Raw genomic sequence first — 67,716 nt, forward strand, 5'->3', positions numbered from 1 at the left:
CTAATTCTGGTAATAAAATTCTATTGATTTTTCCGTCCTTAACATGGTTGAAATCACGCATCCTCCCAACTATTTCAAAACGGACATCTCCATACATCCTCTGAAAACGTGACTACTTTATACTATTAACACCCGTTTCAGCCACAGAATCCACGTGGTTTTCCTCTGGCCCTAAGATGCTGTGGTATAAAAACTTTGATACTCTAAAAGAGTATGATAGTTGATATGCATGCACTATTAAATGACACACTTGGGGAGCATGTAACTTAACGTCAACCATCCAAGTCATCATTCCCATTTTTTAGGCTCTTAACGTGACGATTATTATGGTATAATCTCTTCAGTAGCTGATTGGCATAAATTAATGAATCTGAAAAATCCAACAGTCCAAAATCAATAAAGAAAAATAAAATAATCTAAGGTTAGGATCGTTCAATCAGAGATTAGCAAGAATATGAATAGTTACAATGGATCCCTCATTTTGGAAGTTTCAATTTTCTTGAATACATGCCAGGTGCACAGTTTTTTAGTGTCTGCATATCAACCGTCACACTCTGCCGGAGTACCAAATAACTGCGCGTCGGATAAAGGTCCCAAAGCAGATAAGCTTAAATGACTTGCGCGCGAGCTAAGGGTATCCTCGTAATTAAAGGAAAAACCGAGGGCATTGGTGTTTCGAGCATTTCATTTCCAGCACAGCTCCGACGGGGTCACGAGAGAATCAGAGCCTGCTGTCATCAGCTGGCTTCCTTTGACGCTTTTTGGGTTTTCTTTGATTTTTTCTGCTCGTCTTCTCCCCCCCCCCCTCTCTCTCTCTCTCTTTCTCTGTTTTTAAAAACCCGATTCCCTTTCTCTTCCCCGACCCTGGAATTCTCTAACCGGAAATCGAGCCTCTGAATCAATGGAAGATCGTAACGAGGTCAAAATCTCCTCTGCTTTCTTTTTCTCTTCTTTTTCTTTCTTTTTAAAATTATATATATAAAAAAAAATCCTCCCTTTCGTGTATTTCTGTCGAGATTTGTAGGAAAAAATACTTCAAAAATCGGTTTTTCCTGTTTCTGTCGAGATTCGTTGGAAAAATACGTAAAAAAACTGTTTTTTTCATCCTTTGAATGATGCGATTTTTAGGGTTTTGGATTCCCTCTGCTTTCAGCTTTGAACTCCTCTGCTTTTTTAGTGTATCTCAGCTATACGACGGCCGAGATGTTGATTGTTGTAAGCTGTAACGGCTCTCATGCATTACGGGATGTATATATTAGGGGTGGCTATGGGCCTCGCCACCCAGCCCTGCCCGTGACTGGCCCACTAAACTTGGCACGAGAGCTGGGCTCGGGCTTGAAATCTAGGCCCTGTGTTTAGGTTGGAATGCGCAAGTGTTGGGCTTGGGCTTGAAATCTAGGCCCAATGTTTGGGATGGGCCGGGCTGCAGAGGGCCAATAATCGATAGCCGAGCCCGCCTGACCTTACCCGCATGTTGCCCTGGTGTATACTCTATAGTATATATGTATTAGTAGTGTAGATTATGGAGTACGTGTATCATTGTGTATATGGGCATGTGCACGTAATAATACGAAGAACTTTGATACTCTAGTAGAATATGGTAGATGATATAGAGGCACTTATATAATCGATGATACGCCGGCACTTAACTATCCAAAATTTTGGGCCAACTTAAATTGTTGAACTGTAGATTAATACACTTATTTAAATCAATGCATATAGAGGAGAATTAGGTAGGGCATACACTTGTCCAATAAATGATCTTATTTGATACAAGTGTGCTACAAAAAGACCTTGATATTTTAGAAGAGCATGATGATTCATGCACACACACTTATCAAATGTAAATCAAATGTGTGCATAAGATTATGTAATTTATCTTTAACTTGTAGGACCACCTTGTTATGGCCGTAGCCCAACCCTCAAAGGTGAGGACTAGGGCCATGACCTTTTTAGCCTGTTAGGGCTTAGGTTAGGCTAGGGCCAAGCTGAGCCAACCTCAACCTGGCCCTAGCTTAGCCCATTGCCACCCCTAGTATATATATAACTAGGGTGGCAACAATCCACCCGTCTTGGCTTTGGACCAGGCCTGGACCTATTAGCATGGCCACAAGCTTGCATGAGTGGCTTAATCAATTTTCAAGTTGGGCGTGGGATTAGTTCATTTTATCCAACTAGACCTAACACAAGTTCATGTGCGGTTGTGTACCTGTATTCTTTTCTAATATATGCTATTACAATCATCTGTTAGACAAACATGTGTCTTGCATGCAGACTTCAGTTTTCATTTTTCTAGATATTTATTTATTTGTGCATGAATGGTCCAAATAATCAAGGGGTGCATTAGGTTCATTCACGGGGTGAAATGGAGATTTGATCAACTTTTGGACAATCTGCCACCCCTATATACAAGGGTAGTTATTTGATACTCTGGCATAATATGATGATTGATACACAGGCACTCCAAAATTGTTTGCTGTCTATATCAACTCAAGACCAACTAAATTGTGGAACCTGCTGTGCTAATCTACAGTCCCAATTCAGATCTGTAGAGCAATCCTAGCCACTGATTCATGTACACTTGTTGGTTGGAATAGTACTATTGGATGCTCATTTTTATCTGTCCAATAAATACCCACTGATCCGATGGCCCCACAATCAAATAAGCATAAATTTTGGTTCAAGATACATTTAAATAGAGATCCATAATTTGGACAGTTTAGTTTTAATTACTTATATGCTAGACATGCAATTTCCAAGCATTCTTAGTGCATGTGGATCACCCATCAAACTACCAAAATATTGAAGTTTTTCTCTCAGTCCATATACAACTGTTTTCTCTGGGATGCAACTTGGTTTGGGTCGACCTGATCCCAATCGGCCCAACCCAAACTTCAGTTTTGATTGGGCTTGGGCTGAAAATCCTTAATCTAACTCTTAGTTGGGTTGGACTTGGATTAAGGTCTTGGGCAACCTAAATCCGACCTTGTGCATCACAAATACATGTGAGTTTTGACTAACAAACATAAGATAAACCTAAAGTCATCATGGTCTGTATTTATGAGTGGTGATAGTAAAATTACCCCAACCTGACCCAACCCGGATTGTCTGAGGGTTGAGCATTCAATACTTTGGTTTGGGCTTAGGGTGAGTAGCTTGGGTTGGGTCCACAGTTGGGTTCGGCTTGGGTTGACCCTCAGTCCAACCGCCACAGTTGCACCCTTGGTTTTCTCTATGAAGTCTCCCTTAAAATAAGGGGTGTTATAAAAGTCAAAAATGTTGCACCAGCAGTTAAAATGTTACAATGATATTTTAGGCTTTGTTCTGCTTAGGAGAAATGATCACATACAGCCCTTTTATATGAACTTCTAAAACTTCTGTTATTTCTTGGAATGTGGAAAAAGAAAAGAAAAGTATAATGATTATTCATTGATGCATTCTCATGGATTCAATGAGTACTACTGAAACATAAATTCACATGGATTCCATCTTGGAGGGCTTGTTGGATCCAACATGGAGATCTCACTTCCCCCTCAAAACTCAACCTTGTATCTTGTGTGTGAGAACTTGACTATGGAAAATGCTAATTTTTGCTATTTCCATTCTTACTATTTCCTTTGCTATCCAAACAATGTGGAAGATCCATACTGTGGAAAACTTATTTCTTTTCTTTTCTGTTCCATTCCTTTCACACAATCTAGACAGGCTTCAAGTTCCTCTTTTAATTTTTCTCTTGTTTCAGAAGAACTCATGGATGTCAGTGCCGCAATTTGGTGATTGGGATCAGAAGCATCAGATGCCAGATTATTCCATGGACTTCTCAAAGATAAGGGAGATGAGGAAGCAGAACAAGAAAGATTTCTCGAGGGCCAGCCTCGGGAATGAAGAAGAGCTCTTCCCTAATCGCCACCAGCCTGACCAGCTTCACCAGCAACACACCCACCATTCTCCAACTGTATGCAACCCCTCCCTCTCTTTCCTTACTCCTCATTTAGCTTTCTACTTAATTGCACAAATGGAGTGGGCTCCTTCATATCCCAAAAATAAGTCTTTTTGGACAACCCTAATTCCCTAACCATTCGACTGGAATGCTTAACCAAGTAAAATAAGAAATTGAAAGATTTCGTTGAAATTGTTCACTTGGAAATTTTCCGAAATGCTAATCATAGGTTCTTCTCTCCATCAGAACAATAGGGCTGTTATGCTCATTACTAAACTTGTTGAAGAGATGAAATATAGCCAAGGTATATCTTTTTTATGAGTGGTTGAATTGATTATCAGAAGAAGAATTAGGCCAAAAATTAGGATACATTCTAGGAAAATAAAACTTCCATGGAAGAGAGGCAAATGAAAGACTTTGATAAAAATTCTCGTAGAATCGATAATGAAGTTTTCATTCCGTGAATGCCAGATCGTGAATTAGTAACTGCATCCAATCTCTGAAAAAGTCTCAATTGTTTCATAACTTTTGATATTTGGAATGGGATATTTACGGAATCCCCATGAAATGGTTGATGATCCTTTTTTAATAGCTCAAATTGAGTGCTTGAACTGTCTGATCTGCCTATTTTTTGTTTTCACAGCTCACGGATCATGTGGCCTGCCTGATGAGTGATCCAGATCTTGCAATATCTGCCATGGGTTTCATGGGAACTAAACATAGTAACAAAACTAGTAGGCAGATTTTCTTAGTGCTGACTTGAGTAACATTTTTTCCCCTTTTTTCTAAATGGTGTTTTGCAGGCAAGGAAGAAGATATTGAGTTACTTCAATTGCTGCATAAGAGCATGAAATTCCAGAAGAACCGAGGAGCTCTTTCGTCTCTCTGAATTGATATTTTTTTGAGAGAGCAGCAAATTTATTAAGAGACTGCAGCAAGGCAAGATCTGAATTTGATATTTCCTGCAACCTTAATGGAAGATCTACTCATTTCTTGTTATATTTGAGGAATACTTTGATACTCTGGCAGGGCGTGATGTATGATACGTGGGCAGTTGGAAATTTATTCGAAAGTTGCTTACATAGCATACAAATAATTCAAATGTCCAAATTATGGAACCAGGTTAGATGTATCATGAATCAAAACTTTACTTTTTTTTTCATCTTTTTTTTCAAGGAAAAACTTACTCTTATTCGATCATCTAAATATTAGATTGTTAGACATTTATTGAACGGCTAAAAAAAAAAAAACCAATGGTCTTGTTTGAAAAAACAAATGTCCACAAATCAGAGTATAGGATTGCTCAAGGAACCTTATTCTTCCACAATTTAATTTAGGTTAATATATGCAACATTTATTATTTATTACTGCCTGCGTATCAAGCGTCATACACAGCAGCAATGTCAAACAAGAAACAACCCCGCTATATATTTTTACAAGTTTGAATATTTTCTTGCTTTGATTTTTCTGAACGCCTCCCTAAGTGGGGGCCGGATCCCGAGCGTCGCTAAGACTACAAGGCCCAAGCCTGGATGAGCATTAAAGCCCAAGCCCAAGGCCGTAAAGATGGTTGGGTGGTCTGGAAACTTGACCAAATCCCATTTTCGCAGAGAATGCTCCTACTCTATCGTTGATCAGGTGCGTTTCACATGCACGAAGAGATAGAGGCGTCCGGAATTGATGATTGGAACAACGTACTTGTAGGAAAAAAAAAAAAGCACGTGCAGAGGAGATCTCTGCTAAAAGCCCATGCCCTGCACTAAAATTGATCAGGCCATAGGTGCGGATAGGTCCAACCTGGCCTGTTGCCCACCCCTACTGCTAAGCAATTGAGGTGTGGTGCAGAGAGAGATCCCTACTACAGCGTCGTGTGATGGGTCATATGCATGCGCTTAGAAATTGTACCCACAGCACATGCCAATCAAAATAGACCGTCCAAATCAGGAGCCAAGATTATGTGGGAAATAAGCTAAGAGGAGGTTTGATAGAATACTGCCTGACGTATTTATAGGGACTTAAATTCAAAAAACATAATTATTAACCATAGCAAGGATTGTCCCCTAATACCATGGGATAAAATTAATGCCCTGCTTTGTTGATAATAGGTGGTATATTGAATGAATATACCCACCATCATTTAAAATTACTAAGAATAACACACATGTGTTATATTTAAACCGTTCATTTGTTTTATAACCTCATTTTATGGCATGGACCTAAAATTGAGATAGATGCCCCAAAGAAGTTTTCAACTGTAAGTATTCAATCCCTGTCGCTTTCTATGGTGGGTTCCACTTGAGCTTTAGATTTACTTGATTTTTTGGCCGATGCTTTAAAATAATCTCAATAAATGGGTGGACGATGTGGATATAGCCCACACATCATAGTGGGACCTACACAACTTGCTAAACATTGAGTGAAATTGGCACGGGACCAATGCAATTCCATTTAATGTAATTCCAAGCTTTCCCATTCTTTCCAAACATGGAGTGGAATTGGCACAGGACCAGATGAATCCCATCCCACCTAATCCCTTCTAATCCCACCGACCAAACAGACCCTAAGAGGAGGTTTGATAGAATACTGCCTGACGTATTTATAGGGACTTAAAGCCATTAAATGGGCGTGCCTTTTTAATGACCCAAACCATTTATTAAAAAATAATAAATAAATAAAAAGAACTCTTAGATTTAAATATTTAACCGTTTGTATTTTTTAATTAGGCCATCCATATTTAAGGGAAAAGAATCAATGATCGAAGGGTTGAAATGTTTTGTTTCAATGCTAGGCCCTACTTGGTAGGCAACTAAAAATGAGCTGATCTAGTTTTAGTTAACAGTAATGATGTATTAGGGATCTTGATCTCTAATACTTAATGAGCTCATGTAAGCAGTAGTTATGCATTAGAGACCAAGATCTCTAATACTTAATGAGCTCATGTTAGCAGTAGTTAGCAGTACTTAATGAGATCAACTCATTTTTAGGCGTCTACCAAAAATGCCTGAGAGTATTTATTCTTGGCCATCCCTCTGAAAAGGTGAGGACCATCATATAAGCGGTTGTGATCATTGGAGCATGACCCCAATCCAAAGGTTAAAAGTCCCCATGCATCCCGTTGCAATAGTCGGGATGTATTCTAACGAACCTCTGCAGACTAGAGGTTACTATCATTTAATTGATCTGATGATGGGGTATGCATTGTCCAGGTTGGGTTCATTTCACGAGCCCATGCGTATGAACAATCACACTCTGCAGTGTATTGAATTTCCATGTTCACGTCCGCTAACCACCATCACTAGTAATCTCTTGCATTGCCCATTGGCATTGCATAAATATCTTCACTTTTTGTCAAACACACTATAGATTGTCAAGTCCAAACAAAATAATTTGAATGATTGCTACACCAAATCGGAATGATGGCCCCCACATAGCTTAATGTTACTGTGCCCCACCTCTATCAATCTTTAGTTTGGATAGGTGGGCCTACTGCAGCTTTGGCCCAAACTCTACATCAAGCAGACAGTTGTAACCATCTTACTCCAGATTTTCACTCTTGCTGGTCTGGCCGGACTGATTTTTGAACTATCACCAACCCAAGTAACTAGTCCAAGGCCATCGTCCTCCCTCTACTGAATGTGTCATCCAATCAGGTGACTTTGGGGTCACACACAATTACACCTTGTCGACTCCCGTACAGCTTGATTACAGTTGGCTCATCTGGTCCACATATGATCTCACCGCAGTTTCAATACCCATTATCATCAACCGATAAATGCTCTCCTTGCTCCGCAGTTTCAATACCCATCATCATCAACAGATAAATGCTCTCCTTGCTCTGTAATAGTTTTAGAGATTAGTGACTTTACCAAAACAGAGATGGGAACACTCATCACCTGCTACCAGCATTTTGAAAATGGTGGTAGCTCATCTGGTGAATCTGTCCAGACCATCCAACATGGTCAAATCAGATTGTCACCATCACCTTCCCAGAATAATTCTCGGGTTATCCTCAACCTGTAGTTTTTTTAATGGATAACCTGAAATTTTTTATTAGAGAGAGAGAGAGAGAGAGAGAGAGAGAGAGAGAGAGACTAGCAACCCAACACCATACAATAGACAACAGTGGAGGGATGCAGCCAACTGGGGCAATCTGGGTGCCCTTCAACCACCATTTTCAAAATGTTGGTGAACCTTGGGAGTGTAAATGGAGGCCAACTATCATAGGAGTGTAGCCGTCCCTACACATACCTGGAATTCTGAATTCTAAAAAAACTGAAATCTTTAATATAATTTTTTAAATTTTACATGGCCGCTGACAAGCCAATTTCAGCCAGAAACGCTCATACCACACCACATGCTGGATCGTTATAAATATGAGGGTGCAACAGGCTCCATATGTTGAACAGAAAAACAATGCCTTTATATGCATGTCCGCCTAAGGAAGCCATACCAAAACTAAAGCCCGGGCTACGATGGTGCAACACCACATCTCTGTTTCACTTTCGATACTTCCTCTCAATCTAAAATTCTCTCACCATCACAACAACTTTCTCAGATTGGGATCAATCCACATGCCCTGAGTCACACCTTTTTTATTATCTGAACCACATCTTCGTCTTCAAGTTCATGCTCCTGCAGGATCAAGAAATATGTCAGATTACTTGCATGACTTTTTGCACAAGGACCGTGGGATGCTAAGCTGATTGCATGAGGAAAGGTTGAAGGGGGGATTCAGGGCTGTGTGAGAAGTGGGCCCAGCACCAACATGCCCTGGCCAAAGAAAATCAGGCCAGTAAATATATTGTATGGGTGAGTCCATCGAGAACAAGACCATTGGTCTTTTTTTTTTTTTTTATTTCATTCAACCTGTGCACTTTCTGAGTACACACTTGGCCCACTTGATGAGCCAAGGGGCCTGATTTTTGTTCCAGAGCAAGTTCACAGTGGACCTCAGCTGATGAACAGCCAGGATATCACATACGTGTGCCATGTTAGCACATTTGCAGCAAATCACCTCTTTCATCTCTCATCATGCAGATCATATGTTTAGCCATTCCTCTCAGGACCAAACCAAACTAAAAATCAGTTGTTTTAAACGGACAGATAACCTTTCCAACCCTCTGAGGCTTATGCTTCACGCTGGATCCCCAAACTAGCGCACTGAATTTCAATAGACCGGGGTTAGTTAAAAGGAGCAACCCAAAAGATCACAAAGAACACGGGAAATGCAGAAACGAAAATTTGGAGGTGTGGAATGGATGGAGGGACACTCACTATTTAAATTGTTTTAGCATATCTTTGTGGATTCTAGTGCAGAAGTCCTCGACTGTCCTCTTCTTGGAGGAAAGGATTACAGGGTCCTCATAGTCTGGATTCATTCCCTTTGGCTTTGTGTATATGCGAGTTAGATCAAGGTATTCCCATATCTTTTCCAGTAAGCCATCAAGATTCCATTCCAGGTGAGCACTGCAGCAAAAAAGGCATCACATCAAGGACCTCAGTATATGTGCTTCATGGCAAACGATGATGAAGCCAACCCTAGGATTGCTCTGCATTACAAACAAGAAGTTGAATGCTCAAAAGTAAATATGAAGCTGCAGCAAAACTTGATTACAAGATGCATGACTCAGCATCCTAATGAACTAAAATCGATTCAACCATTCATTATACAAAAATAGATGTGGCACAAATTCAATCAAGCAACCATGTTACACAGACCCTTAAGAACAGGTGCAGTAATTGTTCCAGAGCCCCAGGCACTTCGATGCTTTTCTAAGAGCCACACCTGCAATGCATGTTTACAGAGGGTACTGCTGCCAGTTCTGGAAAATCTATTTTCTGAATTGAGTAGATCAAGGGATGACATAGCTTTATCTGGTCAAGTATATTGGGCCCACTCTGATGCACAAATGTCCCTGCGGGTGCAATTAATGGCATCTTGTAGATATGAAATGGGACCCAACTCAACAAGTTGCCCCTCTGGAATCAGGATGTGTCGGGGAGTGTAAATATGATGAGTTGCTCCTGCGGAAAGTAAATGAATAGACTCATACAATCAACTTAAATTCGGTAAGTTTCCATTGGATCTCAGTTTGTGTTGAATGCTTTGAGTGTGTTTAGAGGTGCAGATTGGCAGATGATTCTTCATTATGTCAACAATGAGAACCATCATGCGTTATGCCTTCTTTTCCCATATATTCCTAAACCTTAACACAGATGTTCGAGTCCTTACTCCTGCCCTGGCAGTAGACTCACAAGAGTTTCAATGCCAGGTCGAGGGTTCGAGTACCCATAGGTGGTGAAATCCCACTACGGCGTGAGTGTGTGGGGTGTGTGTGCATGTGAAAAAAAAACAGATGTTCTCTTGGCCATGGATTGACAGCTCTTCTGATCAAACTCAATCAAATCTGATCCCGTAAGATGCCACAAGCGAGTAGTGTGAATTGGCCCAACTCAGATGAGTCACGCCCTGACTCAGGCAAATCATGAATTGACTCAGGACCGAACAAGTTGGTACAAGTCGCCGAGTCAAGAAACCACGCTCTTGGCACTTTATCACTAACTTATCCATGGAATAGATATTTAGAATTTTCTCACAAGGTCTAGGTTCGGTTTTAAAACACCAGCGCATTTTGCAAATGATGGTTGTGGTGGAAGCACAACCACCACCACTTCATGAAAATCTTAAACCTGTGTAGATAACAAAGCAAACCTAAGGATCAATATCCACCATTAAACATGTAAGAGTTATTTTTGCCACCAAGCATTCCTTCCAGCACTTAGAAAAGACGTGTGATGATGAATAAACTTCCTTCTTAACGGTCTTACAGGTAAGTGTCAAGTTCACGGCTCAAAAGCCAACAAAGGTAAGATGCATGCCACAGCTACACCATAGACTCAAGAAATTAAGCATCACTATCTTTCTGCAGTAAATTTTCATGCCATGTATAAAAGAACTATGATAGGCAAGACACGCAAGCAAGATGAATGCAAACATGATGAGGAAAGGCTCAAAAGAACATGATATGGTAGTGTTACCTATCAAAAGAAGAAAAAGAAGAAAAAAAAAACACCCAGGTATCTTTCAGGATGCCAAGTCCCAAAAGAGAAGGAAAAGCAAGGGCGGGTATGATTGAGACCATACTAAGAAAGAATTATCATGAGGTTACCTAATCGGGCAGTAGTGAGGAAGTTTGTCGAGGATCTCCAGTTCTTCAAGTGTTATCTGGTCAATCTTGTTGACAACGTAAATGCAGGGCATGTATATTCTGCTGCCCTCGATAACATCTATGAGGTCATCAGCAGTTGCATCATATCGAAGAGATATATCGGCATTATGGATCCTATATTCACCACATATTGCCTTCACAGTTTCAAGGTCCAGGAGTGTGTTCGCCACTGTGGATGTGAAATTGATCCCACCCTTATCCTTCTTTCTAAAGGTCAAATTAGGTGGTTCCTTATTTAACCTGACAGAAGAATAACAGAGTATTAAATAGAAACCGAATTGAAACAAAACACAAGTAAATCAATTTAAACAAAGTTCAAGCAGTTCAAGCAATGCTCAAAGAACAAACAGCGACTCATAGTTTAAAGATTTATCACAGAACTCCCTGGGGATGACTAACTGGCACAGTCCAAGGCAGCACTATAATACCAAAATTCCTTAGGAATGGAAGATTAACCAAGGAAATTTATAGGCATGCATACTTGCAGTAAGAACTAAGGGAGCAACTTTGGAAAATGAATGCATGAGTGCATAAGTCAGCAAATCCAACCAAAACACCAAAAATAGAAACAGGGACATGGTAATAAGTGAATCGTTGTCAACCTAAACCAGAAGACATGATACAAGAACATTTCCGAATACACAGTTTCTTGATGGATTAAGAGGCCCAGCCGATGTGTAGACTTAATGTTCGGGAAAGCAACAATTGTTGTTTTAACAATGCTCGGTACATATACACAAAACTCCCAACAAATATATCACTAAGCTACCCATCAAATAATAAACAATAATGGAAAACACAATCCAAAATATGTTCTTTAATAGAAAATCCATGCAAGGTACATCAATGCCCCAACAATGTATCTTTGTGGAGCTCTCACTGACTGAAAAAAATAACGGCCTTATCTAATGAGAAGTTGTAATTGCAGCAACACAAGTTTGGGGTCAACCACATGAATTGATTAACTTGTGTAGGATAATCGGCCATTCTTCATGGACAATATGCCACCTCACAATCCCTAACACCAGACTACCAAAAGCTTCCTGCAAGTTGCAAGCTTTCTTCTCATAGAGTAAGATGGCCAATTTTCCATCAACAGATACTCCATTGGGCAACCTTGAACTCACCAAAGGTCAAATCTTGAATTGTAAAGATTCAAAAAGCACCTCAAACTCAGGCAGGCAAGCAGCAAGAAGGTTCCAAAAATAAGTGACCCTCAAGTCACTCTAGCAAGAGAATCATATGTACATCAAACTCCTATGGAGTTGCATAATATTTTAATTCCTTGCACATTCCACATTCCCAAAACAGACTATCAAATATTCCACATTGTCAGTAATCATCTTGATAGGAAAGAATGTTGGGCAGCAAAAGAACATGTTCATAGGATGAGCATAGCAGAAATGTGGACGTCAAGATCAATGTTTTAAATATCAACGATATTGGCTGATATATCCCACGATATATCTTGTATCCCACCTGTGCGATACGAAACGCACAAGTAGTGTGCCGATATATCCCACATGTTCAATCCATTTTCTGATGCCTTTTCTTTTGTTGAAATTATGTTAAATCAGTGTCAAATGGTTACAAATCCATTGGTTCTTCATGTTTTGCATAAAAAATCATAGAATTAGAGCTTTGATTTTGATATCCAGTTAAAGAAGTGGGTTGGTTCAAATTGAAGGCTCTAAAGGGGAAAGAGGAGACTCAAAAGGACATGGGGGAGCTAGTAAGAAAAGACCCAACAAACCTATAGTTTAACTGAAGATATGGTCCTTCAAGTAGAATGGTGGAACGGGATTCACATAGACGAACCCAATTAGTTGGGACAAGGCCGATGATGATGATGGGAAGCCTCTTAAGGATGTGATCAGACCAACACTGATGCACCAGGCCATCAGAACTCTGCAGTTAAGCAAGGTTCAGAGAGTAGCACTAGGTTCCAAGTCAAGCAGTGGAATCTGCTAGCCATTTCTGTTCTCACATTCCAAGTCAAGCGGTTCTTGTGGTAGAACTTGTAAAAGGAATCAAGATTATACATTACTGCTATAGAGTTGCCAAAATGAAGTTCTATTCTCATTTCATTCTCCGCCAATACTCTTGTGCGGGAGAATGTTAAGCAGTTAAAAGGCAACATGAACAGAGGATGAATGTTGAGATTGATATGTGGGAAGACCAAAAGGAACAGAATTAAGAATGAGGTTATCCAGAGCAGACCAGTAGTGGTCCCAATAGGAGGCAAAATGTTGAGATGGCTTGTTCATGTACTCCAAGACCAGGAGACAGCTCCAATAAAGATGAGGAGCTTGATTGGGTTAAAGGGCATGAAAAGAGGATGAGAGAAATGCCCAAGGCCAAGACCTAAAAAGGAGCTGATCACATTTTAGTTAACAGTAATTTGCATTAGGGTTTTCATCTCTAATACATAATGAGTTCGTGTTACCAAAAAAAAAAAAAAATGTTACCAGTGATTATGCATTAGAGGTTAAGATCTATAATACACCATTACTATTAACTAAAATGACAAGAACTCATTTTTAGGCATCTGCCAAATGGTGCCTAAAAGGACTTGGATAAAGGTTGTGAGAAGGGTCATGAAGGCTTGCACTTTTTGAGGATGTCTTGGAAATAAATGATTGGCAATGTAAGATCTAGGTGATTTGGGCATTAGAGGAGCCATTACGGGTGACAGTGGACCGAAGCATATGGTTTTCCAAATCCCTACAAGGCATGGAGATGCCATCCAAGCTAAGTATAGAGTTTAGGTGCAGCTAAAAAAATGGCATTTTTTTGCATTTTTAGTGTCCCATGCTGATCGGAAGGGGACTCAAAGATGGCTCTCTTGGATGACCTGCAATTGTTTGGTGCCATAGAAACAAGCCTTAATTGTATTTAGAAATTATAGCCTTGCTAGCTTGAAAACAGGTGTCCTTTAAGCACGTCCATAGAAACGAACACCACAACCAACGGGTTAGGCATGTGTGTGCCTATGCATTGGAAATTATAGTCTCACTAGATCATGCCTATATATTGGCAACTCTTTTCTTTCTTTATTGATACAGAATTTTTATTGCAAAGACCCTGAAAGGGCAAAGAATGCACCTAACGAAAACACATGTTCACCCCTATATTGCATGTGGACAACATCCAACTCACTCCATTTTCTTAAGAGTACTGCAGTTTTATTGATAAGCCACTATGACAAAAGTCATAGCAGAAAAGAATACAACTCCATATTACACATGGTGTGCCGTAAAGGCCGTTACGTAAATGTAACAGTGGAAACCGTTACACATTGCGGGGTCATAAAGGCTGTTATAGAAAAAATGACTCGTAAAGGCCATTACAACCCCCATAACAGCCCGTTACATCTCCCGTAAAGGACCAATAACAGTCCATTACAGGACCAATACAGGTTTTTCAGATTATTTGTTTCAATTGAGAGAGAGAGAGAGAGAGAGAGAGAGAGAGAGAGAGACCGTAACGACCGTTATGGCCCCCGTAACGGCCATTACACCCCATATCATAAAGGTGAAGGTGGTGGCCGTTACAGCCACCTTTACCATTATGGAATACCTTGATATTACAACCTCACCAAAGGCAAAACTTTACAATCTTTGACATTCTTTACCCCGGTTACCAACTCTAGAACATCTCTTTTAGACTTCCAAAATACCAATTCTTTTTCTATTGATAAAGAATTTTTATTACGAAGACCCTAAAGGGGCAAAGAATTCACCTAACCAAAACACATGTTCACTCCCACATTACATGTGGACAACATCCAACTCACTCCATTTTTTTAACAGTACTGCAGTTTTATTGATAAGTCACTAAGACAAGTCATAGCGAAAAAAAATACAAACCCATATTACAACTTCATCAAAGACAACTTTACAATCTTTAACATTCTTTACCCAGGTTACCAACTCTAGAACATCTCTTTTAGACTTCCGAAGTACCTCCTCCCACAAACCTTTACTATGAAACACCTTTGTTCCTTCCAAATGTTCCACAAAACTGCTTGCAAGACCATGCGCCAAATGATTAATTCATCCTTTCTTAGGATCCCTTCATGCCAAGCCCAAAAACATGTGTTAACTGAAGAAAGCATTACCCAAGCAACTTCGAACAAAACCAGAAATGCAATCCAAACTTTCCTTGCAAAGGGACAATGAAGAAAGAGATGATCTATCGACTCTACAGCATTCATACACATGAGGCAAATGTTGGGAAGAGTCATAGACCGTTTCTGAAGGTTAGACCCACTCCGTACTTTTTAACAATATGGTGCCCCAATAATTTCTTAACTGAACTTGCCCAAGAGATGCATAAGGCCTTACATTCTCCACCACATTAGAAGACAAGAGCGACCCATTATAAAAAAGTTCTACCATTTCTTTCCTTCTAAAAGGACCAAAGAGTTGCTGAGAAGCAAAGATTCCACAGTTTCCTCTTTTCCATGGGCCACCGAACAGAAACAGCTGGTACAAGACCATAATGAGAACAATGGGTCACCAGTCACCACACAAGAAAATAGTTTAACCTCTTCCACATAGATGTAGGCTAATAGCACGCAACAAGGAAATACTTAATTGATTAGATTTAATTAAGTTGTAACACTGATTTTGTTTCCTATCAAACTTTGCTGGTTTAGACCTCTTCCACTTCAGATTATTAATATGACCCAGCTTAGCAACCAAGATATATGTTGCTGGTTTGGGTCATTCAAAAGAAGCTAGAAGCACATCTTTTGAAAGTACAAAATCACGCCAAGTTTACAACCACTATTTTTTTCAAGGATTTTACAGCCACTATCATCATCATCATCATCATCTAACCCTTATCCCAACTATTTGGGGCCGACTTCTACATGAATCCTATTCTGCCATTCCGCTTTATCAAGGTCATTATCCTCAGTTACGCCATAGGTCTAGTGTTTTAAATAGCGTGTAGCACATAGCATAGCGTTTGGCCCTCCATAACATGTAGCGTAAGCTACATACCGTATAGCATAAGCTACACGATACTTAATATTTTTTAATTAAAATATATTTTTAAAAAATGAGATAAATTTTACAAAATGCACGATTCGTATTAGTTTTTTATTGTGAATCTGGATCGTCAACCACATATTTCCATGCAAAATCTCTCCGTCTCTTTGCTTTCAAACATCTCTCAGTGTGACCTCTTTTTTTTTATTATTGAAACCTCACAAATTCACAATATGGACAGCAATTTGGATGGTTTGGATTGATCTAAGTGCTCTATCCATGATATGGACCAAAATTTAGATGGTCCAAATTGATCTAATGTAGTGCCACGTGTGATGGGGATGAATCATCACCATTTTAAAATAGGTGTTGAACTAGCATAAAAGAAAAACTAAAAAAAGGAGGAGAAGATTTTAGGTAGCATACGCTATGCTACATGCTCTGTAGCATACACTACGAGCGCTACCAAAAACACTGTGATAGCTCATCAAGTTTTTTCTTACTACATCCACCCACGTCCTTTTGGCCCTCCCCTTGCCCTTTTAGAGCCTTCAACAATAAGTTGCTGTTATGAGATATAATTTCATTCACATTCTAGTTACTAATACTATCAATAGCTTTTGCAGGTTTTCATGTGTTTCCAGTGAACCCAATTGATTAATTAACCAAAAAGTAAGTAGAATGTACGGCATGAAAATAGGATATGAAAAGCATGCAAGTAGAAAATGAGGAATAACCTGCCATAACTTATTTGCTCAGACATCAAGGAAAACTGCAACCATAAGAAAATTCCAAACACGTCCAAGAACAAGAGTATTCAAGAAAGTAGGGAAGATGTCACCCAAAACTACCTTATGCCAAATCCCTCAAGCTCTTTCTCGATCAGCCGCTTGTGAGTTATTGGTTTTATTGCATCAAGAACAATTAAAATACAATTGCATGTCCTGGCAGTGCTGATTACCTGGATCATAATGACGTAACATCTATAAATTAGGGTAATGTTCATCAAAAATGAAAATCTTTATATTAAATTATCTAAAATCTGTTAATATTTTCGTGATGATAAGATTATCACACAACATTAGAAGCACCCATGATTATAGATCAGACTTGTGCTCGGGCCCTATAGCAAAGCATAGATCAGAAGTTTGTGTCTAGCACTGTGTAGTATGAAACAAACAAGAAAATAAATTTTGAAGAACTAACCACAGTTCACTGTCAAATAGAAAGCAGTCAATAAAAAAGGGAATGCCTCTGAAAGCAACCAAGCAGTTGTTAACAGAAAATGTAAGCAACAACCAAGAACATATGCCTTATGCTTTAGGTTACAGGTCTCCCTTGTCAGCTCTAGAAAAGGGAATGCTTCACATATCCATGGACCGGATTTCCTTACACAAGGAAAACAACTTGGAAGATTCACAAAACCAGTTCCTCCTGTTTGGAGAGGACAGCATGCTTCCTAATGATTTTGCTTAATCACAGGTAAGATACAATTCCATAGTAAGTTTTCCAGGCAATCAAGATAAAGTTACTAAGAAAACTGACAAACCGTGCTTACTGATTATTTAGTTGGTGCAAGTAAACAGGAGTGTGGCAGTCAAATTTTTAATTATATTGTCCAATAAATCTTTATTTGCATCCATGCAATTACCAGATTACAGCACTTGCAAGCTTTTATGCATGGCAGCACAAAAAAGTTTCTATAATGCATGTTTCTGGAAACAAGAAAGACTGGATAAGGCAACTTTGGCAGGAATTACAAATAAAACCAATTACCTGCCTTCCTCTGCCTTTCCCATCTTTTGCACCCTCGATAATGCCTGGGAGATCCAACAACTGTCAGGAAAATAATATCAGTACTGCAAAGCATATCTCTAGAAGTAAACCTTGCATATTATAGATTTGGAAATGGAAAGAATACAAAATCATTTCTGAAATTTAAGTGCTTAGAAAGTGATCACATAAGAAAGTAACCAAAATAAGGCAGAAAGAAATGAGAAACAGGAAGCCTTATATATGATAAAACAAACACCAAATTATTCAGAAATTAACGTTAATTCATTGGCTACATGAAGAACGTAGAAAAAAGTTAATGCTTAAGCATCAAGCATCCATATTTATGTGACATCAGTGTTCGATATTATCGTTATCGCACCCATGCGAGATGATACACCCCCGATAACCCCCGGAAGATACCAAAAAATCCCAAATTCAGATGTCGGCTGATATATTGTCAATATCGCACAACATTTCGATGATATCACGCGATTTCCTCGAAAAAATCAAAAAAAAAAATCGAAACTATAATTATCCGAAAAAATCGGAAAAAAAAAAAAAAACAAGAAACTGGATTTCGGTACCTGTACAAGAGATCATCATCATCGAAAGCTTCCATTTGGTGGGCCATTCCAATCGAAGCTTCTTTCGTAGGTTAGTGCAAGCAAAATCTTCGATTTGGGAGAGAAATCCGTCAAAATCCGAAGAAATCCGGGTATTTGGGCGACATCGGGAGAAATCCTCGTCGAAATCTGGAGAATCTTCGCCGGAATCTGAAGATTTGGGAGATTTTGGGGCCGGAACCCTCTCCGCTTAGAAAAAAAAGGGCGTCCGGCCCTTTTTTTTGAATAGGGTGGCGTACCGCACGAAATCGGATTGCGTACTGAGTTACTCAGTACACTCTTATCGTACTGAGTAAACTTAGTTGGGCTCACCTTGAATGTATGTGGTCTATCCACGCCGTCCATACGTTTTTCCGGATCATTTTAGGGGTTGAGCCCAAAACCGAGTATATCAAAAGCTCAAGTAGAACATACCAAAGGAAACAGTGGTAGTATTGATTTCCACCGTTGAAACATTTCTAAGGCCCTCAGTGATGTTTATTTGTCATCCAAACTGTTCATAAGATCACGTAGACATGGATGAATGGAAAACACAAAAATCATCTTTGATCTAAAACTTCTGTGGGCCCCCAAGAACTTTTCAACGGTAGACTTCAATTCACACCATTTCAAGTGGTGTGGTCCACTTAAACTTTGGATATGATTAAATTTTGGTTTAAAGCCCTAAATTTATATAATAAAGCAGATGTACGGAGTTGATACAATGCATGAATGACGGTGGGCCCCACAGAATTTACTAAGTACGCAATCCGCTTCCGTACCGCACACCACCGATTGGTGTGTTGACGTCGTCACCCAGTTTTGTGGGTCCCATCATGAGGTATGCGTTATATCCAAACCGTTCGTCCATTTGGCGAGCTCGTCGTAAGACTTGAGCCAAAAATTAAGACAGATCCAAAGATCAAGTGGACCACACTGAAAAAAGCAGTGGAAGATTAAAGGTCTACCATTGAAACCCTTTTGGGGTCACAAAATTTTTGGATCGATATGATATTTGTTTTTCCTCCTCATCCAGATTTGTGTGACCTAATGAATGGATTGGATGAAAAATAAACGTTATGGTGGGTGTTATGGTGGGCCCTACAAATGTTTTAACGGTGAGAATCAGTCCCCACAACTATTTGTGGTGTGGTCCACTTAAGCTTTGGATATTACTCATTTGATCTAAAATGATCTCTCCAGATGCATGAACGGTATAGATATAATAAATACATTACTGTGGGGCCCATTTCACTTTCAACCGTTCAGACAACCTGAGCGGGAGGAGCGCCTGCGACGGACGCAGATTTCCTGCGAAAGACTTTCGCATTAAGTTCCTGCGTTGGGAACTCAGGTGGGGCCCATTGTGATGTTTGTAAGAAATCCTATCCGTTCATCCGTTTTGTAAGTTTATTTTAGGACACGATGCCAAAAATGAACCGTTTCCAAAGCTCAAGTGGGCCGAAAACATGATAATTGAATGTCCACAGTTGAAATATTCATGGGCCATGAAAGTTTTGAATCATGCTAATATTTGTGATTTCATTTCATCCCTATAGGAATGAAGTTATTAATGGTAAGGATGGCACGTAAACATCACTGTCGAACTCTGGTAGGTTTCAACGGTAGGAACTTCCCTAACCACATTTTCCTTTAGCACGGCCCACTCGAGCTTGGTTCATTTTTGGCATATTGTCCTAAAATAAACTCACAAAACTGATGGAAGGGGAGGATTTCTCACAAACATCACAGTGGGCCCGTCTGGGTTCCAGCACAGGAACTCTCTGCGAAAGGTTTTCGCAGGAAATCCGCGTGCATCTGGGGTGGGAACGATGTAGTGAGTAAACTTTGTGGGGCCACTATAACTCATGTATTTTATCCGCTCCATCCATCCATTTTACCATATAATTTTATGATTTTAGCCCAAAAAGTGAAGCATATTCAAAGTTCAAGTGGCCCACTAATGGTCAATCACCATTGTTTCCTATGATATGGTTTACCTGATTATTGGATCTGCTTAATTTTTTACATAATGTCCTCAAATGATATAGAATAACAGATAGACAGGGTGGATACTGGATATAGTTGTCTTAGTTCAATCGGACAGCGCAGAGCTTAGGACCCTCTACAAAGGAAACCTATTATGTGCCATTCTTTTTTGAGATTTTATGATTTAAAAGTGTGTATGGAGGTCTTTTTTCACAATCCCCAAAGTTTCATTAAAAAATTCAACCATTTTCCCAAATTTTCCCCCTGTTTCCCAAAAAGTGCGATAAACTATGCGATACGAACGATATATCCCGTGCGATAACCGATACGTATCTGTATCCCAAGGGTGCGATACATTGTGCGATACCGATAATTCGAACACTGTGTGACATTACTTGTAGAAAACCTAAGTTCCGATTGCATGTTTCTCATCAGTTTATTAATAATTAAAATTGTAGGATTACCACATGTCCCATAGTATGTTCTGTCCAAACTGTAAAGAGTCTTCACACATTTTCTTTTCTTTTTTTCTTTCTTTCTTTCTTTTTTTTTTGAGTACAGACCTTTAGCTTAAGCATACATAATAATCAATCTAGATTGCAAAAACAAACCATAATTGCTTGAATTAAGGTAAGTAATGAACTTACAAGCCATTACTCCAATCACAGTTCAGAAACCCAAACTCGCCTCAACTCAATGTCCAATGGGTTGGTCTACAAGACCGAGTCCTCACTTGACTCCACACAATCTTTATTTATTAATTTTTCTTTCCAAATGGTAACAATACATTGTTAAAACAGAACATACTCGGTATTTAATAATCAAACAAAAATAACTAAAATAGTTTCAAATAGTTAAATATTTAAAATACTTGTAGTAAGCAGAAAGAAGCTATCGATGGCATGGTGGATATGATGTGAGCTTTCAAAGTCGTAGGTTCATAACCCAGTACCCCACTTTTAGCCAACAAAACAGTTTACACTAGACCAAGTGACTCCGTTCGGGTTTCCACGAGTCAATTCGGGTATAGTCAGTTATGAACCAACTCATTGAGTCCCATCCAAGTCAGAGTTACAAGTAAGATCCCTAAGACTTGGCTCAAAATCTCACCAATTTAGCTCGACCAAGTTTCCAGCCAAGTCACCGACTTCTAGAACTATGATTCTAAGAGACTACTCACAAGGCCACAAGCGTAAAAACTACAACGGTTCTGCTTTTCCAAAACATGCTGCTTTCCTGGAATATGCTCCCCATGCTTCTTCCAAGTTTAAATATTCAATAATAATAATAATAATAAATACATAAAAGAAAAGGAAAGCAAAAGGAAAGGAGAAAAAAAAAAAAACTTCTTCCAAGCTTTCATATGCTTAGCAGTGGACAAGCAAATCCAAATCTGAGTGACAATCTCAAGTTATTCAGACTTGGTGGCAAAATAAGTGAGAAGATGCAAACAGAGTTTTAAATTGTTTTACAGATGCTCAAAAGAAAGGGTTCCAGCTGCTGATAATAAAATCACAAATGTCACACCTGGTGTTGAAGTTTTGCTCTCAATGTGTAATATTAAAATTAGATCTAATGTCAACTAAGACTGACGAAAGACGGTTTATATGCTTGGATCACTTCTATAACAACCTATTATCAAATTGAAGTGGAAATAGATCATATGGTAGAAAAATTCAATTTGGAAGGGCAAATGTTGTGGACAACTCAAGATTTCTCATGAACACCATAATTAAAGCTTGACAGCCTTTATAGCACTTGAGTTTCCTGTTTGATAGATTTAATAATTTCTTTCATACGTCACCAACGCCCCAAAATGATAAAAATTACTGAAATCAGAACAAATAATAAGCAGACATATTACAGTATAACACCCTTCAAGACATGTTTGGAGGTGCCAGAGTATACCTGAATTTTAGCACCTCTGTACGTGATCACACCTGGTATGCAAGTTAATGTGGTAAATTCATATGAAGCAACCTGTAAAAGAACGAGATATTAGAAGAGCTAATGGATAAAAGAGAGAAAGGGTTACTATCAAATAACCACTTGATCTAAAAGCTTTTGCCATGTTAAATCACCACTCAATCTAAAAACAAGAGGCACTAGAGGGTGGTGTATCAATGTACATCAAGGGACTTTAACACTCCCCCACACGTGAGGGGTGGAACTCCGGATGGGAACATATTAGGGAGGCATATTTGCTGCGCCCGGGATTCAAACACAAGACCCTCCGCTTTGATACCATGGCAAAGAACCACTTGATCTAAAAGCTCGAGCCATGTTAAATCACCAGTTGATCTAAAAACTCGAGCCGTTAGAGGATGGTGTATCAATGTATATCAAGGGACTTTAACAGTAACGAACAGGTTTCATATCATAGATGTTAATAATAAAGGCACATCAAAAGCATTTCAAGCTTGCAACCACCAAGCAAACAAATTTACTGAGAAAATGGCATGCATCAAATCCACAAGAGAAGAAACCAAAGACATTGTTCAACTTTTCAGTTCATGAAAAACAAGTTTTTGCAGAATAAAATTGCTTTTTTCATGGTGATCCTAAGACATACTAGTATGAGCATCACCTGTTCTTTTCACATTCATATAATTGCTTCTTTCCCTTTTGTGAAACAAATCTAGAACTTTATTAAAATGGAAAAGGAAGAAAGTGAGATTAGGCGTCCAGATTCCAGCATATAATGTCATGAACTTTGTTAAGACAACCTATACCTTAGGAACCCCTCAACCATGGCATTTCCTCCCCAGTGAAAATGTGAAATATGACAGAACTTCAGAGGTTCAAGTAATTGATCCATCTCTAGAAAATGGGGCCAGAAATACCATAGCACAAAAAATATTTCTTCAACCAACAGATGTGGATGAGAAGAAAGTACGTATTCTTGATCCAGATCCTTGAGAGGGATGAACTATAGAAGAGCATGTTCCGTTTCACAAGTACTGCTTTGATGAGCAGTCCTGCCAAGCCTGCAAAAGCTACGATGACCAATCCTTCACTATCTGGATAAAACATGTTATGATGCTTCCTTCTTACTACTTAATACCAGCTGTCTGGTCTCTGCCCACAAAATCTCATAAATCCACACGCAAATAGTAACTGGATTTCCACTGGACAGCAAGCCAAACACTACTGTATGATGTGACAGTTGTCACATGGAACTCGTTAGGTGCAATCACTATGACCTCAATAATATGTTTCAAACTAGCATGGATGCATGTGTAAAAACTGAGATTTGGAACTTTCATATGACAGTCAAGGATTGAATATTAATAATGAAAGAATTTGTTGGATGCATAAAAAAGATATAATACTGAACTATCGGCATTAAATGGAAAATAGAGATGCCTGACCTTCTTGAGAATTAAGGTTCACTGACTCAAGAAAGGAAAGAAAAAAAAAACTATCAGAAAATGCCTTTCAACGGATGCATGAAAAGGCACGTTGACATTAAGTGAAAGAAGTAGAAAGCCATATTGCAAATAAAGAGAAGTTTTCTGTACAAGAAAACTACTTTTCAAGAAACACACAAAAAATATACAATACAACCAGCCAGTAGTTTCCAAACAGCTGCAATTGCAAAGCTCATATATCATTTTTCTTATATGTATTTAGCCACTACCAATCAACAACCTGGAATTTTAGAAAGATGCTACACATGCAAACAAAAAGAATTAGTTCAATAATTGAATTGTGGGACATGCAATAATAGCGCATTTCATGAGAGCCAATATTAAATTGAATGGTAGGGCATTCAACCAATTCCTTCATATGACACAGAATTAGTTCAAAATGTCAGAAACAATAAACAAAGACATATCATTGAAATAAACTTTGTAAGAGACTCTTTCATATCCACAAGCTTGCAAGAAGACTAGCATATACCTCTGAAAAAGTTCCTGTTAATTTGTTAAGGAGTGTAGATTTCCCAACTGATGGAAAACCCACGAGCCCGACTCGTGAATCTCCACTTTTGGTAACATCGAAGCCTTCACCAGCGCCACCACCGCCTCCTTTTGTAGGGGGTGCAAGGAGATCCCTTCGTAGCTTTGCAAGCTTAGCCTTGTATGATATAAAACAAGAAAATCTAGTTATATTTTCAATCAATTTAATCAAACCTCAAAGAAAATCATTTCACAAAGATATGAACTGCCAGTGCACCTAAATTCAATAAACCCAATATTATAGACTTTGGAATTTTCAAAACAAGGGATGTCATACATGATAAAACCTTGAAAAAATTAAACAAGGGATGGCCAATGGCGCCGTACACGATTCTAGAAAGCCCGAAAAAATTAACGGGGTCTTCGTCGTTCTTTTTCTTTTCTTTTCTTTTCTTTTTTTTTTTTTTTTCTTTCTTCTTTTGATGAACCATTCCTCTCTTCTAAATATTTATTTGAAAGGTAACATAACTTTTATTAAAGGATCGCCACTAAGAAAACCTCAAATGGTAGATATGTACAACCAAAGTTGATATCAATAAAATTATTTCTACATCTCTACTACATTATTATTGTGGGTGTGCTCTTATTAAAGGACCACCCTCCTGCTCCAAGACAAAGTTGATATCAATAAAATTATTTCTACATCTCTACTACATTATTCTTGCGTGTGTGCTCTTGTCCATTTCTTGCGATTAGGGTGTCGAGATCTCATTGACTCAATAACCAGGTTGCACAATTTGGTATTAGAGTGGGTGATCGTTGGAGAAGTACCGACTCTATATCATTTCATAGTTGCTTTGAAGGGCTTACACAAAAAGAGTTTGTGCAAGTAATATAATTGATTCTCACACTCACAATGTAGGTAGATCAACACATGCATGCAGCAAGCAATCTCACTAATCAAGTAGAGGAGCTTTGGTGTGGAGGGAATCCGGAGACTGAAGTTGGAGCACATGGACATATAGGGGAAGGTCCCCACTAAGGTCCTAACCAACAATGGACAACCTCACCTTATGAAGACACCAATGATAGAATCCTTCGATTGTTGGAACGTTATAGAGAACCCAAAATTGAAGTAGAAATTCTAAAAACGACGAAGTGATCCATTAAGTTAAAGGAAAAGTTGATATCTGAAGTGACTGATGCATTAACATTGGACCTACACTTAAATCCACCAATGGTTCAATTAATGGATTCATTAATATGGTAGTCACATTGATAGACATGCAAATTGGCCTAAACACTCAAACTGAAGCACCTTTGCAAAAAAATGACAGTGGCACAAAAAACGAGGCAAATGTTTCAAGATCCCCGAAGAATTTTGAAGTTACAATAAACAAGTTGGCACCCACAAAGGTAGACATCATCTACAGTGGACTCCAACAAAGGTTGTGTCAAGCCAACACTCAGGGTTGCACCACTAGGCCCCACTAAATAAGAAAAAGATTCATCGTAAAGGTAATACAAGTCCAAAGATTTAGATTGGTTTCCAACCTGAGGATGAGTTCTTTCAAAGCCAGGAAGAATTGATGTAGGCCCAAGACCCACCGCATGGCGCAACATGTGCTGATTTTTTACCATTTATTTATATATTTGGGGCCTAAATATCAAGAGCTACAATTTACTATTTGTGGGAGATATAGGGGAATGTGATGGATGATATGAGGCTGATTTAAAGATGTAAATGAAGATGTGATGAAGATTTTGAGGATTGTTTCTTAGATCTGCTTTTACTATTTCTAGGCTTTTATCATCTTAGGTAGATCACATTGATTTAAAATCAATTATAATTGATTTGAAATCAATCTCCTAGTTGGGGGATTTCATTAAGATTCATTTATGGTCTCTATAAAGGAGGTTAGTGTAGGAGGTAGGCAATTCCAAAAAAAAATTAAGTGTGAGTTTTCTTGAGTATTGTAAGAACAAGTTTGATCTCAGTAAAATTATTTCTCCCTCTCTATTGGGAGTACCTTTGTCTGGGTGTCAAGATCTCTTTGACTCGATAACCGGGTTGTAGTAGTTCCCTTCTGAACCATAATCACATAGAACCATATCGAGATTGTGAGTGTTTGATGCAATCTTGTGTGGCCAGTGGGGCGAGAACTTCGCCTTATAAATCGGATCTATGTGGGCTTGACGATAGAGGACATGAACATTGTGAGCCACCTGAGATCCTATAGCTTGACATAGCTTTTGCCCCATATGGTGGTGGCAATGCAGGCAGGGATAAGTTAGTTCCAATCACATGAAACAATAGACTTGTCATCGGCATGTGCGTAGCTAATGGGTCCCTTATCTTTACCCCACCTTTAAAATACAAAGCCGGCCATTGTAAGATATTGTGGCGTAGTGAATATCATTGCAGGGATTCCAGGCAACGGAGTGGACAACTGCGGGATGAAGATAACATTCGAATGATGAGTCATTGATGTTCCAATAGAGTATTGCCATCCTCGGTGGCCGTATGGAATGAATCTTCATAGGAATTCCAATCTACAGAGTAGATGTTCCTATAGTGTTTAGCATAGTATCTAATAATGGCGTTGTGGAAAAGGGGCCAACCAAGGTCAATGAGGTGGATTACTCGATCTTCCCGGTTGTGATGGGGTGATTGGGCTTTCTTGCAGGCCAGGATTTGTAGATATGATTTATGTAGCCCGAGACAAAGAATGCCATGATCGGGTTTTTCTTGACCTAGAAATAATGAACATTGATCCAGCCAATGTTGTAGAGGCGATCACTTAGCAAAATTAGTCTCTACTTTTCATAACTTAACAGGAGCTTTAGTTACTTCAAATTGAATTAATAGGGTGGCCTTGAAGAGGGCCATGTCTCCCGCAAGAAGGCAGGTCTTGTCTGCCATTCGAGCGAAAACCATCTAGGGGGATAATGTTCTTGTTCTTTCGCAGTGATAGTTATTTTAGTGATAGAAAGGGGCATTGCAAAAAGCCTCTAGTCATATTAGAGATTCAAAACATGATTACAAAAAGGCAACGAGTTTGGGGCTAAGACACAGTTCCACTTTATATCAGAGGAATGGCATCAAGCACAAGTTATGAGAAGTAGCTAGAAATGTGCAGCATAGAGATTCCATGAGGAATGAGAAAAAGAAGCTTCAAGTAACGTGAAAGAGAAGCTTCAAGTAACATAAAACATCCACTGACATGAATGCCAACAAAAGAACAATAACCAGTAAGAGGATGATGCACCTTAAGCAAACCAAGGTGATGGGCGGTAGCTTTATTCTTCTGTGTTCTTGCCATCTGCAACAGGCAAGAAGACATCAATAACTTTTAATCTAGCAGCCTGTTGCTTTAGAACAGAATATAAATACATAAACAAATGCAGCCAAAAAAAAAAACACACACACTCAAAGACAAAGAAAGGATTGCAGACTTCAAAATGAGAGCTCTAGGAAACTCCAAAACATAAATCTAACACTAAAATGGTAGAAAAACAAGGAAATAAACAGCTGAATGAAACATTGGTTTTAGTTCTTCTTCCTGTGATCCAAACAGTTCATTCGGTGCCCTCACAGTGAAAGAGCCATGCCCAAAAGTGTTGGATGTGGAAAAATCTTGCCCATCATGTTCAGTATAGAATTTCCTGTTGATCTTGAGCTGTTGAATAAAGCATGTGTTTCATGGCCACTATTAGGGCAGTTAACACGATTTGGCAGAAAAGAAAAATGCGGCATGCCAATCGATGATGGTTCCCGCCAGGTCAACAGTCTGTACCATTGAAAGGTGAGCCCCACCATACAGTTGCTGGACAGATAAACAAAATACTGTTTTGTTATGTTTGGTGTACAATCTCCCTGTTGATCCTAAGCTGTCAAATAAAGCATTCATTTTGTGGCTACTACTAGGGCAGTTGCCACCATTTGGCAGAAAAGAAAAAATATGGTGTGCCAATCCATGATGGTTCCTGCCAGGTCAACAGTCTCTACTGTTGAAAGGTGGGCCCCACCATACAGTTTCTGAACAGAAAAATGAAACACTGTTCAGCTTATGTTCAGTGTACAATTTTCCTGTTGATTCTGAACTGTAGAATAAAGCATCCATTTTATGGACGCTACCAATCTAGGGCAGTCGCCACCATCTGGCAGAAAAGAAAAAAAAAATGTGGTATGCCAATCAATGAAGGTTCCCACCAAATCAACAGTTTGGATCGTTGAAAGGCAGGCCCCACCATACACTTGATAAACACTCTTCCATTTCAGCTAAGCATGATATGATACCTCAGCAGAAAGACTATTTTGAGTAATGTTACAAAGAAGTGTCCTGGAAACACTCACAACAGAAGTGTCTGCTATGGCATATGAGCAGATACTCCCTAATGCAATTGCGCCACATCGCACACGTGCAAGCTCAACACGTGTGCACAAGAAAAGGCCTAATTTCCTTTTTAGCTTGTTCATAATTTCTTTTCTTTCATATTTCTATATTAGGAAATTATTTATATGCCAGGAAATAAGTATTATTAGATTCTCATGTTTAAGGGTTTTCTTATTTTAGAGATCTCAACTAGCTCAGAATTCTATTTTTAGATTACTTAATTATGCTAACGATTTTCTCAAGGAAGAAACCTTGTAAACACTCATCATAAATAAGGCATAGGCCGTACGGAATAGGAGACAATTGAATGATACTTTCTTTGAGCAAGTACTCTTGTTTCTCTACGATATTGTGTTGAGGGGGGGAGTGGGGGTGAGGTAGAGCACTGTTGAGCTTGCTCACAATCATTGCATCTTTTCTCCTGTGTGATTCAAAATTTCAAACTTTCAATCCAATACGTTGAACTTCATTGCAACTAGTTTTTTCCTTGATCTAGTTGCATTAATTGGAATCAGAGCACGCTCTACTCTTGGGAAATTGAAATAAGAGATGTCGTGGATAAGACAATGTTCATATGCCTCATACCATTATCCCTATTCTGACTCCCATGCCCGTCTATATTCGTCGCATTATTCTTATCTGGGTTTGACGATCACGCTCGTCCTTAATATCACCCTAAGTCATGCCTATTTCATATGTGCCTTGTGACAATTCCTTTCAGCTTGATAATGCACCCAGTGCGTTCATGCGGGCAATAACACAAATTCCCCATTCATAGGCAAATCCACCATCATGTACTTCAATGACATCCTCGTCTATAAATGTTCACAAGACGATCATTTGATCCATCTTTGGCAGCTAATGAAAATATTACATCACGAGAAAACTCTACGTCGATTTGAATAAGTGTACCTTCATGAGTTCCCGCACAACCTTTCTGGGGTTCATTGTTTCAACAAAAGGCATGAGGGCTTATCCTGAAAAGATAAGGGCTATTGTCGACTGGCCTATTCTCATGAATATTCATGAGATTCGTGGCTTTCACAGACTAGCAACATTTTATTGAAGGTTTATCTAGAACTTTAGATCCATCATGGCATCCATTACTAAATGTATGAACACCATTCCATTTGAGTAGACCAAAGCAACGACAAAGAGATTTCAAGAAATCAAGCAAAAAGTGGCTGAAACTCTAGTTCTCATCCTAATTTTGAAAATGTATTCGAGGTTACCAATGATGCATCCCACATAGGCATAGGAGGGAGGCATCCTCAGACAGGAAGAATATCCGGTGGCCTTCTACAGCCAAAAAGTCACGAGGCATGAAAGAAGCATTCTATAGATGATGTGGAATTTTACGTTGTTGTACAGGCTTTAAACAATTGGCATCATTGCATCATTCATCAAGAGTTCGTATCCTATTCTGATCATGTGGTGTTGCGCTATTTGAATTCCCAAAAGAAATTAGGTGTAAGGCATGTTAAGTGAGAGTGTTTATATTTAGGAGTTCACATTCAACTTGAAGCATCAGGCAAATGTAGAAAATAAGGTAGCATATGCCCTTCAACAAAAATCACATCTATTATCTACCTTATCATTCACCATTATTGGATTTGAAGAACTTATAAGAGATTATGCAGCAGATGATGATTTTAAGAAGCTATTTTCAACATTCTGTGTCGGCTCAAGTATCAAGTACCCACGATACAGCTACACAATTGGTACTTATGTTATGATATGAGGTTGTCTTCCTAAAAGCTCCTGCGAAAGCTTGTGATATGAGAGCTTCATTTGAGTAACCTTGATAATCACTTTAACATCGACAAAATAATAGACCTATCGTAGACCAATTCTGTTAGCCAAGTTTGAGGAAAGATATCGGAATTATTATTCAACAATGCTGAGTGTGTCAACTAAACAAAGATAGCAAGAAGAGTACCGATCTTTATACTTCATTGCATGTGCCAAATGCTCCATGGGAAGACATTAGCATAGATTATCCTGGGATTACCTAAGACCTAGCGTGCCTAAAACTCTATTTATATTCTGGTCAACAAGTTTTTCCAAGATGGTCCATTTCATCCCTTATAAGAATTAAGATGACATTGAATGTCCTACACATGGCAAATGTTTTATTCAAAGAGGTTGTTCACTTATATGGTGTTCCCAATATAATTGTATCCGATCGTGATTTTAAGTTTATGAGCTACTTCTGGTGAACTTTGTGGTCTAAGATGAGAACTAAATTAAAGTTCTCAAGCACTTATCATCCATGAGCAAACAAATAGATTGAGGTCGTCAATTGCAGCCTTCAGAATCTACTTCGATATTTGGTTGGTGATCACATAGACGGGACATCATGTTATTACAAGCTAAGTTTGCTTATAACAATTCAGTAAACCACACTATATGACTCTCCGTTCAAAATTGCGACTGGTGTGCAACCTCAGCAATCTATTGATTTAGCCCCACTTCCTATTGCCACTCAATCGAGTCAGGGCGCCAAAGCTTTTGCGCTGCATATAAAGAGATATATAAAGAAGTCAAACAGAAGATCACCCTTAGTAATGAAAATTACAAGGGGCATGTACATGCTCGATAGCATCTTATACAATTTCAAGATGGGGATAGGGTTATGGTGCAGTTCAAACATGAGGTTTCTAGTAGGTTCCTATTCTAAGCTCCACTCAAAGAAGGCAGGTCCTAATCATATTTTGAAGAAGGTAGGTGATAATGCATACCTGATCGAGCTTCCACCCAAATACTTGATCGAGCTTCTATCCAAATACCCACGATACCACGTCAATTCAAAAAATCATTGAAGATGTGTTGGACAATTAGATAATTTTCACACGCCATGAAAGGTATCAGAATTTTCTTGTCAAGCAGAAAGGCCGACCGAGATCTAATAGTGCGTGGATCTCAGCAGACGATTTCAGGAGCATAAATTCAGAGCTCTATGAGTACATTGCCATTAACTCGACAAAGCCGATTTTTCCAAGCCGGGGGGAATTGATGCAATCGTGCTACATCCCACACATGCGCGCTCCACATGTGTGCACGAGAAAACACCCAATTTCCTTTTTTAGCTTGTTCATAATCTCCATTCTTTCATATTTCTATGTTAGGAAAATATCTTTGTGCTAGGAAATAAGTATTATTAGATTTTTAATGTTTCAGGGTTTTCTTATTTTAGAGATCTTGGCCAGCAAGGAATTCTATTTTTAGATTCCTTAGGTTATGATAGAGATTTTCTCAAGGAGGAAACCTTGTAAACACTCATTATAGATAAGGCATAGACCTTGTGGAATAGGAGACAGATGAATGATATTTTATTTGAGCAAGTTCTCTTGTTTGTCCATGGTGGTGTGTTGGGGAGTGGGGGCAGGGGAGAGGTGGCCTCAAGCAGTGTTCGAAATATCGGTATCGCACAATGTATCGCACCCTTGGGATACAGATACGTATCGGTTATCGCATGGGATATATCGTTTGTATCACATAATTTATCGCACTTTTGGGAAACATAGGGAAACATTAAGATAATTGTTGATTTTTTCAATGAAACTTCAGGGATTATTTAGAAAGACCCTAATACACACTTTTAAATCATAAAATCTCAAAAAAGAAATGGACATAATAGGTTTCCTTTGTATATTGTACTAAGATATGCGCTGTGCGATTGAACTATGACAACTATATTCAGTATCCACCCCATCCATCCGTTTTTTCATATCATTTTAGGACATTATTCAAAAAAAAAAAAAAATGAAGCAGATCCAATAATCAAGGGGACCATTCCATAGGAAACAATGATGATTGACCATTAGTGGGCCACAAAAGGTTAGATCAAGCTGATAATTGTTTTTTCTCTTCATTCAAACTTATGTGAAGTTATCAATAAATTAAGTGCCTAATAAAATATAGGGAAAATCAAGGTGCACCCTAAAAAGTTTTTAATGGTACTGTGTTCAACTACCATTGTTTCCTTGAGTATAGTCCACTTGAGACGAAAAATAAGATAGATCTAACGATCAAGTGGACCACACTGAAAAAAGTAATGGGGGGATTAAACATCTGCCATTGAAACCCTTTAGGGGTTCACAGAAGTTTTGGATCAATATAAAATTTGTTTTTCCTCTTAATTCATGTCTTTGTGACTTTATGAACAGATTGGATGGAAAATAAACGTTATGGTGGGCCCTACAAAATGACTCTTGCATTTAATCCCACTGACATTTAATGCTTAGTGCATTTTAATGCAACCAAGCTTATTATATTGTTGTGGTCCACTTGAGCGTTGGATATGCCTCATTTTCGTACTCATACCTTAAAATAATATGAGAAAAGGGATTGACGGTTTGGATGTACAGATACATCACAGTGGGCCCGACCACAAACCTGCCTGTTCGGAGCTAGGGACGGGCGGGGGTAGTACGCAATCCGCGTCCTCGTGTGGCACACCAACCGATCCACTTCCTTTTAGACCAGATTTAATGTTATATGGCCCCACAATAGTATATTTATTATATCCACACCGTTCAACCATTTGGAGAGATTATTTTAGATCATGAGCCAAAAAATAATTAATATCCAAAGCTCAAGTGGACCACACCACAAAGAGCAGTGGGATAGCGATTCTCACTGTTAAAACATTCGTAGGGCCCACCATGACTTTTATTTTCCATCCAATCTGTTTACAAGGTCACACAGAGCTGGATGAAGAGGAAAAATAAATATCATATTTATCCAAAACTTCTCTGACCTCAAAAGGGTTTCAATGGTAGACGTTCAATCTCCCACTATTGTCTGTTGTTTGCAGTATGGTCCACTTGTTCTCTGGATCTATCTTATTTTTCGGCTAAAGCCTTACAACGAGCTCGCCAAATGGAAGAACGGTTTGGATATAAGGCATGCCTTATGATGGGACCCACAACACTTGATAACGTCAACACTCGGTGGTGTGCGGTACACCACCCAACCCAAAATCACTTAAAGAGGGCTCAGACGCTCTTGTTTTTTGACGCGGAGAGCCCTAAAATCTCGCCCAAATCCAGGAAATTTCAGATCTCACGATGATTTCTCGACATTTCGGAAAGGATTTCTCCGGATTTCGCTTGGATTTCTTCGGACGTCGATAGATTTCTCTCCTGTGACCCGGAAATGTCAACCACGGCCTAATTCCTTGCCGGAATCTCCAAGAAAGGGGGAAGTTGAAGAAAATTTGTAGAAAATCCTACTTACCTGTCGAGTGGCCCACCTCCAGCTAGGTACGCTCCGATTTCTTCTTCTTTTTTTTCTAATTCAATTTTTTTTTAATTCTCCACAAGTCGGATCCAATTTTCTGTCCGTGCATTTGTCTCCGACGATAATGGAGAGGAAATCTCGCCATATCATTGATATATCGTGCGATATCGATGATATATCGGGCAATATTGGGATTTTGAATTTTTTGGTATCTTCCGGTGGTTATCGGGGGTGTATCGTCTCGCAGTAGTGCGATACCGATAATATCGGCCGATAGTATCGATATTTCGAACACTGGCCTCAAGTATAAGATTTGAAAACTGTTAAGCTTGCTCACAATCAATGCATTTTTTTTCTTGTGTGATTCAAACTTTCAATCTAGCATCTTGAACTTCATTACAATTAGTTTATTCCTTGATCTAGCTACTTTACTCCCATCAATTGAACCCACCGCCTCCTAAAAGGTCAATTAGTATCCATCAGTATCAATCACCCGCTGCAGGCATTTCATGCCAGATAATCATTTCCCCCTACTAGAGATATATAACCAGAGAAGATATTAATCGTCTGAAAAATCTTTTAAATGGCATTTTTGCCAAATACGCATGGCGCAACTGCAACCTGGCAAGTATCTTAAAATCAGTTCGTTGAATCATGCAACTAGGTTTTGCATAGACGCGCATCTGTCGCATGACGGGAAGCGGAAGATCGATGCCCTGGATGAAGAAAAGTTTCTAAGGTTTTGGAGAGGAAAAATCAGGGTTTTTGGAAGGAGAAGAGATATACCTCGTCTTCGATATCTTTGATTTTCTGCATGACGGTCGCCATTGCTGAAAACAGTAGCAATACGAGAGAGAGAGAGAGAGAGAGAGAGAGAGAGAGAGAGAGAGAGTATGTGTATGTGTGTGTGTGACGATCGCTGCCGTGGAGAATCGTAAGCTTCGCGCCTTCTGTCTCGTTTCTTCGATGATCTGGTGTGCCGTGCCGGAGGTTGGAGTCGGCGAGTCTGTTCCCTGGAGATTTATAAGCACCGAGGGTACCTCGCGCTAGGTGTCTACCGGATTACTTCACGAGCGTGGGAGAAGCGACTTAACGTGAAAGAAATCCACGCCGTCCATCACGTACTCTACCCTTTTTAGGAGGCGGATCGCGAAGCGAGTAACTCAGCACGCTAAGCATACTGAGTAAACTCTGTGGGGTCCGCCATGATTTACATATTTTATCTACTCCTTCCATCCATTTTACCACATAACTTTAGGGCCTGAGCCCAAAAATAAAGCATATCTAAATCTCAAATGGACCACACCATGGGAAACAGTGTGAATTGAAAATCTACCGTTGAAAAAATCTTGACGGCGACAGAAGTTTTGGATCAAGGTTATATTTGTGTTTTCCGATCGAAAAACATTGATGAAAGGGAAAACACAAATATAACCTTGATCCAAAAGTTCTGTCACCCTCAAGATTTTTTCAACGGTAGATTTTCAATTCACACTGTTTCCCATGGTGTGGTCCATTTGAGATTTAGATATGCTTTATTTTTGGGCTCAGGGCCTAAAGTTATGTGGTAAAATGGATGGAAGGAGTGGATAAAATATATAAATCATGGTGGACCCCACAGAGTTTACTCAATATGCTTAGCGTACTGACTATGCGATCCGCTTCCTACTCAGTAGGATGAGAGCGTACTGAGTTGCGTCCTGAGTAACTCCGTACGCAATCCGATTTTCCCTTTTTAGGCCTGAATTTTCCACCTATATTTTATTATTATTATTTTTAAAAAAAGAAAAAGTATGATTCAGAGCAGCCAGGTGGGCCACCCAAAAATTTTGATCCGTAAAACGTCTTTATGGTCCTCCTGAGTTTTCATCATGCGAACCACATAACATGAATCGATGGGATGGCCTCTAAGCATCAAGTTTGGTTCTATGCAAGACTTTGGACTTGCTTGCTAACCGGAATCAATCCCTTGGTAAATGCAAATTGGAATCTTCAGCATGTTTGGATGCCTGTAATTAGAATATACTGGAATCCAGAATTTATCTTTAGAATGCATTGAGTAAATTAGTTATAACGCTCCCAGTTAATATTCATGACATCTTACTTAAAAATTAAGTTCATTGGAATACATACTTCAACCAAAAAAAAAAAAACAAAAACAAAATTTTGAACCTTGAATGAGACAGGAGTGGGCCATATTGAAAAATCCAACCATTTTTTGACACTTGCATCTAATCCCAACCTTTTAAGAGGATTTCAATTTTGAAACTTGCAGTAAACAAATGTAAAAAATAATTGAATAATAAATAAATTGGAACTCAGTGCCGGATCAGATGATGAATGTTAAACCAATCTGCCATTGGGACAAGGTGCAGATGTTGTCAATGTCTTTGAGGTAATTCACAACCCTCGGATATTTTCAACCAGTGTAGAGGCTCCCGACGCACCATTCTCATGATACAACATTCAACGTGCAAACTTTTTCCAATGTGCACGTGCTAAGTAAAATCCCAAGACCATTACACCACACTTCATCCTTTGAATGTCAACAAAACCGAAGAAAATCAAATTTATTTAGAAATGCAGTCCTAAGGTTATAGCTTTTTTTACCATGCCTTTTCTCATTCAAGAAAAACCATTCTACAAAGAGGAAAAATTTTCTGTTAAAAAAGTTCAAACGCCACAATTAATTAGATGCACAACACACTTGTTAAGATGTGTCCATTTGAGGAAGCACACCTCACACAATGGAAACCATCTTATGAATAGTAGGCTACATCCAACAATTGTGATAAAAATAAAAAGAGATCATGGATGACTCTAAGCAAACGGGCAACACACATGATGATGGTGAAACCAGACCCAGCTTTAAAAAATATTCAACATTAGAAATAAAATTAAAAATAAAAAAGAAGACAAAAAAAAAAAAAAAAAAAAAACCAAGAATCATAACCCAAGAGAACACTCCAAATTATGTATCATCAACCTCTACAACACACATAACCACAAGAACCATGCATGGATGACCCACTGTCTATAAAATGCACCGACTAAACAACCACGCCCATCAGCTATTGACTTGCAGATGTCCGAACACTCCATTTTATGCTAGGGGAGTAAATCAATTGGGTAGACCCAACCTTTTAAGGGGTGTTGGGTTTTCCAATTACAAAAGTAAATGGTTATAGATGGGTAAAAATTACTTCTATAGTTGTTTGGTGACATAATTATGTAGACAGTGATGATGACTTTTCTATCATTATTAGAAATCATTATAAAAATGATAATTTAAAGATATAATAATTACAATTTCCTTTACATATTTCTTTTTTCACACGGTATTTGAATTTTGAATTATATCTAACTCTTGATATGCCCAGTGAACTAAATACCCAATGAGCTGACTCAATTTTAATGTACCTAGATAAAAAGAAATGAGTTCCCAAGCTACACACTTGCAAGAGAGCCCGTTTACAGGTCATGCACGTGTCAAAGCAACACATGTGTGTGCAATCTAATACATTCATTGAGCGGGTCCAACCATGTAAATGCTCTCGTTTGTACCAAACCCAAATCAAAGCCTAGAGCTTGATTTGACCTGGGCTTGGGTTCTAAAGAACTAGGCCCAAACCTGGTTAGCCTGGGTACTGGCACTGTTGGACTGAATTGAACCTGATTCTATTGAAGAAGAAGAAGAGGAAGAAAAATCTCCCATCTACTATGATTTGTTGCCCCTCCTCTCCAGATAACTTGTTCGCCTTCCAACAGCCAAGATTTAGGTCCTGTTTGGATGCACCCTCCAAAGAGGCTTTTGGGGCTGAGTCGACCAAAAATGCAGGCTTGAAATCCCCCTTTGTTGGAAATCCTCCTATGAGGAAAGTGTGTTCAAATGGCCTTTAAGCAGGATCTCACAATCCTTTATAATTACGTGGGAGTTGCCTTCTATTTCAGGTTGTCAATGGACCGGCTGGCCTGCTAGACTTTTGGACTTGACCACACTTAGGCGAGTTATGTCAGAATGCTTAGCTCAAAGGGCCAGGTGGGGCCTAAAATTTAAACCTGTGTTTATGATCCCGTCAGCCCAACCTGTTTAGGATTTCAAGGGAGTTGCCTTCTATTTCAGGTTGTCAATGGCCAAGGGAGTAACAACTTAGTGGGTGTTACCTTCACTGTGGGGCTCACCTTTATGATTTTTTGTATTTTCAACCGTCCATCCATTTCTTGCTCATTTTAAAACCGGGTGCCAAAAATTATATAGACCAAAATCTCAAGTGGACCACACTATAGAAAACAGTGTTAATTGAATGCCTCACCATTGAAAAATATAAGGAGCCCATCATATTGTTTAATTACAATCCAACCTCTTGATAATGTCAAGAAGATTTAGATGAAGGGCAAATAAACATATCAGCTTGATGCAAAACTTATGTTGCCTACAAAAAGTTTTTAATGGTCATTCATCACTGTTTCTAGTGGTATGGTTCACATGAGATTTGTATCTTCTTAAGGTTTGGGATCATGTTCTAAAATGAGATGATAAAATAGATGGACGACATGGATATATAGAAAATACATTAATGTGGGCCCCACACAGTTAGGGTAGCACTCACTAAGGTGTTACCCTCGACCAGACAATAATCCATATGACCAGGGGCTCCTATGTGAAATTGCGGTAAAGACCACTATGGTAGAAATAGGAATAAGTCAAAGTGTCCTAGAGGAGGGTAAATAGGACTTTATAAACTTTTATGACAATTTAAAATCCTATTAACCTAATCTTGATCTACTGTTCAATTATCAAGATATACTCATTTTAACTCTAGAGGCTTCCAAGCCAAGTAAAGGATCCAATTACAGGACTACTCAATATTTAAACAATATATAGCACTTAGTCTATGATGAATGAATTATGTGAAAGTGTCTAGGATGTGAGTCTTATCAGTTTCAGATATTTATATTGTTATGCTTTCATGTGATCATTCAAAGTAAACACAATAAGAGAATATGCAAATATCAATCCCAAACACAATCGTTTATAGTAGTTCGGCTATGTGTCTACTCCACTCCAGGCGGACGCACTCAACCCTTGAGTGTACCGAATTTCACTAACGGAAGTTTCAAATCAGGTTCACCTCTAATCTTTACAACCTGCGCAAGGTTGACTCTGGGACCTACACAAGGTACCTAAACATGCATACTCAAGGCAAACGTTTATACCCTATACAAGAGCAAAGGTCCTACATAAGGCACCTAGATTTTATGTCCTACATAAGAGCAAAGGATCCACACAAGGAACCTAGGTTTTATGCCCTAAAGGATTCACATAAGGAACCTAGGTTTTATGCCCTGCATAAGAGCAAATGATCCACATAAGGAACTTAGGTTTAGACCACACAAGTTAAGGATCTACACAAGAACCCTAGTTTAGGCCACACAGGCCAAGGATCCACACAAGAACCTTAGTTTAGGCCACACAGGCCAAGGACCTATACAAAGGACTTGAGTTTATACCATACACAAGAGCAAATGTCCTACACTAAGAACCTAAACATACTCTCCCGTCGGAGGCCTCCTACGAGGGCTTGTAAGGGGTGAGATGCACCTGTGACTCAATCCCATGCAAGGAATGATCAACAGGGTCTCTAGACTCTAATGACTTACAGATAAGTAGATGAGCCCCATTCTATACGTTGATGAAGACGATCTCCTTTGATGATGGAGATTCTTCGGATCTCTTGATCCGCAACACTTGTGATGCTCCAATGTAAGGTGATGAGTTGGGTCAACGTTATATTGGAATCTACTCTAATAAATGTAACTTATTTAAAAGACGGAGAGATTCCAAGCTCTTGAGCATTCAAGGGATCCCAGCTCAATGATTTGTCATTAAGATGGTAGGTGGATGATCCTTAAATAAGGAAGTTCATTTACCAATCCACTCTATTGAATATTAATGATGAGGGTAGATTGAAGGATGAACTCCCATGAAAAAAATAACTTAGGGTAGGTGATATGCAATTACTCTCTCAAAACTCTCTCTTTTTCTCAATACAACAACTAAGAACAAGTTCTCCTTATAAAGGCAAAAAGCTCAACGGAAATAAAACTATCAGTTTCTGGCCAAGCTTAATGTCATCAAACCTAATTCAATGTCATCGAACGTATACTTTCGATGCCATCGAATATCGGTTCGATGATACGAACTCAACTGAAACACATTCTGAGAACTTTTTGATAGAAGATCGATGTCATCGAACTTGATTCGATGTCATCGAGATTTGAACTTCAATATCATCGAATCAGTGTTCAATTCCTCGACATGGCATTACACAAGAGCTTGCTGGACATTTTAAAGTTAGCTTTGATGTCATTGAGCCTGATTCGATGACATCGAACCCCGGTTCAATTCATTGATCTTTTCAGGAGATATTCCTTGAAAGCTTGCTGGATATTTCTTTGTCCTTTTTCGATGTCATCGAGACTCCCTCGATGTCATTGAAGTTGAATATCGATGATATCGAGACTATCTCAATTCCTCGAACATTTCCATTTGACTTTTCTATTAAACTTGCTTGACACAGATTTGTCCAGATTCACTGTTATCGAACCTTGCTCGATGTCATCGAAGTTTGAATTTCGATGACATCAAAGCTCGTTCGATTACTCAAGCAATGTCAGAATATTTTCCAAGAAGAATTGTTGGTTAATAATCTAAGTCATTCAATTTCATCGATTAACCGATGTTATTGATTACTGATGTTCGATGTCATCAAAGGTATTTTCGATCCATCAAAAATTCTGTCCAATTACTTTGTGGATGCTAGACATAAAACGACCTCAATTCAATGTCATCGAAGCTTGTTCGATGTCATCGACAGTGAGTGTTCAATGTCATCAACACAAGCTCGATGTTATTGAACTAAGCTGAAAAACTTAGAAAATTTTCTTGTTTAAGAATAAGTTTTCAGACTTTTAACTCTTATGTTGTTCTAAGGCTTTTAAGGGTTTATTTACTTAGGTGTTTTGGGACATGGGATGTGAGGCTAAGTTTACCTTTAACGAGCTCGGAGCACACATCCAATTGAGGCAATTGCTTGAACAATCTTCATATCGGGCTCACTTGACTCACAGACTCAACCCTCACGCTAATTGACAAACCAGGGCACTTTCACTGTGGGGCCCATTGTGATGTCTCTATTTAAGGTATGAGCCCCAAAAAAAGGCAGATCCAACCCTAAAGTAGACCATATAAGAGATGACTTACATTTAATGCAACCTAAGTTCACTATTTGGCGTGGTCCATTTAAGCATTGGATCTGCCTATTTTTAGGCTTGTACATTAAAATGATATGAGAAAATGGATGGACAATGTGTATAAATAGATACATCACGGTGAGCCCCATGGGAGTCCCTCATTAGATAGATTATTTTCCAGTCTGGATCAAACACAATCGGCTTCCCTCTACCAGGGGCATAGGCTAGTTACACCCACCTCTATGTAATTTTTATATGTGTTGTCCATCCATTTTGCCTGATTATTTTACCACATGGAATGAAAAATGAGACAAATGCATTAAACACCCACCGTTAAAAATGAGACAAATGCATTAAACACCCACCATTAAATGAGAATTTTCACCCCTAGTTGTTGGACAGTTTTGGTCCTATTTCGATATCATCGAATGACCTTAGATGATATCGAAGGTTGTCATCGAGAGACCTTCGATATCATCGAAGAGTTACGCAGATGCGATTGCGGAAACGCGGATTCTACGAAAATTATTTCCTATTTTGATTATACCTCTTTTTATTCTTATATAAAGGGGTGTATGCGGGATTGGGGGGTATTTCAAGATTTTCTAAGGTTTCCTAAAGGTACTCTAAGAGAGCTTAGGGCTATCAAAGGAGAGAGAGAGAGAGAGGAAGCTTGTGGAAGAGAGATTCTGCTCGTAGAGGTGATCTACTTCGCAGTCCACATCTCAGCGCTTCTACGTCCTCGTGATCTGTAAGATCACTCCATTTTTCTCTATTTTCTTATTGTTTATCCACTCCTACGTGAGTGAACAAGGTTTGATCCAAGCGGTGTGTGCTTGTGATCGGTTGTAACATTCTGCTTTATAGTGGATTGTTGATCTGGACGAGGTCCCATGGTTTTTACCTCTTTGAGGGTTTTCCACGTAAAAATTTCTGGTGTGAAGTGGTTTATGTTTTGATTTAGTTCATTACATTATTATTCTATAATTCTGGTTTGTTTCGGGAGGCTAGATCCTAAGGTTTTGTACAAGGCCCCCAATAAAGTGATATTAGAGCTAAGTTCATTGAACGGGTAGGATCGGTTTGAATTATGGAAGGTGGCTCATCAAGGCTGATCAGCCTCAATGATTCTAACTGGACCATATGAAAGGCTAAGATGAATGACTTGTTTTATTGCAAGGATTTATATTCTCCAATTTTAGGCATATCAGCAAAATCAAAGGATATGTCTGATGATGATTGGAAGAAGATGGACCGGAAAGCGTTGGGGTTTATTAAACAATGGCTGGATGATTCTATGTTCCACCATGTGTCTACGGAGACCTCAGCTGCTAGCCTATAGCTCAAATTGGACTCAAATTGGAAGGGCTGTATGAGATGTAGACAACCGGTAATAAAATTTTCCTGATAAGATGACTTGTGAATCTCAAGTTCAAATATGGTAGCTCTGTGGCCAAGCACATGAATGAAGTCAACAATATAGTGAACCAGCTCTCTGCTATGAAGATGGTCCCAAATGATGAATTGCAGGCTTTGCTATTGCTTAGTTCATCGCCTGACAGTTGGGAGATATTGGTGGTGTCTCTAAGTAACTCCGCGCCAGACGGAAAGATATCCATGGAACATGTAACCAGTTGTCTCTTCAATGAGGAGACAAGGAGGAAGTCTCAGGGGTCTACTCAGCAAGAGGCCCTTGTGACACAGGAACGGGGGAGAGAAAATAACAAGAAGGGCGGGAAGGTCCGAGATAAATCAAGAGGCAAGTCGAGTACTAGAAAGGATGTTGATTGCTAGAATTGTGGCAAGAAGGGCCACTATAAGTATGAGTGTCGTAGTAAGAAGAACGACAAGAAAGGAAAAGGAAAGGAGAAAGAAGATAAATCAAATTCTACTGTGATCACTTCAGATGACAACGTTGTTATTATTCTTTCAGCAGATCACAATGTTTGTCTCACAGCTACGAGTCAGGACACCCACTGGGTTATTAACTCGGGAGCCTCTTTTCATGCGACTCCACGCAGGGACTTCTTCACAAGCTATAAGTCAGGGACTTTGGGACCGTGAAGATGGAAAATTCTGGCGTATCGAAGATCGTAGGGGTCGGTGATATTTGTGTGAAGATCGATGTGGGCTGCACATTGGTTCTCAAGGATGTGAGACACATTCCAGACCTTCGCCTCAACTTGATGTCGACGGGAAGGCTGAATGATGATGGCTATGAAAATCAATTTTTTAGTGGGTGTTGGAAGCTTATCAAGGGTTCGTTGATAACAGCCAGAGGAAAGAAGTATTACAACCTTTACAAAGCAAGTGTTACTGTGTGCAAGGGTGGGTTGAACGCAGTGGAAGATTCAACTATTGACATGTGGCATAGGCGTCTAGGCCACATGAGTAAAAAAGGGCTTCAGCTACTAACAATGAAGCGGCTCCTTCCAAACGCGATAGGTACACCTCTCAAAACCTGTCTTGATTGTTTATCAGGAAAATAATATAGAGTTTCATTTATTAAATCTGCTTCTCATGTTAATAAAGTGCATACATTAGATTTAGTTTATTCTGATGTTTGTGGTCATATGAGGACAAAAACCTTGGGTGGGGCATTGTATTTTGTCACTTTTATAGATGATGCATCTAGGAGGGTTTAAGTTTATACTTTAAAATCCAAGGACGAGGTCTTTGGTGTGTTTAAATTGTTTCATGCTATGGTCGAGAGAGAGACAGGTAAATTATTGAAGTGCATCCGCACTGACAATGGTGGTGAATACATTGGCGACTTTCATGAGTACTGCAAGTCCTTAGGTATACGACATGAACAGATGGTTCCCAAGACCCCCCAGCATAATGGTGTAAGTGAGCGAATGAATTGCACCATTGTTGAGATAATCAGATGCATGTTATCTCATGTGAAGTTGCCCAAGTCGTTCTAGGGAGAAGCAATACACACGGTGGTGTATTTGATAAACAGGTCTCCATCAGCTTCATTGAATGGAGAAGTACCTGAGAAGGTGTGGACTGGACAGGATCCATCGTAGAGTCATCTCAGGGTGTTTAGATGCAGGGCATCTGTTCACGTACCAAATGATGAGAGGTCCAAGCTCGACATAGAGATTCGGTATGACTGGATCATGGATACTTTGGAACAGAAGGTCTTACAACTTGAGAAGGTCCACACGGACGATAATGAGTCATACGTGATGACAAAGGCTTTGCTCAAAGGCAAGTTTGAGGTCAGGCTGGCTTGAAGAAGGTGAATTCCTCCTGAGTCAAAAAGGGAGAGATTTGATGGAGATTTTCTCCTCATTACTGGATTCGATGAAATCGAACCAGTTTCGATATCATTGATAATTGTCAGATTTTTCACCGCTGGTCGCTAGACAGTTTTTGTCTTGTTTCGATATCATCGACGGACTTTAGAGGATATCGAAGGCTGTCATCGAGAGACCTTCGATGACATCGATAATTGTCAGAATTTTTACCCCTGGTTGCTGGACAGTTTTGGTCCTATTTCGATATCATCGAAAGACCTTATATGATATCGAAGGCTGTCATTGAGAGACCTTCGATATCATCGAAGAGTTACGCAGATGCGATTGCAGAAACGCAGATTCTGCAGAAATTGTTTCCTATTTTAATTATACCTCTTTCTATTCTTATATAAGGGGGTGTATGCAGGATTTGAGGGTATTCCATGGTTTTCTAAAGTTTCCTAAAGGTACTCTAAGAGGGCTTAGGGCTATCGAAGGAGAGAGAGAGAGAGAGAAAAAAAGAGAGAGAGGAAACTTGTGGAAGAGAGATTCTGCTCGTGAAGGTGATGTACTTTGCAGTCCACGTCTCAGCGCTTCTACGTCCTCGTGATCGGAAAGATCTATTCGCTTTTCTCTATTTTCTTATTGTTTATCCACTCCTACGTGATTGAAGAAGGTTTGATCCAAGCGGTGTGTGCTTATGATCGGTTGTAACGTTCTACTTTATAGTGGATTGTTGATCTATACGAGGTCCCATGATTTTTACCTCTTTGAGGGTTTTTCACGTAAAAATCTCTGGTGTTGTGGTTTATATTTTGATTTAGTTCATTGCATTATTATTCCATAATTTTGATTTGTTTCGAGAGGCTAGATCCTAAGGTTTTGTGCAATGCCCCCAACAAAACGCTTGTATCTTTTGTTGGAGTGTCATCGAGATTTAGGTTAGGATGGTGGAACGCAACTCTCATATCTATCCCGGGCATATCTTAATTAGACAATGCAGACACGACGATGTGCTCTCTCAGGAGGTCCGCTATTTTTGCTTGAAGTCAAGGGTCAAGCAGCGATTGGATCTGAACTGTTCAAGCTGGATCAGTCTCGGAGAGTTTCACTTGGGTGATATCTTCCACATGCGATCCTCTTTCTGCAACTTCCTCCCCGGGGTCCTGGGAGGTGATTTACATCACTTGTTTTTGCTGTGCTTTTCCTTGGAAAGCTATCAAATAATATTGTCAGGCTTCATGTTGGTCACCCCAAACTTTGCCGACTACATGCTCGATCAGGAACTTCAAAGTGATGTGATAGGTGGAGACCACAACCTGCATGGCGTTCAAAGATGGTCTACCCAAAATCACATTATACACCAAGGGGCAGTCCATCATGAGAAAATCCACCATGGTGGTGGCCTGGCTGGAGCCCTCTCCTACTATCACTGGCAATAGGATGCTTCCCTCTGAAGTCACACTCTCTCTTATGAGGCCAAGCAAAAGAGTTTACATAGGCGGTAATCTTGACCTTCTTATTCTCATCTTGTCGAAGGCGGCTGCAAACAGGATGTCTGTTGAGCTACTCATATCGACCAACATCTTGTGCACCTTATGTTTGGCCACAATCATGGTGACCATAAGTACGTCATCGTGGAGGTGTTGGATCCCCCTGGCATCCTCTTTTTGTGAAGGTGATTATGCACGAATCTACAATGTGTTCTTTCCTAAGGCAGTCGTCGGGGTTTACTTGATGGACCGCGTCAGTGGACCTCACACTCCGAGAATGAACTCGACGTGCTTGGTTGAGTTACCACCTCCAGTGGGTCCACTGAATATAGTGCAGATTTCCCCAATCAGCTCATTGTTGTTGCGCTCCTTGCACTACTCCCGTTGAGGAGCTGGTCAATCTTCTCTGCGCCTAGCAGCGAATTCGCATAGATATCATCTCTGGATGACTAATTTGATTTCCTCGTTTAGATCAAAGCAGTTGGATGTGTTGTGGCTGTGATTATAATAAAAGTGACAGTATTTTTTCTTGTCCATTTTTCTCTGGATTGGGCCTCATCTTGGTCGGCCACCTTAGGATTCTCTTTTCTTTGACCTCCATAAGCACCTACTCTAGCATGGTGTTTAATGTAATGTACTAGCAAAACCGACTCTTTGGAACTCAAGGAGCCCGGGAAGCGGTGCTTTGGTCGTCATCTCTTCTCCTTTTAGGGTTCGCACTGGGTCCTTTCTTAGTCTACTTTCTCTTTATGTCTTTTGCTAAGCTGCTCTCTCCCCTAGTGTCCTTGCGGGCGTTGAACAATTCATCAACGTTGGTATATTTATAAGCTCGGCTTAAGAGGTCAACGAAGGCCATCGGAGGGTTCTTGTTAAATAAAAAGAGGAACTTTTCTTGCCTGAACCTGACCATCATCGACGTGAGGGCTACCTAATCGGAATAGTCATGTACTTGGATGACCTCAGCATTGAACCGGATGACGTAGTCTTTCAGTGGCTCATCCTTCTTCTAGGTTACCGTAAGGAGGTGAGTTGCTGGCTTCTGTATATCTTTTGCCTTCGATAAATTGGGTGACAAAGGCCTTATTGAGCTAAATGAACGAGCCAATCGATTTCAACTTTAGGTTTATATACCACTTATGAGTTGTCCCAATGAGTGTTAGGGAGAGCACCCTGTACATCATGAGTCTGGAAGGGCCATGAAGCTCAATTTGTGCTCTGAACAATTTTAGATGTTTGGCCGGGTCGCCTGCACTAAAGTAAGGTGATATTTGGGGCATCCGAAACCTAGGCGGTAGTTGGGCTCGCATGATGTCATCTGTAAATGGCGGCTCAGTCTGCTCGAGGGGGTGTCCATAGATATTGGGGCCTTTGCTCAATAAGCCCGTTAGATGTTACTAAGTTGGTCCTGAATTTCTCTGATTGATACCCCCATGGGATTTCGCTTTCTGCCATCACTTCTTAGGCCTTCTCTCAAGTTTATCTCCTCTATTCTAGGGTATAGTGTGAATTTGATTTGACGAGCTCAATAGACATCAAGAGCTACATTGGGGTGATGAGGTGTAATGTCTTGGATTTTCACTGTTTTGGATCTCCAAAAATTCTTAAATTTTTTTTAATGTAATTAAGTTATATTATCACTTACTGCCCATTAGCACTAAATGTTAGTTTATGCATGGGTGAAACCAGTAAAGAACCGCATAAGTCCGATTAATCAACCGTAGGAAGCCAATGAATCCGCCCGATCACTTAAACATCAAGTTTAGCACCATGATTTACTCACATAGGGCCTAAATCTAACCGACCCATCGTTAACTAATTAAGACAATCATAACTCAATTAAATATCTAACCGAAGCCGAGTCAGATAAGACCCGGATCTTGACTAATACACCAAATTAATCATGTTACTCTTTTAGCCTAAAACCGACGGTTTAGAGTAATCATGACCAAATCTCCACTTTCACTAGTTATAAATGGGTCACACTATGGACATAGTTAATCCAAACCCCAATCATTGCCCACGAGAAATCTCAATACCTAATTCATTTTATAAATGCCCCGATTTTTCGAACAAGCTCTAGGTCGCTCGTTAGTAAGCCATTAGTTCCAAAACTATAAAATAATATCCATGTTATTGGGCTCGATGTCCATCGCGGGAGTCGGACCTGGGTAATGTTCAGAACCGCTTAATTTGAGCCAAAGGACGAGTGCATGAGAAGTGCAAATACACTAAGGGAAGAAGCTGAAACTTAAGTGAATTGGGTCGTCCAGTCTTAGGCAAAGTTGAGGATTTCGGATTGTCAGTTTATGATCAAACTTCACACGTAGAGTAAGGATATTTTCCTACTCATTTCCGTATAGCCGCAGCCCCGATTGACCATCAGTGACCGTTGAATAGACTTCTAATTATATCTGTCGATCGACACATCCAAATGGCGGGCTGATTATATCCATACATAGATCATTATTAGGGCTAACTATCCTACGGTGTACATCAATATGTATGTTCCATAGTGGGCCCTAGAGGTTAGAAAGACCCCCCCATAGGGCTAGTATAGTAAAAACCTAGCCATTGGGGCAATTTACACCAAATCTGGCCCTATATAAGGGTTTCAATTGGGTACCCCTCTCCCCATACGAATTTACTTTAAAAGAAAGAAAGGGAGAAAGGGAGAAGAGAAAGAGGAGAAAGGAGGAGAAAGAGAGAGGGAGATCTTGGAAGCATGAGGGTTTGTGCACCTTCACCCTCTCATCTCCTCTATAACAACATTGTCATTCATTGGTGTCGATTAGGCGACGATTAAAGGTAAGTATGGAGTATATTTGTAGGTTTAGGTCTTGTGCTAAATTTCTTCCAAATTCTTACAAGCTTGTATGCTTATTTAGGCATTTCAACAATGATTTCTTAACACTATAACCCTACGAGCGTCATGAATCGAGCAGTTCGTCATAAGGTGTGGACTATTATTCTTAGATGGCCTAGCACCAATTTTAGTATGGATTTAATGATTATGAATGTTTGGGTGATGTGCTTGAGGAATCTAGAGAGAACCTAGCGAAGACCCTATATGATAGGTCCTCCCAAGTTCCATGAAATGATTGAGTGTTGTTTCTTTGTTTTTCAACATGATTGTGCTTGATTTTGGTGTGGCATGTTCATCTCATATACGATTCTAGTGTAACATTCATTGTGCATGCATGATTGTATAAATCCTCGTTGTATGTTTGTGCTAGCATTCATCCTTGTTGTACGTTTGTGCCATGAATCATGTATAGCTCTTGATCTCTTCGTTAACCCCACACAGCACACATACACATTTATTACATATTATTGTTAGTAGTTGCAATTGTAGAAAAATATGAATTTATATGTTTGATGTATGAGTGCATGACATCACTTGTGTTAGATGATGAATTTTGATTTGTTGAAGTGTTATTGAATACCATCAAATCTCTAGGTTATTCAGGAAACTGAGGTGGGAGAAGGTGGTCCCGTTGGTAGGACTATCCTTAGGTTAGACCAGCAGATTTAGGCAGATGCGAATGGGCAACAGTAGTTGGACTACATGGGTCGGTTGTACCTGATGTCGTCCGTCACGTACTCGCCTGGACTCACACGGTCTAGTCCCCTTACTGACTAACCATGTTTGTTAACCATGTCTGCTCATACCTGAACGGAACCTGGAACACCTTTCGCCCACTGAAGCCCATTGATAACCATTTGAAACTGATTCACCGTCTCGAGACCCGGGCATGGTGGAATGAGACACTGTGACTGAGCCGTCGGCCTACGCTGAGGTGACGAGTCTCCCCGTAGTGACAGCGAGCGATCCCACTTCTCAGCAATCATCATGTGCTTGAAATCGGGGATGGGGAACCCGATGAGATCAAGGATCGCGGGGTCCTGGCCTCGCATGTTGAGTGGCATTGGCCTCGCAACCAGTTGAGAGCATTGATACCATGGGGTGTACTAGTTTCCTCAATCTGCTGGTTGAATGAAATTAATTAAAAACTCGGCTACCACGATCATGATTGCATCGCACTAGTTAGGTTGGCGACTCGGCAGTTGAGGTCGCAATGAGGGAATATTAGTCATGCGCGATTGTTAGACAAAGTCGCTTGAGGGAGTGTTGTTGCGAGGTCGTGCATCATATCATAATACATGCATCCGTATTAACAAGACTATTTAGGGATATGTGAATGTATGCCTTTTATTAAATTTATCATATAATTGATGCTTGTTGTAACTTAAGGCTAATAGTAACCACTGAGTTAGCTACTCACTCCCACTCTGAGACAGTGTTCTAAAACACCAACCAGGCGTATCATTGATACAGGTACCAGTGAGACCTCAGACAGGTAAGCTCATATCGGGTTGTGCCAACACCGTTATGTTTTGGAGAATTGGGTATAAACTGAAGGCTTTACACTTTAACCGTCTTGGGTATGTAAATTATGGATTGGGGTTTATATAATTCCATTTTGGGCGATCATCACAATTGAAACTGTATTTTTAACTCTTAGCCTTATATTTCTAAATTTATTATTATCTCTACCTCGCTTTGGATCCACTAATTTGAATTATGCTACTGTAATTATCTGTGTGTGAAATGAATTTGAATCTGAATGAGGACACACGTGCATTCTCATTAGGTTAGCACCTGGGAACTCGGGATTGGAGTCTTGTACTTGGGTGTCGATCGATTTTCGGGGTGTTACATGAGGCTTCCACCAGCTCAGGCTTGCCCTTGATGCGACTCAAGGCCCAATTTCACCGGGCAGGACTGTTCGATTGTTGCCTCTGCCTCTCCTTACTGGTCGGCCGGGGATATCTATTGTCTCTCCAACAACCTTATGATGATGTCTACATTGTCGGCTAGAGCTCCCACCTAGTTTTTTATAGAGACTAGTCGTCTTCCCTTATTCTGGGTCTCCTGCACCACCGCTTACAAGGATGGTTAGGACTGGGGTAGTGACCGCGAGGTCTAATCTTTGCCAGACGGAGCCCAGTGGGCAGATTCGACTATAATCGAAGCCTTCCCTTTTCCTTTTCACCATCGGGGGAGGGATTGAGGGTGGTCTGAGTTAGAGATGGTGAGAACTTAGCTTTACCGTTGGTTCCCATAAACGACACCAACTCTACTTTCACCGGAATTTGGTCAACGAATACGATAAAAAGAGGAAGTACACTCAGCGATGGACCTGCAATGGACAATGAGGGTGGCCGGTAGCCGGCGGTTGACCCTCCAATTCCTAAGTTAAACCAATAGGATGGCTAGAGTTTTAGGTTTTTTAGCTCACCTCCCTTCATTTAGGGTAGCCGTATATATAGGATCCTTTGGCGATTCTGTAACAATTGCATCTTAATGGGATGCGCTAGAGAGTCCTTGTTTTGATGGGAAACTGATCTAAAAATGCCACCGAGCTTGGCTCGGTCGATGTAATCTTCGATTGAGATCATGTCAGGCCTTCCTCTTATAGGTTCGAAGTGCAATCCCCTTTGGATTACTCATATCACTTAGGTGATGGTTGGGTGAGTCAACTCAAAGTGCTTTAGTGGTCGAGCTCCTTTCCTTAAGGGTCTCTCACTCGCGCTGTAGACTATAGTCATTCTAGGTGAGACGAGTCCTATCCCTCTGAGCTCTGTCCTCGGACAACTCAACTCGGGGGCTCATCTCTGTGTCAGAATAGCTCTTTATCTCTCTTTGATGGCCTTTCTGCCTAGACCATTATCACCCCAGCTCAGGGTCTACATTAGCTTGGAAGCACATCACTTATAACTAACGGCCGTTCTCCTCGTGTTAGGGACCAATTATATTTTTTCCATAATAGTTTATGTTATGGGACAACATGATCTGACCACATTCAAGGACAGCTTGGCCCAGCCATGTTCAAGAACAGTTCAGCCTGGCCACCTTTGAGGTCAACTCGGTTCGACGAACGAGTGTTTCCGAAGTACTTTACCTATGAGAATTGGCATGAGGATTGCATACATAGCCCTCGGTAAGCTAAGCTCTCAAGTTTGTGGCCGGTCGAACTCAACAAAAATTGGATAACCTGACGAGGCTAAGAGGATATCGAGTATAGCCAGATCCCATGAAAGATCAACTCCTAGACATAGCTTAGGCCGATTTGCTCACGTTTGGGTCGATTCGGGTCGTCCTTGACCAAGAACAAGGCTTAATTATGGAGAGCCCAGATCGAGTTGTCCTCAGCTAATTCGAAAGAGCTCGGCTTAGACAAGCTCAGCTCGTGTCGTCACACCTGAACTAGGAGGGATCAACCAGATCAGTTAAGCGTGAGATTCCCTCCTAGTAACATATGACGGAAGTAATGCCCAATGCATGATCTTAGGGTAACCGACAACATCACCGGTCATGCACATCTTGCCTAATGGCTGAAATCATGTCTATAATGACGGGCCATCACGTCTTATGAACAATATAAATAAGGGACCCACCTACAAGAAGAGGTACGCAGAATCTCTCACCCAGAACCATCCTAAAACCAACCTATACTTTTAGACCCATATTCCTAGCCTAACTTTGGCATGGGAGGATCCCTACTCTAGGTAAGGTATCCTTTGTCCTCTTCTTGTGTAGGTGCTCGGAAGATCAATAGCACAGTGAAAATGCACCTAAGTTTTGCATCAACAATTTATATACCATCAAACTCAATAATAAGGTGAGTGCCACTGGAACGAAAGGAAAACATAGTTAACAGCCTGATCCAGTACTTCCGTGGACATGAAGAAGGTTTCCAAGGGGGGCGTATCGTTCTCAACCGTTTCTGTGTGCTTCGCTTTGAGTCTGGATCCGCCGGATTTTTTGTCTTACGTGGACCATTGATGGATAGATTCAATGTCACGCGTACATCATGGTGGGCCCCACATTTTGTTGTTGTTCTTGCGGGGCTACTTGAAAAGAGTTCTGCTGGAAACAGTCCAACTACCACAAGGCGTTGTGAAAGCCATGCGCAAAATCATGGACACCGTCGAAACAGTTGTCCAATGTAGATGGAACTTCAAATTGACGATCCCAACCTTTCTAGTGTTGGCCAACAAATGCACTCTTAAAAAGACGGTCAGGATCATCCCGTCAATGTATAAATCTATCCAGGACGGGGCCTATAACGGATTAGTTGCTGCGGCTTAGCTCTGAAGAGTGGCGGACGAGAGCCGAGCCGAGCCCGTTACTCCGAGCAGTTCCCACTTCCCACCTGTTCCTGAACGTGTCAAATCCCTACCAAACCCCTCATTGGTGGTTGTTGGGAACTTGAGATCAGTCCGCCGGCTACCTACCACCTTTAGCATAGTCATTTGAAGCACTGGAAGACTACGATAATCTGTGATCACGCAAACTGCCAATGTACACGGTTCCACAGGGACACGGAATCTGATTCATTAGAAGTTCAAAGCCTATCCTTATTCATTCATATATATTTGTTTGTTGAATTTGGACGGTTAATTACTTTTAATCTTAATCCGTCCATCTTGGCCGCCATTTGGATGGTTGTAATGATCCCCTTGTGATTTTCAGGAGAGGACCCATCTAAAGAAGGCTAAACAATATGAACAGTTTGGATTGGGGTAAGAATATGATATCTATACGATGGCTGTGTGCTCGTGAATGGGTGCCTATATCGTCTCCGTGTATCAAAGTTTCTCCCATCCTCGTCATGGATGATCGGTATCTCACTCAACTGCCAACGACGAGCAGTATCAAGTCCAACCGGTTAAATCAAGAGTACCGTTCACCATCACATAACCTCCAGTATTTCACATACGTGCAAAATCCAACCCGTTGAATAGGTTTTATACATCATGAGAATCATCATATGATAAAATCATTCTCAAATTCTCATCGAGTGGACCTCACTTGTATTTTGTTTTTTCTAAATGGCTAGATGTTGTTTTCTAAACGTGCCCGCTTGATGAGTGGGTAGATTTGCGTTTTGGAAATAGGATCCTTATGGTGTGGACAGTCTATGAAAGGGTTGGATTTCTTACGGATATGAGATCTTGGAAGTTCCCTGCTGGGTGGACCGTGAATTAGGGTACAACCGGTTAGCCTGGAGGGACGCGGATTGCGTCCTAACCCCGCCCGTCTCTAGCCACGAACGGGCAGTTCCGTGGGCGGGCCCACATTAATGTATCCTTATATCAACACCGTCCATCCATTTTCTCACATCATTTTAAGGTATTTGCACAAAAATGAGTGAGATCAAACGCTCAAGTGGACCACACCATATAATAAGCTTATTGTATTAAATGCAAGTTGCTTTAAATGCAACAGTCATCTTTGGTTTGGTCCACTTGAGCGTTGGATCTAACTCATTTTTGTGTACATACCTTAAAATGATCTGACGGAAGGGATGAACGGTATAGATAAACAAATACATCAAGGTGGGCCCGCCCACAGAGTTGCCCGTTCGTGACTAGAGACGGGCAGGGGTAACCTTGAAACCTTTTAATAAAATACGCCGCACGCTGCGTTTTCTCCTGTTTACCTGAATCTATCCTCTGTGTTGGGCAAAATGACAATCGGCTCTTTTAATAAAACCTATTTTTCTCTGGTTGCTGGCTGCTAACTGAATTCTTGCCGTTTTCCCTTCTTGATTTTCTTTAAATGTCTGTAACACATACTTCAATGGCCAGAAATGGAGGGACCCATCTTATCAATGGTCTGGATCATCTAAACGCGGGTCACGTTTATACAAACAGAAAAATAAGAACAAACGGTGGGTATTCTTAGTCGAGCATTCTTCAATAGCTGGTTCAACAGTGACCACAATGAATTGATTTAAGATCCACACCGTTCATCTGACGAGTTCCTCCAAATATTAGTCTCAGCCCAAAGTATCACATGGACTGGAAAATATCGGCCGTCCATTGGGATCTTATACTGATGGACACGATCTGTTGCTGATGTTAGCTTTCACCATCGGCGTGTGAGTCATGGACTAGATAATGGCTAGTATTTCTGAGTTGTGGCCCTGTCGACATTGGCCCATAGATGAACGGTTCTCACCATTGGAGTGTTGGGTCACGCCCTTAGGCTTTTTTCTTTTTCGAGGAATTATAGGATTCTCCACCTAAGGATATGCACGCCATACTTGGTATTTGTCATATGCAAGAGGGGCCCATGATTCAGTTATCCAGACCATTGGTCTGCTGATCATCTATCCGTTCGCTCCCTAAAATGTCTCCTGTGGGACAATCCAAGCCATTTATATATGTTTTGAAAATACATGGCCAAGATGAGACCGAAGCAACTAGGCACCGTCAATTTAAGAAAAGGCCTGAGGCCGCTAGCTACAATCTCCCAGCCTGTGATCGTTTTGGGAATGGTCCATTAACTTTGGGGCCCAACAGTCGGGTGCTCTGGATGACTGAATCATAGGCCCCAATCGCAATGATCAATGCCTGGATCTCACTGTGAATGCAATCCATACAAAAAATCAGGCATACATGCTCAGCTGGGCGGGCCACGTGTGTAAATGGAATGTGGATCATTTCCAAGTATTTTCGGGCCATGCATTATTTCTATGGAGTGGTCCATCTGATTATAGACTTATCTGATTTTGCATACAGTCATCTTAATGGTGGGAGCAAAATCATGCAATGCCGGTAGGGGTGGCAAGGCCATCGGATGGATTTGTTAGAAGAATAGCAATCTATAACATAAGAAGAAAAGAGGAAAAAGATAAAATTTATTAGATTCAAGGCTTGACTTGAATAGTTAATTAAGTCAAATCTATCGGGTTCAAAGTATTGAACATATCAATAGGTTTGACACCAACGTGCCTTAAAAAAATTATAAATAAATACATCCTTCCATAAAATGACCTTTCTCTTATGATAGTTATTTCTATGTCCTTTTAGACAAAAATGAAGTCATTCAACAATTTAAAACCATTGAAACCTAGTTGTGGCAATAAAAACCCATTATCTTATTGACTGGCTATAAACACTTTTAATAAAAAAATTAAATAATTAATATATTTTTTTATTTATTAAAAATAACTCTTATTTTTTAAATTTATTATTGTTATAAAAACATAGCAAGAGCTGGGTCCTTTTTGCTCAGCTGTGTGCTTGGCTTAAACCTCGCATGCGCAATTGATCAATTGTTCGGGGGGCTTTGGCTTAGGTTACTTAACCTAACTTGGCCTAGAGTTAATGCATACATGTTTCCACTTCACTCCTACAGTTCAAATCATGAAGCATGCAACACATGCAATATTGGCTTCCATTTACCTAGGAGCCTGTTTGGGTACAAGTAATTTACTTTTTCTACTAACAACAGTTAATAAGTAATTTATTTAAGATAAAAAAGTTAGGTCTAAAACAAATTATAAGTAACTTCCATACTTAAAGTTACTTAATCACTTTAGCTTAATAAGTAAAATCTAAAATAAATTACTTAAGGCATAAATACCTTAAGTAATTTAAGATCCAAATATCCACTAAATATCTATTTCTTGTACATGTGCAGCCTGCAAGATCAAAAGACGGAGTCATGATATTCAATTTTGAGGCTGCTCCAGCAGTTGAAGGCCCTGGCTAGCCAAATTTTTAGCCGAATTTTTAAGGTTTTGGGTAGCGTCTGACTCAGGCCTTGTGGTGCCAAGGTCTGTCCTGAAGCCAGCCCATTGCCACCTCACATATTTGCCAGTGGCTAGGTTAGCAAGCTGGATGCATCCCAATTATTTCTCTGTTTGATTTTTCAAAGTGGGTGTGGTAAAACGGTAACGAATTGGCTACTCCCCCGCCACCATCCCCGTGGCTGATGGTTGGTACTCTATGGCCCCGCCATGATGTATGTTTTTTCTCTATTCTGTTCATCCAGTTTTAAAGATCATTTTAAGGCTTGATCACAAAAATGAGAGGAATATAAATCTCAGGTAGACCACAACACATAAAAACAATATTGATTAAATATCCACTATTAAAATCCTCCTAAAGCATACTATACTGTTTATTTGACATCCAATTCGTTGATTAGGTCATACAGGCCTAGATGAAAGGTAAAAACAATTATTAGCTTGGTTTAAAACTTTTAAGGCTTTTGCGTCGCATAGGCCCAACGTATTACCCACCTTTTTTTATTGGACGCAGTAATAACTTTAAGCACGAAAGTAACTTCATTTGCACGAACTTTTTCAGAAATATGAAAATACTCTTGCTTTTAACAACTGTCAACTCACTTTTGCAAAAAAAGAAAAAGGGAGGCCAATTTTGTCCTAAAGTCCAACTTCGTAACGTAATGTTTTGGGAAGTCGCTAATTCACGCTGGTAAAAGGCAGCGTCTAAAGCCACAATTATTTCAAACTTTTATGGGAAAAAAAAATTTAATGGTCGAAATTCATTCAACACTTTTCCTGTAATGTGGTCCACTCGAGATTGGGATATAACTCATTTATGGCATAATATCATAAAATGATCTAGAAAACTAGACGAACGGCATGGATGAAATAAAAACATCATGGTGGGGCCCACAGAGCACTGAACACCAGCCATTAGTTGGTGGCGGGGGAGTTGCCCATCCGTTTCCGGTAAAACTTGCTTATGTGGAGCGCAGATCGTCTGTTTTGAAGGCGGGTGTGGTTTTAGGTGGATCACGGATCCACCGAAGTCCGTGGATCTCTAGCGGTTCGGCACTGTGATTTACGCGCCTTGCATCCATACCATCCAACGATTTTTACAGTTCATTTTAAGGCATGAACTAAAAAATGAAGCAGATTCAAATCTTATGTTTACCATACCATAGGAACCAGTAGTGATTGAATCCCCACTAATAAAAACTTCAGGGTAAAGGTCACAAAGACCTGGATGAACAGACCACACAAATATCAGCTTGTTCCAAAATTTTTTTTGCCTCCAGGCGTTTTTAATGATTAATTACTATTATTTTCTGTATCATGGCTCATGTGAGATTTGGATTTACTTCATTTTTCTGGATCATACCCTAAAATGGGTTTTCAAAAAGGAAGAACGGCGTGGATATAAGGAAAATACATCAAGGTGGGCCCTCGGTCAGGGTAGGCCCTATTGTAAAGGATCCCACCCACCTCGCGCGCGTTGAAGGAAAATGGAATTCCTGTCCCGCCGCTTCTGATCGGAGCAGAGCTACTCTCGTCCTCGTACTTCGATTTCTCCCTGGTAATCTCGCACGTGCCGATGAAGATTCTAGATCCGGGCATTTGTCCTGTTGCGACCGAAGATGGGGAGAAGGAGACGGCCAGTTGTCGGGACAATATTTCACATGCTTACACGTATTCTGAGTATGTTTAGGGGTATTATAGGCAATTCAAAGTATTCCAGGATATTCTCTCAGTATTTTCTACCGGCCAAGCCCTTCTATATCGCAGCGCGCTAAAGCTGATCGACTCGTGTTCGTTTGATCTCTGTGGCGATTCAAAATCCAGCGCTTGTCGTCACCTATATGGTAAGATGGTCCGATGATCCGAACCATCCATATTAGCTAATGCCAAGTATTCATGTTCGTTGATGGTTGATTCTTCGAGGAATGCGATCTATAGAACATTTTCTTTTCAACGTTTTAAATTCATCCACAGAGATTTATTGTCTAAATCATCCATTCAGGTATTTTTCTATGTTATTGGACCTTATATCATATATTTTGAAATGTGAAAGGTTCCGATCATCGGACCACTCATCATGTAGGCCCGATTGGGAAGCGATACACGAGGATTGCTACGTCGCGACCGAGGAAAAACGAACTCCGCTCGACTGTCTCTTTCAATTCCACGTCAGGACCTCGTTCGCGCTTATAAATATTTACAAAAACACCCGCTCTTCTTCCTCTCAGCCGCTCTAGTTACCCTGCGCCCATGGTTTCCCTTATCCTGCGCACCCCATCAAGCTCCCATTCCGGCCCTCGGTTGCGTATAAATACTCGGTCCTTCCTTTTTTTTTTTAATTTTTTATTCTTCTCTTTGAAACTGTCCTTCCATTTTAGGGTTTCATGCTTTGATTCATTCGCTTATAAAATCCTCTGTTTCAGCGAATCGCAGCAGTGAAGCCACGATCATGCCGGATCTTTCGATCTGCAACAGCGGCCGAGATTCCTTCGAATTTGCATTTTTTCGCAGGTGAAACGACGCGGTTTTGAGGGTTTTCTTCGAGAATGGAGTCTGCGATGGCTCTGAGCACGCAATCCTGTACGTTGATTGGCTACGAGAAGGCTGGGCGGAGTTCGCACAGTTCCCTGCGGTTTTCTCGAATGCATGCAGAAGGAAGGACTCTTCAGAAGCTTAATTTGCGGGATTCGAGGCCAAGCTGCGGTTCGATTAGGTCTAGACATGTGGCGCGCCTGGAGATATCTTGTTCTTACAAAAATTCATCAGGTATGAGAACTGAGCGTTTCATTATTCGTTTTTTAAGTATATTTGCAGATTTTATAGCTGTGAATCTTCAATTTATGGGTAGTTTTGGTATTGGAGGTTTATTTCGATAGCTCTTTTACTGCATATGGGTCCCACCATTTGGCAATCCATACTGTTCACGTGGTGGGCCCTGTTAGGAATGGAAGATACCCCAAATCTCTTCCCCATTGGGTTTGCCTCAAAATCCGATCCGGCGCTTGTTAAATGTAGGCCGTTGGTTGTAGCTATCCATCTGCAATCTACCTACCGGATGGATGCGATCATCTGGTAGTGGAGATATTGGCTCATGGTTCATCGCATGATGGCGTTCACAAGAGGGACAGTTTAGATTGTGGAAGGATGGGCCGACCTGTTCCATTATTAGGCCAAACCATAAATGCCTTTTTCCTGTAATCGATATCATGATGCATTAATTTGATTCCTTTGCTTTGATTGCATTTTGCTATTTTAATCATGATTCATGAGGGCATTGTAGAGTTCTTGGCTCAAGTTCACCGCAATTTTCATTTTCTCCAGCATCCAGTTCAAGTTGGGCCCTCCTTGTAGTGACCGGGATTGCCATCTGGTGGGCCCATCATGGAAGGGGTGGGGGACCAACAATTACTACCATTGTGCAAGCTGGAGCAGGCGGCCATCCAATGGATGGGCACATGGATCATTTGGATTATTTTATTTTTAACCATCCATCTACATGCCAAAATTCAGACCTGGTTGAGATTGTCCATTGGTTTCATTGCTTCTCAGAGTTGTCGCATGTGGGGTCCACCAGATGACTGGCCACTGAAAGGTGGCCCCACCTGTACAAAATGCAGGCCCAAGGGAAAATGCTGTCAGTTGGGTGGATCACTGTATATTTCATCTGAATCAATTGGCAAGAAATCTAGAAATCATGCTGAAATTCCATTGTGATTTCTACAGGGAGTTTTAGGATTCTCCAACGAAGGATTTGCACAATATACTAGGGTTTCAGTTCCAACAAGTGGGGTGCAGACCATTGATCTGTTGAGCCCCAGCACTGATGGACTATGCCATGAAACCTTCTTGATTGGATAATCCCGACCTTTCAGTTTCTGGATTACAAATGGGTGGTTAGGAAGGGAAATACAACAAAGGTCTATCTTCAACTGAAAAAGGCCTGAGACTGGTGGGCAGGGGCGGCTCAAAGGGGTAGGCAGGTGAGGCAATCGCCTGAGGCCCCCTGATTGAAATCGGATTGCTAAGTATGTTCTTCCGGTACTGAGTAAACTTAGTTGGGCCCACCGTGAATGTATTTGTCTTACCCACTCCATCCATCCATTTTTTCAGATCATTTTAGTGGTTGAGCCCAAATTTGAGGTATATCTAAAGCTCAAGTGGACCATACCACAGGAAACTGTGGAAATAATGATTTCCACCGTTGAAACCTTTCTATGGACCACAGTGATATTTATTTGTCATCCAACCTTTTCATAATATCACAAAGACATGGATGAAATGAAAAAAAAAAATCAGATTGATCTAAAACTTCTATGGCCCCCACGAAAATTTTAATGGTAGATGTTCAATTCACACTTTTTTGGGTGGTGTGGTCTATTTGACATTTTGACCTTTGGATATGCTTCATTTTTGGGCTAACAACCTACACTTATCTGCTAAAATGTATGGACGGAGTGGATAAAATGCATGAATGACTGTGGGACCCACACAATTTACTTAGTACGCTAATTGTATTGAGTTACTCAGTACGCAATCCGTTTCCCCCCAATTATGAAGGCCCTATATTATAGCAAAATTAAAATTTCTTAATTATGAAGGTCCCAAAATTAAAATTAAGAAGAAGAAAAAAAGCCTAAATTTTTTGAAATAAAACATATTGAAATGCCTACAAAATAGGAACATCTAAAAATTAGTTTACAAATTTAAAATTGAAAACAAAAACAAATCCTAGAAACTAGCATTATCAATAATAACAGTTTAACTCTATCGTCTCTTTTCAAAATAATAGCATCATTCCCAATAAATTCTTCTCCTAAAACTTAGGACCACAACTACCTACTTTATCGCTAATTAAGTTCTCAAAAAATTAAATTCTAAGCCTCATTTTTATGACTTGCCTAAGGCCCCCAAAAATGTTGAGCCGGCCCTGCTGGTGGGCAAGGATCTTTCAATCTGGGGAAATTTTTGGGCATGATCCATTGATGGTAGGTTGCCATGGACCAATGGATTGGATTATACTGAATCATGACCCCCACTTGTCAAAACTGTCACTTTGAGTATACTGTGGAAAGCCTCGAGCCAGGGATCCTATAATTCCTAAATCCGTACATCATCTTTTGTTTGTTATTGATATTGAGTTTTGTTCAAATTGTTGTTTTTGTAGCTTCAGCATTGGACTCAGAGAACTCTCATGCTACTGTTGATGAAGCTTTGATCCTAAAGGTACAGAATGATATCTGGGATGATTGGATTTTGATGCTATGTAATCAAGAGTCAGATCTTGAAAGTTTTACCTTGACAAAATCTGCCAAAGTATGTCATCTCATTCCCGTGCACATCCACTGTACACTGACCGCATACGTGTGTTGACCCAGATCGCTAGGAGCGAGGTGCAAAAATCACACTGATTGAATGATCCCAGCTATCTGATCCATGACCATCCAATCAACAGCTCAAAAAAATGATGAAAAGTTCAAATTTAACATGCATGATTGCATGGTTAGAATTGTCTAATCAGTACAATTCTTGGGCCATGCCCCATCCACATTGGGGTTTATAAATTGAGTGTTCTGTATCAACTTGCATGTATACCACCATACAGTGGATGTGCATGCATAAGTGTACCATGATCTTCCAGCACATGATATACAATTTCTCTTACTTGAATCATCAATTCATATTGGCTGTTTTGCGCCATCCATCCCATAGGATTTTTATATAATTGCAGAAGAAGTCACAAGAGGTCGCTCCATACGTGAACGGACGGTGCATATATCTTGTTGGTTAGTTCTCATCTGAAAATGTTTCCTACTGCATCAGTGCGTCAAACAACGGGGATTCATTCAACGGTGAAGTTAGAAATATTAAACAGGAATATATTGGTTTTTTCAAAATTGTGAAACTCTATGGAATATGAAATGTAGGAATGATGGGCTCTGGGAAAACTACAGTGGGGAAGATTTTATCTGAAGTACTTGGTTATTCTTTTTTCGATAGGTTTGTACCTTGGTAGTGGTAATGGCACAAAATACCCCCTCTTTTTTTCCCCCCCCTATTGATAATTTTTTTGGTTGGTGGGGACCTTGCCCAATTAAACTCTGTATTTTTTAGATTCTGGGTGGTGATTAGTGGTAGTGCTTGTCTCTTTTTCAGCGACAAACTGGTGGAGCAGGCTGTCGGTGTAGTTTCTGTGGCTCAGATTTTTAAAGAACATAGCGAGGCTTTTTTTAGAGATAATGAGGTACTTCTAGCATGCAAGTGTTTCAATTATTTGCTGCTGAATCTTTTAGACCTGGACTTGCAGAAGTTTGATTTTTCCCATGTGGGGTTCCTTCCAAGATTCAATCTATGTTTTGCCTGAGAGCTCTCGGCTCATTCTCTCCTCTTGATCTTTCAGTTTAGTTTATGAAATCAATATATCTGGCTCTTTGAGACATTCGTGCTTAGCAGTCTTGTCTCACTGCATAATCTAGGCATCAAGCATCCACAAATTCCCCTTTGTCGTTAATGCACAGTAGATGTGCTATGGTGCAGCGTGGGGCGTGGTCATGTTAGCATGTGAGTCGTGTTAGTAATCGTGCATCAGTGATTGTCCTGCCATCTTCTGCAGCCAACTGCTCGAACATGAGCTTTCATGTCTTTGTTGGTTTGCTGGGCAGCTCCCCTCTGTGACCCAATAGTGCTTGCTTGTCCTTCATGGTGTAAATGTAATGGTTGGTGGCCAATATTTGGTGAGACCGTTTTGGCATGTGACTGGTGTCAGTATGAGCCTCTTTGGTGGTTGGTTCCAAACACCTATCGGCACTGTTACAAAATGTGTCTCAACATCTCATCATGTGTCTAATATGATCCAGTTATGAGAAGAAGCATCTTAGTGGCATCCATGCTTGCTTTTTCCTTTCAAAGAAAATGATAAAATGGGTGCACGTTTAAAAAAGAAGAAGATCAAATGGGTGCATTCAAGAATCAATGGCCACCATTTCCTCCCAATACACATTAACCATTCTTGTCCTGGCACATTATAAGAACTCACACACCCTAAGTTTGATACATTTGGTTGCTTTTTTGCCACTGTATGATATTCATGCTTAAGAATTTTTGTATCTTTTAGAGTAAGGTATTACGGGACTTGTCTTTAATGCACCGACTAGTCGTAGCAACTGGAGGTGGTGCTGTGATTCGCCCAATCAACTGGTATTGGAACAAACATTCTGTTGGAGTTCTTGACAGTCTTTCCTAACATTTCCAGCCTCACATCATATTTCCAGAGACACTAACAAGCACATTGTCATTTTTTTTTTAAAATTTTTATTTTGTATATATCAGGAGGTTTATGAAGCAGGGTATTACTGTCTGGTTAGACGTGCCTTTGGAAGCTTTGGCAAGGCGGATTGCAGCTGTAGGGACTGATTCCCGTCCTCTTTTGCACCAAGAATCGGGTGATCCTTACACAAAGGTGACATTTTATCTTGCCATTCTACATACAATGTATCCTTGTTTGTTTTGTTTTTATTTAATATGTAGTTTACCTAAGGTGAACCAAATCTGGATGCTGTTGGGTCTGGAAAAGTAAAATTCATCGTCTGCACTAACTGCTCATTGGAAAATGATATATTGGAATTGATGATTATATTTTATACAGTAAATCGAAGAATATGTTTTGCTGGTGATTATAGATGCATGGCGTGACCAAGTTGCTTCAATTGATTTTTTCGATCAAATTTTCTGCAGGCTTTCATGCGGCTTAGTACACTTTCTGAAGAAAGGGGTGACATGTATGCCAATGCACACTCTAGAGTTTCCCTCCAATGTATGTTTTCTTGAACAAAAGTGAAAGAAATTAGGGTGATGTTTTTGGTGAATTTTGATACCTTTTTCTTTTCATTTTTAGCAATGCTAGTTTTACTTGCACATGGAGTTAGGCTGTTTAAGATTACCTCTCTGTTCTTAGATTTTGGTTTGTAACATTTGCATCCTTCAGTCTACAATCAGTTTCTCTGCGCATAAGTCAATTTTCAAGGGCTGTAGTTTGTGCTGTTATACTCTGCGCACAAGTAAGAAGGGGAGAAAAATTCTAAAAATTAAGAGTTTATTTGAGTATTTGCCAGTTCTCTCAGTTGTAATCCTTGAATCCCTGACAGTTCTTCGTGCAATAGAATGTAGCCAAGACATGTGGGACATTTTAGCCATGTATTAGGTGGGCCCAACTGTTGAGGAAACCTAGTCAGGTCAACTCTTCAGGATGGCTACCAGTCTACTGTTGAATGTGGACATTTGTCAATTGTCCTTTTGTTTTCCCAAATGCATGGCTCATCAACTTTATGGCTTGGATGATCCATTAATGTGCCAGTTAACTTGGATGGCTGCATGTGGTGATGCTTATGGTTATGGGTTCGGTTCTATCTTACAGCACTGAATGTTCTGCGGTGGAAGCTAAACAAGTCAATGTAATTAATGTGCAGATATTGCAGACAAACAGGGCCATGGGGATGCTTCCATTCTCACACCAACTGCTATTGCAATTGAGGTAACTGTGCGTTGCCCTAACACCCCTACCATCTGTGTTTTTCCTGCTTTTTTTCTGCGAAATTCTACTCTTTGTTCTCCATTATATTGTATTGATTTGGAGAGCTTTGCTAAGTGTAGACATGTGTGCAATAAACCTTGTCTACATGCCACGTGTGTCCGCCTGGCACATATGTGCGAGATCTAATCCATCCATTGGGTTGGTCCCACCTTGTACATGTTTTCCTAGAAATAAAATCTCGTCCAATCAGTATGTGTGCCCCAATATTGGAAACAGGTGTATGGGTTAGAAAAACCTCAGCCAAGTTTCTCAGAACAATTCATTTGTTTTTGCAAACTGTGGTGTGTACACGAGCTTTTGTACACGTGTGCGCTTAGCAAATCTCTGATTTGGATACAGATACAAATTGTCTTTTGGAATTCAGACTGACTTCTTTCCCCCGTTGTAGGCACTTGTGCAGATTGAGAACTTTCTAAATGACACTGGGTCCAATGGAAAATGCCTCTAGCTCCAGAAATACACTCGAATACGAGTCCCTGGTGTGTTTCCATTGCATGTAATTTTTATTTTCTGCTTATTCTATTAATTCAAGAACTATTTGTTCCAAATTTATCTGTCTTTTCCTGGTGTGACTTCTGTATATATGAAGGAATTTAGCAGAACAAAATTCAATTAATTTGGGTATGCTTTCATCTGCATTTCTACTGTTTCTCTTGATCATTTAGTCACTGAATGATGGCAGCTAGCAAAATTAAGTAATCTATTTGATTTTGCTTGTTGCTGTTGCTGACAGTTAAAAAGGAAGTTGAAAAAAATCTTCTAGGGTCGTTTGGTTCCCCTAGAAAAAAGCATCCATCTGGAAACGGAATCTAGGGTTAAGTTCCTGCATCTTGTACCCTTCCAAAGCTCAGAAACAGTCTTCAGATGGAAACTAATTTCAGATGTGCCATTTTTTAATTCCTGGCCAGAGTCAGCTTGCAAATTCCAAGCAAATGGATTCTGTCCCAACAGTCACTTTTTTGGAATTATTTTTATTTTACACTTGTCTGGAATTCTCCTAGTTCTTGAATCATTTTCTTGATTCCACATAATTACATTCCCTACTCAAACATGACAAGCAAAATATCTTTCATAGGGTTTTTTCTTTTTTCCTGGAGACAAATTCCTTAGGTTCTAAATTCCAGAGAGCCAAAAAAAACCCCTTCAAATTATTTTACTTGTTAGGCGAAGCTGGATTCAAAACTTACGTATCCAGTCTGTTCCCCCATGAAAGGGGCCATAGGCTAATTGCCTAACCACCCACATTGATTGTACGATCCTAACTCTCTGGAAGCACATGTTAGTTCTGGAAGCACTGCCAACGCGGCTACTAGTTGGCCGTGAGGGACCCCAACTTTATGTACTGATGCTAGGAAAGATACAGTCCACATGTTAGTTCTGGAAGCACATGTTTCCATACGTTGCCATTCTCGTGTGGTATGCTTTTGTTTTTTTGTGTGTGTGATGGTGGGGGCGTGATGTGCAATGGAAGTCGGTCCCTCTCTCAAATCACCTCAAGATTCAATGGTGCTGCTTCAATGCTTCCTAAGAAAAGAAAGAAAGACAAAAACATTTTATCATTTACTAATTTAAATATACCCAACTTATGTGAATTTTTTTTACCAAGTGGTCCAAATCAGAAGCCTTGCTAAAATCGTATGCAGAGGTCCTCCATTGGTTGTCCCTGACTCCCTTGCGTGAATTGGTGCAGATCCAATCTCCCCACGACTTCCATTCATCTCTAATCATCTCGGGAAAATGTTGGTGGCCTACAAATGAATGGGTGGTAACGTGAGCTCAAGCTGGCCCTCTAACAGTCCTTTAGTTAAATGGTTATGGGCCGCACAAGACAATTCACAATAGAGTGAACTGTGAGGAGCCACTACTGCCCTGAACTGGCAGTTTACTACAAGGTTTCCAGGATCTTCCTCAAGTCCTTCACGAGAATGAAATATGCTAAGTTCACCAACTGTATTCATCTATCTGGACTGTCCAATAGATGGTCCACCTCTTGGACAAGACATTACAAAATTGTGGCTATTCCAAGGTTATGTGATTGATTGGGAAGTAGCATAACCTACCTTAGGCGATTGATTTTTTGGCCTTGTTGACTGTTCCAAAGGAGATTGATTGGGCAGTAGGATAATCCTGCCTGTCAGATAGGTTGAGCCCCATCTCCAGTCCACAATCATGCACGTGCTTAATGAACTGGAACATTCAGTCGAGATCCTACCCATTTGACCGGCCACCCACTAAGATGAAATCAAAGCGGACCCTTAAAATTAGTTAGGAGGCCAGAACTTTTTTCTTTATTTTTGAGATTTCTCTTGGGGCCGTCACCAACCCAAGTGCCACCTCCGAGGGCAAGAGCTTGGGCTCCTACCCTTTACCTGAGGGCCAGGCCCATTCTCCAGGCCATGCCCTAGCCAATGATGACTGGCGTAGCCTGTTCACCACGTCCAATCGAGTGGGTTGCAC

At 40.1% G+C, this 67,716-nt stretch overlaps 3 protein-coding genes across 7 annotated transcripts; 2 read left to right on the forward strand and 1 right to left on the reverse strand.

Moving 5' to 3' along the window:
* Positions 1-766: 766 nt before the first annotated feature.
* Positions 767-5,099, forward strand: LOC131242163 (uncharacterized). 3 transcript variants are annotated; one of them, XM_058240623.1, is made up of 3 exons: positions 767-919; positions 3,743-3,955; positions 4,744-5,099. In XM_058240623.1, exons 1-3 carry the CDS (start codon positions 902-904, stop codon positions 4,789-4,791), a joined length of 279 nt encoding a protein of 92 aa, XP_058096606.1. In that variant the 5' UTR covers positions 767-901; the 3' UTR covers positions 4,792-5,099. The 3 variants fall into 3 exon arrangements, with proteins under 3 accessions (XP_058096606.1, XP_058096604.1, XP_058096605.1); XM_058240621.1 differs by lacking the exon at positions 4,744-5,099 and adding an exon at positions 4,584-4,743; XM_058240622.1 differs by lacking the exon at positions 4,744-5,099 and adding an exon at positions 4,187-4,576.
* A 3,102-nt stretch (positions 5,100-8,201) lies between these two features.
* On the reverse strand, positions 8,202-35,148 carry LOC131242161 (developmentally-regulated G-protein 3). The gene is made up of 10 exons (XM_058240620.1): positions 34,863-35,148; positions 27,705-27,758; positions 24,437-24,613; positions 22,442-22,513; positions 17,943-18,002; positions 17,018-17,127; positions 11,110-11,409; positions 9,215-9,406; positions 9,049-9,100; positions 8,202-8,572 (listed from the first exon to the last, which is right to left on the reverse strand). The coding sequence occupies exons 1-10, from the start codon at positions 34,902-34,904 to the stop codon at positions 8,522-8,524; spliced, it is 1,110 nt and encodes a 369-aa protein (XP_058096603.1). The 5' UTR covers positions 34,905-35,148; the 3' UTR covers positions 8,202-8,521.
* A 23,674-nt stretch (positions 35,149-58,822) lies between these two features.
* Positions 58,823-65,897, forward strand: LOC131242164 (shikimate kinase 3, chloroplastic-like). 3 transcript variants are annotated; one of them, XM_058240624.1, is made up of 11 exons: positions 58,823-58,972; positions 59,096-59,438; positions 61,837-61,895; positions 62,401-62,455; positions 62,597-62,669; positions 62,826-62,913; positions 63,784-63,866; positions 63,999-64,128; positions 64,404-64,482; positions 65,135-65,199; positions 65,648-65,897. In XM_058240624.1, the coding sequence occupies exons 2-11, from the start codon at positions 59,219-59,221 to the stop codon at positions 65,705-65,707; spliced, it is 912 nt and encodes a 303-aa protein (XP_058096607.1). In that variant the 5' UTR covers positions 58,823-58,972; positions 59,096-59,218; the 3' UTR covers positions 65,708-65,897. The 3 variants fall into 3 exon arrangements, with proteins under 3 accessions (XP_058096607.1, XP_058096608.1, XP_058096609.1); XM_058240625.1 differs by having other exon boundaries at positions 58,829-58,977; XM_058240626.1 differs by having other exon boundaries at positions 58,840-58,990.
* Positions 65,898-67,716: the final 1,819 nt, after the last annotated feature.

The sequence above is a fragment of the Magnolia sinica genome, chromosome 4 (assembly GCF_029962835.1).
Source record: "Magnolia sinica isolate HGM2019 chromosome 4, MsV1, whole genome shotgun sequence".
Taxonomy (NCBI): domain Eukaryota; kingdom Viridiplantae; phylum Streptophyta; class Magnoliopsida; order Magnoliales; family Magnoliaceae; genus Magnolia; species Magnolia sinica.

Coding starts and splice junctions, on each gene's coding strand:
- LOC131242163 (XM_058240621.1), top strand. Junction 3,956..4,583: donor ACACCCACCATTCTCCAACT/GTATGCAACCCC, acceptor TTGTTTTCACAG/CTCACGGATCATGTGGCCTG.
- LOC131242164 (XM_058240624.1), top strand. CDS start 59,219: ATGGAGTCTGCGATGGCTCTGAGCACGCAATCCTGTACGTTGATTGGC. Junction 61,896..62,400: donor ATGAAGCTTTGATCCTAAAG/GTACAGAATGAT, acceptor ATATAATTGCAG/AAGAAGTCACAAGAGGTCGC. Junction 62,670..62,825: donor GGTTATTCTTTTTTCGATAG/GTTTGTACCTTG, acceptor TCTCTTTTTCAG/CGACAAACTGGTGGAGCAGG.
- LOC131242161 (XM_058240620.1), bottom strand. CDS start 34,904: ATGGCGACCGTCATGCAGAAAATCAAAGATATCGAAGACGAG. Junction 22,514..24,436: donor TAACAGGAACTTTTTCAGAG/GTATATGCTAGT, acceptor GTTCTTTTACAG/GTTGCTTCATATGAATTTAC. Junction 17,128..17,942: donor GGAAAGGCAGAGGAAGGCAG/GTAATTGGTTTT, acceptor ATTATGATCCAG/GTAATCAGCACTGCCAGGAC.